Source organism: Hibiscus syriacus, unplaced genomic scaffold (genome assembly GCF_006381635.1).
Source record: "Hibiscus syriacus cultivar Baekdansim isolate YM2019G1 unplaced genomic scaffold, ASM638163v2 tig00109919_pilon, whole genome shotgun sequence".
Classification (NCBI taxonomy): Eukaryota; Viridiplantae; Streptophyta; class Magnoliopsida; order Malvales; family Malvaceae; genus Hibiscus; species Hibiscus syriacus.
This window is the reverse complement of record NW_024062527.1, coordinates 4,549-76,637: the sequence shown is the minus strand read 5'-3', so window position 1 is coordinate 76,637 and position 72,089 is coordinate 4,549. Positions and strand designations below refer to the sequence as shown.

At 36.0% G+C, this 72,089-nt stretch overlaps 3 protein-coding genes, 1 long non-coding RNA gene and 3 pseudogenes across 5 annotated transcripts; 4 read left to right on the top strand and 3 right to left on the bottom strand.

The window, feature by feature from the left end:
- Window positions 1–24,412: 24,412 nt before the first annotated feature.
- LOC120210209 lies at window positions 24,413–27,994 on the top strand (annotated as a pseudogene).
- Window positions 27,995–31,683: 3,689 nt separating this feature from the next.
- Window positions 31,684–32,417, top strand: LOC120210207 (protein PXR1-like). Its single transcript, XM_039208983.1, has one exon. It carries the CDS (start codon window positions 31,715–31,717, stop codon window positions 32,303–32,305), a length of 591 nt encoding a protein of 196 aa, XP_039064914.1. The 5' UTR covers window positions 31,684–31,714; the 3' UTR covers window positions 32,306–32,417.
- Window positions 32,418–33,427: 1,010 nt separating this feature from the next.
- Window positions 33,428–35,869, bottom strand: LOC120210205 (annotated as a pseudogene).
- Window positions 35,870–36,438: 569 nt separating this feature from the next.
- On the top strand, window positions 36,439–37,193 carry LOC120210194 (mediator of RNA polymerase II transcription subunit 28-like; the record flags this gene model as incomplete). The annotated part of the gene is made up of 3 exons (XM_039208978.1): window positions 36,439–36,538; window positions 36,824–36,936; window positions 37,028–37,193. Coding segments are annotated over 3 exons (348 nt in total), but the record flags the coding sequence as incomplete, so codon positions are not given.
- Window positions 37,194–37,400: 207 nt separating this feature from the next.
- On the bottom strand, window positions 37,401–41,633 carry LOC120210210. 2 transcript variants are annotated; one of them, XR_005524482.1, is made up of 6 exons: window positions 41,252–41,633; window positions 40,306–40,379; window positions 39,957–40,002; window positions 39,295–39,434; window positions 38,499–38,731; window positions 37,401–37,996 (listed from the first exon to the last, which is right to left on the bottom strand). It is a non-coding gene; the product is annotated as an uncharacterized LOC120210210 (long non-coding RNA). The 2 variants fall into 2 exon arrangements; XR_005524481.1 differs by lacking the exon at window positions 41,252–41,633 and having other exon boundaries at window positions 40,306–40,670.
- A 507-nt stretch (window positions 41,634–42,140) lies between these two features.
- LOC120210208 lies at window positions 42,141–44,068 on the top strand. Its single transcript, XM_039208984.1, has 2 exons — window positions 42,141–42,583; window positions 43,077–44,068. The coding sequence occupies exon 2, from the start codon at window positions 43,526–43,528 to the stop codon at window positions 43,991–43,993; it is 468 nt and encodes a 155-aa protein (XP_039064915.1). The 5' UTR covers window positions 42,141–42,583; window positions 43,077–43,525; the 3' UTR covers window positions 43,994–44,068.
- A 545-nt stretch (window positions 44,069–44,613) lies between these two features.
- Window positions 44,614–54,165, bottom strand: LOC120210206 (annotated as a pseudogene).
- Between the last annotated feature and the right edge of the window lie 17,924 nt (window positions 54,166–72,089).

Genomic DNA, 72,089 nt, shown 5'->3' with positions numbered 1-72,089 from the left:
GAATGCATCATCTTAAGTTTAACTTAGTCCACATAAGCTTGTAATGGGATTAGGACTAAGGGTCTGACAAGCCCAAGGGGGCACCAACAAGGAGAACTCAAGTATCTTCTTTAGAACCTAAACCAGGAGACTACAGAGAATTAGAGTCCACCCCAAAACCTCATTTCAAACCCTAGGATGCTTCGATATTATTCCTACTTTATTTTTTGTTCAAAGCAAAAGAGGTATTGATCCACCAAAAACATGATCCTTAAACGTAAATAATTTGCATTAATGGACAAAGGGGTTATAATACAAGAGATAAAAAACTCAGAAGTCCAACTATGGTCAGAGAATACTCAGAATAGATCGTGATTTACACTGTGCATACCAAAAGTTGACTTTTTGAACTGGTAAAATTCACAGGGGCAGATAAGAAAAGGTTACTGACTGAGAGTCCCTTCAAAGACAACAAGAACAAGATGTCAAAACAATAGCTGAAATTGGAGGTCGTTATTAACAAATTCAAGAAGTGAGCAGATAAATTCGGATGGTTCCTATCATGGAGGGATCTAATGGTTTTTTTTCATTAGGGAACAGACTCAACAGAGAGTAAAAAAGTGATGCAGCCATTCGAGACTTCTTGGGACAAGTACGAAAAGCAGCTCAGAGAGGCCGGAACGGTTCGACATGGTATTCAACAGGTGATAGATGAAGGCAGAAAATAAGTAAACCTGTCAGAAATTGTTCGGGGTTTTAGAAGAATATACTTCAAATGTTTTTTGTCTCTAAGAAATAACACTTTTGTCCCCAATAAGATTATTTATAATAACAAACTCATTTTTTGTTCAATGCCTTGAACATTTCATGCATAATGCATTCTTGCATATTTTGCATAATTTTTCTTTTTTCATTACATTCACATTAACTAACAAGAGATGTCTCATAAAAAAGGAAACAAACACCAGGTTTACCTCTACAAGCTTCGGACACGTGTCATCCTCAACACCCGCGCAAAGGAAAATGGAAGCCAAGATTGCTCAACTTGAAGAGAACATGCTAAGATTACAGAAGGAACTGGAAGAAAAAATAAGTCAAAGTCAACAAAATAATTGAATTGCTTCGCTAAGAACCAAGACTTGTTGGTTGACTAGATATTTCATGGTTGTCTGGATTGAATCAAAGGAATGCTCCTGGGGCAGGGGTATCTGAGGGGGTAGTTGTACCGCCTACTTCACATTTGGAAATTTCACTTGGAGTCTTACCAGGACTTTAAAATAATTCAGATGGTTATCGCATTCTGAAATTTGGTGAAAACGTCAAAACAACGATGGTAGAAACGACCATTAAACAGGAGGTAGGTCGAGTAGAAAACCTCCCCTGAAGAAGAAGAATGAGATCATCAACACTTTAATGTTAGCAAAGGTGTTACAATCTCCAATCAAAACCAATTGCAGCTATACCGTCAGGCGCTTCTAGAAAAGATCGAGAGAGCTAATGAGAGAAAATGAGAAGGGTATTTTGATCCAATTCCCATGACATATAAGGAGCTTTATCAATAGTTGTTCGACGCGCATGTGGTGTCATCATATCCGAAGAAACCTTTAAAGCCCCCATACCCCAAGTGGTATGATGAAAATGCGCACTGTGAATACGTGGCGGTGTTCCGGGGTATGCTATTGAAAACTACCTCGCCTTTAAGAGGATTATCCAAAGAATGTGCAACAGGAGATAGATTCATTTCAACAATTCAGAATCACCCCATATTGCACAGAACCCTCTACCTAATCATCAAAAGAATGAGGAAAGTGCAATCATCGAGGAGAATGGTAAAAAGGCCAAAACCAAAGTTTCCGAAGTGAAGTCGCCTCTTGCTTGGGTATGGAGGCAAATGATAAATGCGGGTTTCTTGTACCACATCCTAGCACATCAGACTCCGAAGGTGGCAATCATTGTTTATCACAATGACGATGGACATGATGTACAAGATTGCACTGAATTAGAGCCTTGATCCAGCTAATGATGGAGAAAAGAGTTGGAATTATACGATGAAAGCACGGACACTCCCGAGAAAAATTTATGCATCTGAGGGTACATCAAAAGAAGTCCCGGCAAGTGAAACGGTTGAGAAATGAGGAACAATGCAGATGAAGGCCCTAATCCAACTAGTGGGGCATCCTAATGAGGCCTTATTCCATTTTGCATCATGTTTGGTTTTGTTTTTGAACTTTCTCATATTTCTTTGTAACTTGTTTTTGAACTTGCTCATATTTCTTTTTATATTAAATGAATTTATGATGAGCACTGAATCAAATTTACAACTTGAAATTCTTTGAATATCAACTAAATTGAGAAACTTTATAAATGATCGGAGTTACAGATCTTTAACAAAATAACACGATTAAAAGTGGTAAAACAAGGACTTTGACCTTACCCTAGAAGACACTCAAACACCATACCCTTCTCTTGCAAACAACTAATATAGCCTTCTCTTCTCATAAGGGAATGAACAAGAGGCTTGGTATTTAGATATACATAGAGCGGACAACATGGGCCATCTTTTGCATATGACATTACTATATTTTTGTTTAAGACGTTCAATGATGATTATGATCTTCACAGATGGAATAGTCGAGTAAGTGAATCTAGTTTAAGTCAGTTGCCTGGAAATTGAACTCTAAGGATGAGATTTCTTTACTTTCAACAACACCTAGACTATAACATGTTCTTCTTGACAACTTAAGAAATTGGATCTGTATACCCATATTATAATATTATATATACAATAAAGCTTGAGCTGTCCCTCTAAAGAAATTGGTTAAACGCCCCAGCTTTATGGATAAGATTCAGCTAGCCTGATAAAGGTGATTATTATAATACAATAAAGCTTGAGTTGTCCCTCTAATGTAATTGGCTAAACACCCCGGCTTTATGGATAATAGTCAGCTAGCCTGATAAAGTGATTATAATATGATCTGTCCCTCTAGAGTAATGGTTAAATGCCCCAGCTTTATGGATCCAGCTAGCCAGACAATGGCAAATTAAAAAGGAGTTTCGGTAAATATGGACTAAGGGAGTTAAGGAACACCTATTATAGTCAATTTCACACGAGCACTCAGGAATTTCATTTTTAAATCGATATTTCTGCATTGTCTTTGTTAGAGAAGCCTACAAAGCTTGAACAAATGAAGATTTCATAGGACTGAAATAGGTCTAGTAATTAATTATGTTAGTTGCGTTATTTTGTCCGCATCCGATTAAAATGCCAAGCCGAGAAAGAAGGGCATGTTGCGATGTTCAAAAAATGATATTTTGGTGGCTGAAACCTTAGAAAATAGGAGGCCAACCTAAAGCCAACTCATCCATTTGAATATTTGTGAAAGAGCTATAACTCTGAAAGCATAAAAGAGTTATTGATTCTTTTGATTTTCTGTGAACTCATGTTTATGATTTGATTCGATTGTGATGATTTTCTGTGAACTCATGTTTATGATTGATTCGATTGTGAGCCTGAATTAAAAAGAAATGTTTTACAAAATTCTTGTTTTCTTTTTTCGTAAAATAAGATAAATGAGAAAAATATTTTCAAACAAGACAGTCTCAAATATGAAATGTCCTTGAAGCTGAAACCCGAGAAGAAAATGAGGCACTACCGATTCCAAGGACCAGATTGACAGACAAAGAACGGGACTCCATCTAGGAGATAAGACAGAACTAATTCATATTGTATACATCTTAGACATACTTAAGAGCATCACATTCATTATTTTTCACATACATAATGTTTTGCAGCTTTCAGAGTCAAGTTTCGACTCCAGAATGAAAGATACTCGATTCAAAAGCATATTCAACAAAAGACCTTCGAGTTCAATTACCCTCAGCTCAAAGGCACATCAAATTTGTAGCATGGCTCAAGGCGAGAAGGGTTATCTGCCAACCAAAGACCTTCGAGTTTGATTACACTCAACTCAAATGCACATCCAATTTACAGCATAACTCAAGGCGAGAATGGTTATCTGTCAACCAAGACCTTTGATAACTCCGTAAAAGGTCACATTTTGATACCTTTTCACTTAGGTTATTGAGTGTCTAATATCTCATTTAGGACCATGTATATGCATTTAGAAGCATGTGGTGGAATTCAGTTTATCGCGACATTTTATTTTTAAAGCGATGCTGCCTTATAGGAAAGGTGCTTGTTCGATGATGTGCAGGAATTGAAAGCAATGAGAAGAGGAAAGAAAATGCCATGACATTAGGAGATTGCTGAGCAAAATGAAATTGCCAAGTTAAACTGGCATTTCGAAAGCGCTTAAAGTGCGATAAGATATTTTTGAAGCCATCTGTCTCCACCTTTCTGAGAGCTTTGCCCGAGGAATCCACCTCGAACATCCGTCTGGAGGGATCGGCACTGCAACCTCCAGTCCTGCTGATGACGCCGCCTTACCCTGCAGATCCTGTCCGTCTTTGGGTGCCTGCAACGGGATTATGTCGATCACTCAACCAGCTACCCAGGCTGTATCATAGCCTATTCTGCCTGACTTCCAAGTAACTTAACCATGGTTTTAGGGTTTTCTAGGAAAGTCAACACCAAGTCCTAGGATTATATTTCCCCTATAAATAGAGGATGAAGCCACATTGTTGAAGACTTTAGTTCCACCGAGATTTGAGCTTAAAAAGTTAGAGAGAGAATGTCTCATCTTTCTCCGTCAATCCTACTTGTCATGGCATTTCTCATTTACAAGCCTGAGGGAGTGGCGTCCTGAGCATCCGAGAGGATCCAGTTCGCTGGGAGCAGTTCTTGGTGGCCGAGAAGCATTGGGCAGTGCACGTCGAAGGCTTTCTCTCCTCCCCTTAGTTCTTTGCTTTTATATTTGTTGTTGGGTGTAAGGAACGAATGAAACTTGCTTTGTGCTTGTTTATTTCGAACCCCACCATGAACTAATCCTATTTGATGGGAGTTTGCTTGGATGTTTAAGTTTTTATTTCAATGAATGGTTTTTTTTTCTATGCTTCAATCTATTTTGTTTATGAAACTTAATGCCTTAAGGTTGTAGGAGCTACGAGAATAGACTTTCCTTAGGAGGTCTTGAGGGTTCGAGAGAATGCCTTGGCAAAATATCCTTAGTATTCGAGATAAACTAGGGAGGAACTATATAAACAAGGGGTTCTAGGTAGTAACTAGGCCTAATCCACCGTAGAGATAAGGTTAGGATTTCATTCGACTAAAAGGAGCTGTGCAAGAACGATAGGTTAGATGTTAATGCTGCCGCAAAAAAGTATTAACGAGACATATCCTGCTATCTGAACCAATAGGATCACTGCAGGGGTTTACTCCAATCGGTTTTGCGAGGGTATATTTAATCTGTCGAGTCCCTTACTAGAGATAGCATAGGGCACCTTAGTAGACTCTATCGGGCAGGAAAGGCATAGAAGAAATACCATTCAGAGAAATAGACTTAGATTTTCCCAGTGACTCCTATCACTCATTCCCATAGCAGCTTGTCGTGTGAGAAAGCTAAAGTCCTACATTTTAAATCTAATCTTGACATTTTATTTTGCCTTGACATTTCCATTTGTTTGCACTTATCACAATTGAATTTGCCACGACATTTCACCCAACTTGCTACGACATATTCAATTGCGACCACACTACCACCATTTCATTTTCACACCAGCCATTCCATTTTTCCACAACATTCTCATTTGTACATACCATCACTAACTTTACTTAGGTGACAAAGTAAAGTGCCTTGACAAACTTATTTGATTTCCCCAATTCCCTGTGGAGACGATACTCAACTTATCACTGTATTACTTGTTCGATTGTGTATACTATTTTCGCACCCATTTATAGTACTCATATCGAGCGGACAACCTTCGAGTTCGAATACACTCAGCTCAAAGGCATATCATTTGTAGTGTAGCTAAAGGTGAGAAGGGTTATCGTTCAACAAAAGACTTGTTTGATTACACTCAGCTCAAAAGCATATCTAATTTACAACATAACTCAAGGCGAGAATGATTATCTATCAACCAAGACCTTCGAGTTCAATTACACTCAGCTCAAAGGCATATCATTTGCAGTATAGCTCAAGGCGAGAAGGGCTATATGCCAACAAAAGACCTTCAAGTTCGATTACACTCAGCTCAAAGGCACATCATTTGCAACATAGCTCAAGGCGAGAAGGGTTATCTGCCAACAAAAGACCTTCGAGTTCGATTACACTCAGCTCAAAGGCACATCTAATTTATAGCATAACTCAAGGCGATAAGGGTTATCTATTAACCAAGACCTTCGAGTTCGATTACACTCAGCTCAAAGGCACATCATTTACAGCATAGCTCAAGGCGAGAACAGTTATCTACCAACAAAAGACCTTCGAGTTCGATTACACTCAGCTCAAAGGCACATCCAATTTACAGCATAACTCAAGGCGAGAAGGGTTATCTGTCAACCAAAGACCTTCGAGTTTGATTACCCTCAGTAAAAATGCACATCATTTGCAACATAGCTCAAGGCGAGAAGGGCTATCTACAACAAAAGACCTTCGAGTTCGATTACATTTAGCTCAAAGGCATATCAATTTTACAGCATAACTCAAGGCGAGAAGGGTTATCTGTCAACCAAGACCTTTAAGTTCGATTATATTCAGCTCAGAGGCAAATCAAATTTATAGTATAACTCAAGGTAAAAAGGGTTATCTGTCAACAAATACCTTCGAGTTCGATTCCATTCAGCTCAAGGGCATGTCAAATTCGCAGTATAGCTTATGTCGAGAAAAGCTACTTGTCAACAAGAAACTATCGAGTTTGACTCATTAAGCTCGATGGCACATCAACCACATGGTAGCTTCGAGAAACAACTTTTTGGTTGAAGTCGAGGACATCAAGTCAAGAAGAAGATCTGGGGCATTCTCTCAGCTTATTAGAATATAACCTAAGGCAATAAGGTTTATCGATCAATGAAAACTTTTCGAGTTCGGTTCTATTAAGCTCGATGACGTATCGACTACTTTCAAGCTAAAGTTGAAACCAAGATCTTTAAGTCGAGAAGAAAACCTGGGTTAGTTGTGTCTTAATGACAAGAAACCATTTTCTGGCAGCATAGCTTAAATCGAGAAAAGTTATATGTCAACGAAGATTTTCGAGTTTGATTCCATTCAGCTCGATGAATTACTTTTCAGTTGAATTTTCAAACTTAGGGTCTTTAAACCGAGAAGAAGATCAATGTTGACTACGATTTGGTAACAAAAAGCTGCATGCTGACTCAAATTCCAAACTGCGATTTCAACTTCAAAACGAAGAATATCCTGTTCAAAGAAAACTCCGAAGTCGCCCACAACATGACTCAACAACAAGGAGTCATTCTCTTCTATTTTTCGGATCTCAACTCTACAGTGGAAGGTAGTTGACAAGAATTTAACGACAACCTTAAGTTCGATTCTAAGCTCAGAAGTCAACAACTCTCACATTAGCAGGCTTGTTTCCAAGCCCATGGGCACCAAATAAAAATTTGTGTCCTTTTATCTTTGTCATATTTTTTGTTACACAAAAAAGGACAAAGAGGGGCAGTTGTAAACACGAATTTTTACCCAAAGCCCAGATATAAGGGAAGTTCTGATCCTCACACAACCACCATTTTCTCGGTGCAACCACGCACCACTTGGTTAGCCCTGAGTTTTCCAACATTTTCCTCAACACTAACTTTACCAATAAGCAAGCAAGTAGTTTAGTGTCATTAGAAGTCTAAAAATAAATGGAATTAGGCTTTGAAACACTATAAATATGCACGTAAAACAACAAGGAAGAGGAGGCAAACATACGAGGAGCAACGATTTGAAAAATAATTGGAAGGAGAAAAAAGAAAACAGAGAGAACAAGGGAGATCCAAATAATCAAATGAAAGAAAAGACAGGGAATAACAACATATCTTGAAACAATTATGATCCAACGGTGGAATAATCAGATCGGATTAGTGAAAAGTCTAAAGGTTTTTGGCTTTTTTGTGGAGTTAAAGGCCACTTCTCATAAAATCGGGGACGTATTAGAATTGTTGGCGTTGAGACGAACCTTCCTTTGAAGTTTGAAATCAAACGGCAGAGAGTGACTGCGAACGACGGTTCACCTGTTCTCGATGAAAGCATTATAATATTCTCTCTCCCTCTCTCTTTGTGTTTTATGTGAAGCAGTGATAAAGATGAGTAATTCTTTGTGTTTTGTTTATGAACATGTGTTTAATGCATTGGTTAAATTAAGCCATTAACCATTTTAGTTTTAAATGAAGTTTGATGTAGCTTCATTCTCTTGAATTGTAACACTTTGGTCCCTGTGTTAATTTCACTTTAACTCTCACGTTTGTTTGCACCTTAATTCGAGTTCAGTGTGTTATGAATCTTAGCCATCATTGAGTACATTCTAATTCTGGCTTAAAAAACCTTTTTTAATCCATTTTTTATTTGATATTTCTTTATTATTTTTATTTTTCAATTTGACATTCTTTTTTCCTTTTTCAGTAATAATCTCAATCGATCGAAGGTAAGTAATTTGAATCGGGTTTTTAAATTTCAATTTAAATTTTAATTTTCGCAAGTAAAGACAACCGACAAATTAATTGGTACCCAAAGGGCGGTTCAAGGGTCTAATACTTCCTTGACCGTAACTGACTCCCGAACCCGACACATTTCTGGTAAAACGTAGATCAGGTAAGATGGTGTTCGATCTAACTAATTGTTTTTAAAATGATCTGTTGCAATTCTAACCCAATTATTCAAGTTGAAGCCTGATTCTGAGCCCAACTGAAAGATGACTACGACAACAGTTATTCAAACTCATGTATTACCCTAAACCCGATTGGGACTAAAGTGTCACATTGGTCTACCAAGGTAACCCCTGATTTTCAAAACTTGTTCATTTTCTTTTCAAAAAATCTAAATTATATCATAATAAACATAAATAGCACTTACAAAAACACTTAATAAAAATCGAATCTCCGTGACACATAATTTAAAACCAAAATAATACAAACTATGAGTTATAAATATGAATACATGAGTAAGGTTTTATGAATACATATATCCACTAAAGGTACAATACAATACTCTGAATGAGATGTTAGAAGTCATGCTGCCACGGTACTCTTCGAACAACTCTAGATACTGACCTACGAACAAAAAAATCTGAACGCTGAGCTTACAAAGCACAATAGTATAATCACTAATCTATAGTTTCATTATGAGTCTCATAAACATAAGCATGCTAAATATATGATACTAAGTAGTAGGTACATGTATGATACTTAGTGCTTGATTGTTCTATCACTAATGTAGGAGTCTTACACTTCCCTTAGTCCTCTGCTAAGGGCCTCGCCATGAGTACACAACTAAAAGGTCTCTAACCCTAATGATTATAACTAATACGCATTACCTAAATGTGTCACTGACACTCATGTGCATTTTCTGAATGCAACACTGACTCTGTTGTGCATTATCTGTGTAATGCCCCAAAAACTGGGTTAGTAGTTCAGGCTAACCCGAGTTGGACCTTGAGTAAATATCTTATCCTAGGAGAGACCTTGACCCAAACTTAATTGGAGTTGGGTTTTGGTTTGAGCCCAATAGTTGGTACAAAGGGTGTTTATAAAAATGAACCAATTGTGGAGTGACCAAAAGTGTAATTTCACCAATTTTCAAAGAGAAAGAGTATTTCCTAATCAAGAAAGGTGATATCACGTATGTCATCTCTTTTTCTCCACCAAAAAGTTTTGTCTTCTTATTCCTTTATCAAGCACTCTCATTCTTCCTCTTATTTGAAAAAATGTCACAACTTGTAAGTCTTACAGCTTTGGTTTGTTATTTTGAATGTAAGAATCCTAGTCCTCACATCTCAAGCTTCCACTCTAGCCCTCAATCTCTTATTTTCCCCATAGTTTCCCAAAGTGTGGGTTTATTGGGTTTTTTTTAGAAAACCATAGCAAACCAGTCTATTTTTTAGGGATTTCAATCTCTAAAGACATTTTAGATTCCCCTTTAAGTTTCTCAACGAGTCTAGTAACCTATATGTTTGATTTTTGTTTAGAGATAGAAGTTGCAGAGCTCAAAGAACAAGGGAAATGAGACGATTCCACCAGTTAGTAAGCAAAGGTAACTCACTCTAAACTCATCTATACCAAATGTAACTCACTCTAAACTCATCTATATCATAAATTGGTGTTTTCAGCTTGTTTAAAGCCTCTTTATGCCTCATTTGATCATACATAACACTTTAAAGACTGTTGGAACCCTTCATAGAACCTTTAGAGCAGAAATGTTGCATTTTTTGTGCTCAAACAAGGTATTTTCAAGCGAGGCTATTGGTACTGGAAGAACGGTACCGATAATGTTCTTAAAATAAATAGTAAACTTAGCAGGGAGTATCGATACCTATTCATAGAGTATTGACACTGTAGGGTCGGTCTTGATACCCATGGGGTGGTATTGATAACGAGATCATTTAGCAATTACAGTAGGAATTTTTGGTACCGATACCTATGGTTATATCGATACTGATACTCCTAATATAGATATCGATACTCAGTGAATTATCAAAATATCGAAGCTAAAAATGGTATGGATACCCAGGGTTGATATCGATACTCAGGGGCTAGTAACAATACTAAAGGGTTGGTATTAGAACCCACAGATAATTTTGGGCAGAGAACTCAATGATTTCAAAAATGGATTTAAGGGTCCCATCTATACCAGAATACTATGAAATAAAGCTACAAGTGAGAATGTTAAATTAACTTAGAACAGTTAGAAACAACAATAGCTATGATGAAATATAATTAGCATTATTTGAAGCTCGAGACACGACCATAACACCCGAGCTACTCTATCGGATATAGTCGTACAGTCAGATATCCCAGTTAGTGCCAAGGCACTTAAATTGCAAGCTGGGAGTAAATGCCCCAAAAGTCGATGGAGTGAGTTGGTCAGGTGATGTAGAATTTCGGATCTCACCCTGAGTACCTTCGGGTATTCCAGTAGACTAGAGGGGTGCGTGACCTCCGAGATACAAAACCTTCATCTGTACCATGATGCCAGCCAGAGTAGGATAAAGCAATATCTTATATCCCTGTATACATGTGCCACTAGCCAATACATTTAGTGAATACATGTAGTTTAGTAAAGTTTTTAGTGAGGCACTGAGCTCATAAGCTCAGCGTTTAGAATGTGTTTCTGTACGTAGGTTAGGAGATCATTTGTGGGGAGTTGTCGTCATCAGATATTCCAATACAACAGATTAGATCCAACTGAATATCTTAGAGTATGTCTTGAGTCACTTGTAGAGGGCATGTACTATTAGACCCTTATATTACTCAGTCATAACCTTTGATTTTGAACTCGGTGATGTATTGTTATTTTGATGATTTTAGGTACTCCCCCGTATTTGTAAAACTTAATTACCATGTTATTATTTATTCAGTATGTATTGATTTTTATCCGGTACTTTATAATCAGTCGGCTTTAAAAGAAATTTTTTTGGGTTTGCCACTTAGGTAGTCCCGTGTGATATCGTGATTCAGTGATCTTTAGGTCGGACTGGATTAGGGAGATAATGGAGGGGGAACCCGGTGTCACATAGCATCAATACAATTCCCACTCAACTAAAGCATTGAATCTGTTTCACATAGCCTTTAAGCCAAGCTTTAAGGATATCAACTGTAATGGACTAATGCAACTATACATGCATATTTAATGGCCCAAAGACCACACAACACTGATATCGCTAACCCACTCCTCGTGAGTGTTCAAGCCTCGCGCCCTAGTTAGCCACTGATATTCCTCGCGCACTAACAATACCCCTCTAGGGTAACTAAGGTAGCCTGGCTACACTCTAACATAGTTCGACGCACAAAAGTGAGGTTATCCTCTCACTAGTTACTATCTCGCTCGTTCTCTCATCTAGAATGTTATGCAAGGGTTTATTGGTCTGTTACTTCTATTAGTTTACTAAGCGACTCTACAATAGTCATTTATTACTTAAATACATTTTAGTCGTTCTTTGTCTCTAGAGGAGTCTCTACACATTACGTGATTTTACGATGATTACTGTGTTTGTTATTTGTTGTCTATAACACTAGCTCGCCCGATATTTAACTCGGGTTCATTATTGAATAGCGACACTCTATCCATTCTTACTATGCTATCCCTCAATTCACCCTCAAATTAGAGGGATAACTATACATTCACCCTCCACTGGCATTCTTGCAGTACACAACTCCACTACTTAGTTATTTGATTATTACATCATATTGTTTTCTAGTGCATCCTCTACAACGATCCTTCATTCTTGGACGTATTACGCTTATTATGGTACTCTAGTAGTAACCCACTCATATGAATGTCTTTGGGCCTCTTTAGCCAATTACATCCCCTGCAGGCTAAGTTATACCATTACAAACCATCCTTATCTCTTACAGGCCTTAAATAGGTCAATATAAACATCCAAAGTGAGTATTATTGATACTCTACGTTCAGTATTGATACCCTTATGAGTATCGATACCAAAAATGACTTATACTGCTAAAGATAGGGCTTAGTATCGATACTGTACAACATGAGTATCAATACTTTAGGGGTAGTATCGATACTCTCCCAACAATATTGGTACTCTCTGCCTGAAATCCCTATATTTTACCCCAATTCATCCAATATCAATATTGTTCATCAAATATTAATAATCGAGAACTTTCTAATTTAGGCTCAGGAAACACCAAAAAATCATCCCAAATGTCTTAGTTTGGTTTATAATCATGTGCTAAAGCTTTAAGAAGTTATTAGGGGTCTTAAAGCGTCATAGAAACACATACTTAACATAAAATTCATCATCTATGGCATGAATCAATTATAAAACCCTAAAATACTCAAGTACACAAATCTTAGCATTTCTTCACATTTATGAAAGCTTTAACACTCCAAAGGAATATAAATACACTACCTTGATGTTTGAATCTCGGAATGAAGCTCCTTTAGCTAGCAAACACCTTCCACCAAGACTTGGATGATAAAACCTCCACTTTTCTTGCAAACAAAGAAACCAAAGTTTTGAATCATAAAAATGATGTTTCTAGAGGGATTTATGAAGAAAATGAAACTTAAAAGAAGTAGGAAATGACTCGAATGACTTACCTTTGATTTATGGAGCTTGGAGAAAAAAGAGAGGAAAAAAATAAGAAAAAAAGAATGAATGAATAGAATAACAAAATCAAGAGATATCTTTTTCAAATCGGATAATCATATTATAGGTCATTCCTCATCTTTTTGTAATTCAAAAATCTCATTTTGATCGTTAATTAGGCCCAATTCCAACCTAATTAAGACCAACAACTTTAATTAAGAATTCTACGTGGTCTACTTGCCTTTTGGGTAAACCCGAAACTATTAGCCCAAAATTTAGGATGTTACACAAATTCTTTAGAAAAAACAATAATTTTATTATCAACAAGACTATTCATGAATTCATACTTTTTATTTTTCTTTCAAAGAAAATTTTGTTTATATACTCTAATATTTATATACTTTATTTTGAAATTTAATTAAATTACTGATAAATGTTTAATTTTTAATTTATCGTAAATTATTTTTTAAACCAATTCAAAATTTATTCACAAAATAAATTCGAGAATTGAATTTTGTTAAATACACCGGTAGGGGATGAAAAATATTTTCAAATAATATGTTGGAATTTTTTATTGATTTGAATAATAGTCAGTTAAAATTATTTTCTGAAATATGGCGTTTGCAACAATATAAGTTTAAGACTCATGGCTTACAATGCTACTCCATATATAGTTTAGGGTTTAGATTTAATTTTCACCATTATTATAAAAAATAATGGAGCACAATGTGTCTCCCAAATTGAAATCACACTACGTTCCTTGCGATTTAGTAGTTACTGTAGAATTTACAATACTTGAGCAAATAATTTTGATTCACTATTATTCAAGATTTTTTTTTCATGAACGTTATATCAAAAAATTAGTCGTGGGCATCACATTTTTAAAACGAGAATTAATACTCAAATCTTGAAAGAAAAATACTAGAGGAAAAAACTACATATCACAGTGTTTTCTTGGGCAATTTTATATTAAAACCCTAAATAAATAATTATTTAAAGAAATAGGCCCCTTCAGAAATTATTTGAAAGAATAACCCTCGAATCGTCTACATCGAACGATATCGCGACCTGCAAATCGCGTGTTAAATCCTCGCACCCTCCAACTCGCGAGATACATCCTACGTGGGCCCACTTTCAGGTAAGCCAATAAAACAATTGGATAAAATGACCTCGCGTATTGCGAAGCGCGAGGTAGCCTTTATGATCCAAAATATCGCGAGATTTATGGGGGACCTCACGACCTGCAAAGATCGAGGTTCTTTCGAATTCTGTATAGCAGCCTAATTTGAAACGTATAAATTAAATGAATATAATAATATATATAAATATAGTAATTAAAATAGATATTTTATAAAAAAATTATAATATATTTTGAAATAATGAAAATTATATGTGTAAAATATTAAATATAATAAATAATTAATAATATTATAATTATAATATATTTTGAAATTTAAAAGATAAAATCTTGTAGCAATCTCGCGTCTTGTAAACCGCGAGATACTAGGAATATAATAAATTTCACGTGTTTTCAACGTAACTCGCATGTTGCAGGACGCGAGTTTCATTTAAAACCACGTTTCCCCAGGTACGAGAAGAGTTATAAATAGGGTCCTCCACTCCTATTCATCACCACACCCATCCCTTTCATATATTCAAATATTCAAAGATTTCATATTATGGCGGTGAGTCTATTAAGACATGATCGAAGTCACGTATTCGATTATTGGAGGCGAAATGATGAGATAAATTAATTAATATTATTTTGTGATTTTACTATTTATTTAGTTAGTTTATTTGTTTTGGTATTTAAATAAATTTTTAATATTTATATTTCGCAAGGATATGAACATATATTAGAGTGTCATATGAATCGTGTGATACTGTTCGATGCAAATATTATTAACTATTTACATTTAGCGAGTTTCAGATATATCAGTAGTATAACTGGTGATGGTGTGAAGTTGCATCCTCTACTTATAAATGCATTGGTGGAAAGATGGAAACCAGAGACGCACATATTTCATTTACCGTGTGAGGAGGCAACCAATACCCTGCAAGATGTTGCATTTAATTTGGGACTGCCTATTGATGGAGTAGCTATTACTGGTGTTTCCGGTGCTCCTAGAAACATATGTGAGGTATTGCTCGGAATAAATCCATCTGATGATGCATGCGATGGTGGAAAAACAAAAATTAAATTTTTTGATGAAAATTTTACAAACCTACACCAGAATGCGGAGCATGAAGTGAATGAGGTAAATATAAATGTCTTTATCTATGAATATTTATTAATATTTCAATTTATTTATTTAATTTTTTGTAAATTAAGTAGTTATATTATTTTATTAATTTTTTAAAGTGATTTGCTCGTGCGCATATACTACGAGTTATTGGGGGGTTTAATGCCAGAAAAATCCCGAAATAGGGTGCATCTGATGTGGTTGAATCATTTGCAAAATTTGAGTGATTCAAGAAATATATAAGTTGAGGGTTGATAGTTTTGGAATTTTTGTTCCGGCAGCTTTGTAGATTCGTAGATACAACAAAAAATGTCATTGGAGGGTATTTATTGTTGTTTCAGTCGTGGGCCTAGATCCGAATGCCATTTTTATGCATAATCCTTAAAACACGTCCCATATGATTTTTTGTTACTTAAGAGGTAAAAAATAATTTTATTTATTTTTTATAATATTACTAACAAATAATATAATTCTATTGTATTAATAATAGGTAAACTAATGAAACCTCTCATGCTCACTTACCAACACATCAACGAGACTTCATACTCTTGATCGATAAGTTTGAACATCATGTAATAAAATATTTTCCTTCGAATTTTATCTTATAATTTTAGAATAATTTAATTTATTTGAGGTTTTTAACTAACAAAGTTATGTAATTTTAATTTTATAGTTCATGTGTACGCCTTACTACGATGATGCTATTGTCGACTGTATATCGCATGAGATTCGGGTGACTAATGCGCTCGTGTACATCGTGTCACTCACTGATCTTGTATGAGATAGTCGAGTGTCATTCTACCAAGCACATCCTTCGATAATTTAACTATGTCCAATAGATTCTGCCACATCCACCTTGCTTGGATGAGTTGCATCGATTGATGCAACAAGGGAAAACAGAAATTAATTGGGTGTACCATAATGCAGTATATTTGAATGAGTGGGTCCGAAGATTCAAGAGGACACCCATGACTCAACCCATCTTCTACCAGAGTGTAACATACGATTATATGTGGTGGTACCAAGAATATGGGATGCCACATATATTGACCAATAAGGAGTGAGAGCGAGAATTATATGTTCCTCCACAGAGTCGCCCACGGACGAGGATGCAACTTGGGGAGAGTTAATGTAGAGAAAAAGAAGATAATAAGGTGCATCTTCTTTATCGGCAACAACACAGGGACCTCCTCAGACACCGCTGACACACCCTGACCCTTTCTTCACCCACTCGACTCAATCAATATTTCAGTAAAAGGGGCAGTTCTCGGAAGGTTTGCTTCACCGATGTCTTTAACCAGTTGAATTCACCACCGACACAATTGACAGTAAATTTTGATCATATATTGTTGAGCAGACGCCGCCACATAGCATATTCTATACCGATCTTGGTTTTAGTGCCAATTGTGGATCGATTCCATATACAGTTGTCGGCCTTGATGATGATGATATTGCTGAAGAGGAAGAGGAACCGCAATTACATCCACGTCGGACTTGTCTTCCACCACGATGCGGAACTGGTGGACATAAGCATTATTAGTTGTTATTTATTTCAATCTTCAAAATTGAAATATTTGTACTAAACTAAAAACTAAAATATTTGTACTAAACTATTTTATTTTGAGTTAATCAAAATATTTTCAGTGAAAATCACACATTGCATCCTACGATATCTATAGTACGTTAGAAGAACCACGCATCTTGCAAAATGCAAGGTATCAGGATCTCGCACCCTACAACCCGCGTTATTTGGAAATCGAGTCTTCCAACTCGTGAGGTTCTTGAAATAAAACAACCGCAATTCAATATTATTGGGCAACAACTCAACTAAAATGTCGAGGATGGAGAGCCTTACTGCTTTGGTATTTTACGATGGAGAAATGAATGGTGATGTTTCTTTCGGTGTCATGTTTTAGTCCGCAAACACTGTGACAATAATGCTACCAACTAAGTTAACATATAACAAGTTGATGAAGAAAGTGAAGAAAAATGGCTCACATGCTCACGGTACAAAATTGTACCCTTGAAGTATCGACTACCGACGTCGTTAGAACCATTAACGTATACAATATACACCATTGAGGACAATGGTGATGTGAATATGATATTCAACGCTCACTTTCAATATTCATTTGGAGGGCCGACGGAGTTGTATGCATTGTTTTCTGATACTGATGATGGTATCAATGTGCTAAGTTGTAGACGAGCAGAGTTCGAATTTGATCTAATTGTTGACAGTCCGACAGTAACTTTGAGAAACAACTTCAATTTGTTAAGCACACGTGGTACACATAACGATTTGGGTGCATCATCGTATTTGATTTCAAGCATTCTTGCGTTGCTAGATCAGAGTTTAACTTGAACATTCCACCAACGCAACAATCCACATTTAACTCGTTCGATGATTTATCATCTAGAAGATATTTAACGTATATCTCTTATGTAGATAATATCTCAACACATATGGGGAGACATTCTTTTATTGGTGTGGGTGATTTAGATCTTGGGGAACCGGTTCGTGAGCAGTCTCATGATCAATGAACACCAGTAATAGCAACTAACTTTGATTTAAACGAGGCTAAACTATTCTACTTTGAGGGGGATCATTCTAATGAAGAACAAAAAAGGGAACCCATCCAATGGTGATGAGTTAGGCCCCTTCTATGAAGAACCAAAAAACCTTGACATGCCACAATAAGAAGAAGACAACGAAGAATGCAGCGTGGCTATAATGATTCTACATGCTACAACACCTATTTCTTATTACTAGCCATCATCATACTTTACAACAATTGATATGGAAGTATTTAACGATCCGTGGATTTGATTTGAGCAGTGGAATGAAGGCTTCAAAAAGCACGGGCACATCCAAGTTACGATGATCTTGATTCAGGATGTTGGCAGTGCATGTATGTGGTTTGACATAATTTGTGAGTTTTCAAAGGTTGTTCATCGTCTTTAATCGTGATACACGAACCATCCAATTACATCTCTGCTTCTTGTGGAGACATTCAGTGATATACTTATCCGTGTCAATATTTTTCACAACTCACGTGACAGAGTGATGTATGTTGCAGTTCTTGATTGAAACCACAACTTGTTCTTTTGTCCTAAAATTTATTCGTAAAAAGAGTAAATAAAATTGCCAACTTACCAATAAACAATTAAAATTGCTAACGTATGGGCTCGTCTTGCCAACCCCCTAATAATTATCACTAGTATGGTTTATTACATATTGCCATAAACTATTTACAGAATTTCAAGAGTCAAGATGAGCTCTAATGGTGTTTCGAATGGGTATGCATTTCACCCTTTTTGGTTTACCGTATCTTTACAAAACTTATTTCAAATTAATTGTTCCACTTTTTATTGATAGGTTACACACAGTCTGTACGTGAGTTTGAGGACTTGATGCAGGAACTGAGACATGAGAATTCTGAGGGCTTTAACTACCATGATAGAATCCCAAAGGAGAAATGACTTTGATCGTTTGATGGGGGCAAATGGCATGGTCACATGTCAATGAACTTGGTTGAGGCAATAAATTCATCACTAAAAGGAGTGAGCCATTTGTCTATCACGTCCATTGTCAAAGCAACATATTATCGACTGACAATCCTTTTCGCAACCTTGTGAAGGCAAGCTACTGACTGGATGACAGGTGGCCACCAAATCCACCCAGAGTTCTCAAAAAATTGCAAACATTACAGCACCATTCCAACGCGATGAGTGGCATATGCTTTTCTTACGAAATGTCATTATTCCGTATATCAGAATTTGTGAGGCCATTGGAAGGCATATAACACAACGCATACCATTGCTACTGCTTATTCTTTTCGGATACCATACATGATATTCGTTGATCGGGTTTACTAACTAGAAACTATATTCAAGGTTTACGAATACAATTTTCCTCCCATTGGAAATGAATGAGATCCGGATGAAACTGATGATGAACCTATAATAAGGCCAAATTATGCACTACGACGAAAAAAATCGGTCGTCCACGGTCAACCCGAATTTTTGGTGACGAGAATTTGGTCGAACATCAAGAAAGAACCAGACAACTGAAATTATGTTCTATATGTAGGAATCCCGGACACATGAAGAACAAATGTTCCAATCGATCAGGTCCACGTATCTATTAAATGGGCTTTTTGCATTATTTCTTTTTTAATTAACAACATGTATTACTCATATTTACAAGCTAGAAATAACACTTTAATATGTCTATCAAACAATTTTTTTTCTTCTTCCTTCACAAACCATGATTTCTAACCATTTTCAACATCATTTTTACCTCGCTTAAAATGTTTTATATATGTTGATATTATATTCATTTTAAAGATGAATTGCAACACTAAGCGTTTATAATTAAAAATTAAAAAAAATTCAGTGTCCCACCCGAAAATTGTATCCGAACAAGGCTATGGACACTAAAGGGAGAGTAGGAAATTTATTGCCCTCGTGCTTTACAGGTTGTGAGGTCCCTTATAAATCCCGCGATATTTTGAATCATAAAGGTTACATCGCGCTTCGCAATGCGCGAAGTTATTTTATCTAATTGTTTTATTGGCTTACCTGAAAAATGTGCAAAGGTCGAATGTATCTCGTGTGTTGGAGGGTGCGAGGATTTAACACGCGTTTTGCAACCCGAGATGTCGTCCGATGTGGATGATTTGGGGGTTATTCTTTCAAATAATTTTTTAGAGGATCTTATTTCTTTAAATAATTATTTATTTAAAGTTTTTAATATAAAATTACCTTTTTGTTGGACCCCAAACAACAACAATAACAACAGTAGCATCAAATCTTGTCTTCATGTGATTTCCTTTCCATTCAGAAATCAATTTGATTTGCACCTCATATATTCTTCGCGTATGATTTCAACTAACATCTCTATGGAGATTTCGATAAATGTGATTCCTTTCAAAGTCTATCCAACTCCAGGCCAAAATACAAGGCCCTATAAAAAGTTGCTTCTTCTGTTCAACACTTAAAACTACAAATGAATTTTTTCTTTTACCCAAGAAGAAATTAACCTTTATTTTTATGCATCATTGCTAGGTGGGACTGTATTTGAAAAAAACCAGTTCAAATAATAGTATACACTATGGGTCAAAAACTCCTGAAATTTATTTGTTCTAATTTTCTATATATATTTATCACAATAGAAGGAGATTATGCTTATAATAGTGTAGCTTAAGATAAATAATTAAAAGACGTAGTCTTCTACGATTCTTATCTAAGGTTGCTAAATTAATGGATTTTTAATTATTAATTAAGAATAAATAAATTTTGTGTGGATACGTAAGCAAAATCTGGAATAGCTCAGTTGATTTGAGTGTGTGGCTGTTAATCATATGGTCGGAGGTTCAAGCCTTCTTTCTAGCGTTAATTATTTTCGGACATTTTTAGGGAGTAAATATAACAATTTGAAGTGATGTGATGGGAACAAATGGTCTACTCAACTACTGGGTCAAGTTCAATCATCTTCTTCTTGTGGACAAGGGAGCGGTGGTAGCAAGGGTCAAAACTGATGCATGGATCAGAAGCTCTGGTAAGAGTAAATCCGTATGGCCTAGTGTTGTCCGGTCATTTTCAGTGTTCATTTCCCACATGGGAGAGTATCTCATAAACATCCACGGCAAATTTATTTTAAAAACCCTAAATAAATAATTATTTAAAGAAATATGATCCTCCATAGATTATTTTGAAGAATAATCCTCACATCGTCTACATAGGACGACTTAGCGACCTGCAAATCACGTGTGAAGTCTTCGTACACTCCAACACACAAGATACCTCCTATGTGGACGTATTTTCCAAGTAACTCAATAAAACAATTGGATAAAATGACTTCACATATTGCAAAGCGCGAGATAACCTTTATGATCTCAAATATCGAGAGATTTATAGGGATCTCACAGCCTGTAAAGAGTGAGGATATTTTGTGTAATGTATAACAACCTAATTTGAAATGTAGAAATAAAATTATATTATAATAAATATAATAATAATAATAATAATTAATAATATGAATTATTAAATATAATAAATAATTAAAATATAATAATATATAAATATAGTAATTAAAATAGAAATTTTATAAAAGATAATTATAATATATTTTGTAAATTTTGAAATAATGAAAAATTATATTATAATAAATAAATATTATAATATTAATTATAAAATATAATAAATAATTAAAATATAATAATATATAAATATAGTAATTAAAATATATATTTTATAAAAATAATTATAATATATTTTATAAATTTTGAAATAATGAAAAATTATATTATATTATAATAAATAAATATATTATTATTATTATTAATTATATATAATAAATAATTAAAATATAATAATATATAAGTATAGAAATTAAAATAGATATTTTATAAAAAATAATTATAATATATTTTGAAAATTTTAAAATTTGAATTAAAAAACCGGTCAGATTATGCGCCAGATTATGCACTACGAAGAAAAAAATCAGTCGTCCACGGTCAACCCAAACTTTTTGTGACGAGGATTTGGTCGAACATCAAGAAAGAACCAGACAACCAAAATTATGTTCTATATGTAGGAATCCCGAACACGCGATGAAAAAAATATCCCAATCGCTTAGGCCCATGTATCAATTAAATGAGCTTTTTGCATTATTTCTTTTTTAATTAACAACACATATTTCTTAGTTTTCAATTTCTTTTGATTTCTTCATGCACCAAATCATGCATTCCAACCTTTTTCCAACACAATTTTTACCCCATTAAAATATCTCTTTTGTGACCAAATTAGTCTTAACATAAATATAAGTTGCAATACTATACCTCTAAGCATATAAATTCTGAAATCACTCATATTTACAAGCCATAAATAACACTCCAATATGTCTATTAAACCATTTTTTTCTTCCTTCACAAAATCATGATTTCTAACAATTTTCAACGTCATTTTTGTCCCACTTAAAATGTCTTATATATGATATATTATAGTCTCCTTAAAGATAAATTGCAAGACAAAACGTTTATAATTAAAAATAAAAAAAAATCAGTTTCCCAACTGAAAATAGTTTCCGAACAAGGTTATGGACACTAAAGGGGTTAAGGTAATCTGAAAGAACCTCGTAAGGTCCCCTATAAATCTCACAATATTTTGGATCATAAAAGCTGCCTAGCGCTTCGCAATGTGCGAGGTCATTTTAACCAATTGTTTTATTGGCTTATCTGGAAAGTGCGCCCACGTCGAACGTATCTCGCATGTTGGAAGGAGCGAGAACTTAACACACAATTTGTATGCCGCGAGGTCGTCCTATGTAGACTATAGAGGAGAGACATAGGCAGAGGCAGAACCTGCCATTGCCCCTTGTTCTTAACAAATTTGGCCTTCTCGGCATTTCTCCTGTTTACAAGCTCCATTAACTTCACAATCGCCTAAATCATGGGTCAAAACCCCCCCCCCCCAATAAATTGAGGATTTGAAAAAACATTAACTTCACAATCGCCTAAATCATGGGTCAAAACCCCCCCCCCAATAAATTGAGGATTTGAAAAAAAGAATTAATGGAAACAGAGTAAATTAGATTTAGAGATTAAGTTTTCTTTTTTGGAGAAGAGGTGACCGTTGAACACAAGTGGTCTTTTAGTGTGACGGTCAACGGACCAACTAAGTTTTTCCTCACCCACATTAACAATGATAACATCGAAGGATTGATTTGTTATAAATCGATAATATTAGTGATTAATTTGTTACTTTTAAAAGTTTAGTGGAAAAATAAAATGTTTCCTCAAATACTAGTAACCATTTATAGAATTTACCCTTAAATTATTCCTTTGTCTCAATTAAAGTTATTTTATTAAATTTTAAAAAATTTATATAACTAAATTTTATAAAATATATTTTTGAAAACTAATTGATTTAAATATATTTTATATTATTAACAAAAAAATTATATAATAAAAAGTTAAAATTAAATAAATTTGATAAAAAAAAGTCAATAAAAAAAATTTTAATAGAATGAAGGGAGTATAAATTTTGTCAAACAAGTTAATTATTTAAATGATATCAATCAAATTACTAATTGTCAATAGGAATGAATTGATTGTTAAATAAATTTGTATAATATATTTTGTATAAATATGTTTTTATCCTCATTACTTACAAATTTTATCATTTTAATTTAATTGAATAAATTTTATCTTACAATTTAATTAGAAAAAATAAATCTTAATTTTTAATTCAATAAATTATCTCTCGAATCAAATGGTAATACGAAAATTAAAGAATCGAAATAAGAACAGAGAAAAACAAACTTGGAAAAAGTGGGGTTTAAAAGCATTGTTCGTTGAGTGAAGACAATCACTTGGTTTAAGAGGAATTTTTTTAATTAAATAAATTAAAATTAAGATTAAATTGGAATGAGAGAAATAAATTTGTTGAATTGAATTGATAAATTATATAAGTAATGAAGATTAAATATATAATTATATAAATTAACTATCAAATCAATATTTTCATAAACGGCTATTGATTAAGAGTTTAATCATTTAAACAATGAAATGATTTGATTAGTAAAAGTTATAATTTGATAATCAAAATAAATCCACCCTTTTAATTTAGTGACTATACACGTAATTTACCCTTGAAATTAACATACGAGAGATGACTAAAAATAAGTAAATGGAGCAAAAGAGGACCCTCGAAATCGAATAGATTGCGCCATTACCGTCAGATCAAATTACAAATATAATGGTAATAATAAGGGAGGGAGGCGGCGGTCTGGTCTTTGCTCTTACCAACCATTTGTTTTTTTTCCCACACTGTTTGGCTGCTAGTATTCCTTCAACTCTACCAAAGGTTTCATTTCGATAAACCGATACAAGTAAAAAACACATCGTCTGCATTATCGGTATTATCATTCTTTCCGGTTCTTCAAAGGTCTGCACTTTTTTCTCATCTTTGTTTAACTATTTCTTCTTCTTCTTCTGATATTGCATATGCTTTCCAATCAGGTTCTTTGGAGGATCTATACTGTTTATTTATCGGTTATAATTCGTCGAAGCAACTAATTTACGAGTTCCGTTGACCGCAAGATGTCGGCTTCGTTTCGATATCCTGCTCCGTCTCATTCAATCCCAAAGCAGACTTCTTTAAAACGCCAATGGGTGTCGCCAACTCTGCTTAGTTTTGTTGCGTTTAACCCTTCGAATTCTTTATGTATCAGCGCAAGACGTTGTTGTGAAAGTATAGTAGTTAGAGTTAGTTGCCAAGGGGGAAATGTGGATGTTATTCAAAGGAATGAGTTTGAGGCTGTAAGTTTCGATGAAGCGGAGAATCAATTGACGTGCGTGATGAAGTTCGGTGGTTCCTCAGTGGCTTCGGCCGAGAGAATGAGAGAGGTTGCTGACCTTATACTCAGTTTCCCCAATGAAAGACCAGTCATTGTCCTTTCTGCAATGGGAAAGACTACCAATAAGCTTTTGCTGGTAATCCTCACTTAATTTACTGTTTTATCTTTTGTTTTTTAACCATTAATTTCTTAGACTGTAGAAGTAAAGGGTTTGCTAAGAAGTTGGTTTTTGCTTGATGATTAGGCTGGAGAAAAGGCTGTTAGCTGTGGTGTCACTAATGTAGATGGTTTAGAAGAGTTGAGCTTTATACAGGAGCTTCATCATAGGTCAAAGCAATTGAAAGGATTTTTATTTCCTTTTTTTTCACTCTTTTGGGTGTTGGTTTTAAAGATAAAGGGTTATTATTTAAATTTGGTATCTCTTCTTGTCAACTTTAAAATCCAGGACGGCTGATGAGCTTGGAGTGGCAAGGTCAATTGTTGATGGTGAGTTTATAATCTACTATTGAGTTGACATCAAATGTTATTTCTTGTCTAACCTCAAGAAACTTATCTCTTCGTTTAGTTTCCTGTTGATGTCTCTTCTTCTGTTCTTTAGCTCAGGGTTACTTATGCTGGTTTCTGTCATGCTTTTTTGCATGAACAACCCTTTTGTAGGTCACCTGGAAGTGCTGGAGCAGCTCTTAAAGGGAATTGCTATGATGAAAGAGTTAACATTACGAACAAAAGACTATTTAGTTTCATTTGGGGAGTGCATGTCTACGAGGATTTTTGCAGCATATTTGAATAAAATCGGTGTTAAGGCCCGTCAAGTATGTTGTTCATCTTCGTTTTCCTATATGTAGAATCTGTATGTGTTGGTCTAATCATCAAATAATTTAACCAGTTTTTTAACCTTCATCATGGAAATCCTCTTAGTAAAACATCCCTTGATGTCTGTTTCCCAATCCTAAAGTTAAATGTCTGTTTCCTGTATGCAGTATGATGCCTTTGAAATTGGTTTCATTACCACTGATGACTTCACAAATGCGGATATTTTGGAAGCAACATACCTAGCTGTTGCAAAAAGATTAAATTAAGATTGGACCAGTGATCCTGCAATCCCAATTGTCACTGGTTTCCTCGGGAAGGTAGAAATGCTGTATGTCTTTCTGAAGTGGTTACATTCTTAAATAGGCGATTCTTGGAAGGATCTTTTGGTAATTGCTTCTTATCTGGGTAACTTCTGATTGTAGGGATGGAGATCTGGTGCAATTACTACTTTAGGTAGGGGTGGTAGTGATTTGACAGCCACAACTATCGGAAAAGCATTGGGGTTGCAAGAAATTCAGGTCAGTGCATGTCCAGGTTCTGAATATGTATGCCATAAACATGCCGATGTGTGATGATAGGCAGTGCCATATTCTTTTTCATATCATTTTCTGGATGGATGCCACCATGTTCATACAACATGCATCTATAAGTGCAATATGTACTGGGGACCCAAAGTTGTAGCAAAAACAAGTGCTTTCAAGTTTATACCTTGGTTATAGTATGGTGTTCCTTTCTTTAGAAAAAGTTATAACAGTATTCTTTTGTTCATTACAGGTATGCAAAGATGTTGATGGTGTTTTAACCTGTGACCCGAACATATATCCACATGCAGAACCTGTCCCATATCTGACATTTGACGAGGCAGCTTTGTTTCCCTCTTTTGTTTCTTAATAATGATCTAACTTTGATGAAAACACATTCATAGATGTGTGTATGACTTCTCTTTTCTCCTCTATCCTTGGAAGTAGTTATCATTTACATGATTGAGGCATGGGAAACTGAGTGAATTTGGATGGCTATCATGCCCTTCTTCAGGTTCTGCATCCACAATCCATGAGGCCAGCTAGAGAGGGTGATATTCCTGTTAGGGTTAAAAATTCTTACAATCCAAATTCTCCTGGAACTCTCATTACTAGGAATAGAGATATGAGTAAGGTATGGAGTGGCTGGTTGCTTGTGTAATGTTTTTTTAAAAGAAGTTTGAACTGCTTTAACAATTTCCACCATATTGCAGGTAGTACTCACCAGCATAGTGTTGAAAAGGAATGTCACCATGCTGGATATTGTCAGCACACGCATGCTTGGTCAATTTGGTTTTCTTGCAAAGGTTTGAGGACATTCCTAATTTTAGTGGTAATTGTCCATCGTTTTTTCTCTTGTGGAGTTGATTCGTATCATTTTGTCTGTGCAGGTATTTTTGATCTTTGAAGATTTAGGTATCTCAGTGGATGTTGTTGCTACTAGTGAAGTCAGTATTTCTTTGACTTTGGATCCATCAAAACTTTGGAGCAGAGAGTTAATTCAGCAGGCAAGCGTATGGTTCAATTCTTCATGCTTTAATTGATACTACCTCGTACAGATCTTATGCCTGTCTGCGGAGAGATTCTGAACCATTTTCACTGTCTTTAACATCTCTGTTTGTATCACTTGACAGGAACTTGACCATGTTGTAGAAGAACTTGAAAGAATTGCTGTTGTCAATCTTCTTCAGCACAGATCTATCATTTCTCTCATTGGCAATGTCCAGAGATCCTCACTTATACTTGAGAAGGTTCTCCTATATATCACATTGCATGCAAAGGAGCTTAAAACTTGTAAATAATCTTCCAGTTTTAATTGAAGATATTCAGAATAAGCAAACATGGAGCTCTTCTTTGCTGCAATTTCCAAGGGGCCCTTGCGGATTACTTGTGTTTGTAGAAATCTGTTTGTTTCAATCTGTCTGCTCTCTCTTGCTGCATATGCTATAGTCTGTCAATACTGCCAATGGATGAAAATTGTGTTTGCAAAAATAAACATCGGTAACATGGATAATTGAATGTCATGACAGGCATTCCACGTTTTAAGGGCCAATGGAGTGAATGTTCAAATGATCTCTCAGGGTGCATCTAAGGTCAGTTGATCATGTTAGCAATGGCATGATATTTACTAACTTTATTTATCGTGATGTACGTGTAACTCAGAGTTGTGTTGACACTTGTTAGGTTAACATATCATTGATAGTACACGACAATGAAGCGGAGCAGTGTGTGAGGGCTCTTCATTCAACATTCTTTGAAAGTGATCTCCCTGAATTAGATCAATGTGATTCTGCATATTGATGATGAGAAATGTTAATTCTTTATGAATGATTTTGATGAGTAGCTATTTAGATAGCCAATTATTGGTGACATTGCTAGATGTTGCCTTTTTGAAACTCTAATTCCATCTCAATTCTATAAGACTTGTAGCAGATTCATAAACTCTTTACAATGAGCGCCGGTACTGATAAATGATAATATGTGATGGTTGGTTCTGCTGCTGTTCTCGTTGAATACAATAAATCGTCTAAGGGCTTGGATTTAAGGTTTAGGGTTTAACAATCAATATGGAACAGGGTCCATCCCATGAATATGCTACATGTGCTGTATTGCTTTGGTAGATGAAATCCTAATATTTCTTAAGGGAAAAAATCCAAAAAGGAGAGCAGACAAAACTGCTATGGTATAGATTAGAAAGCTAATTAAGCATACACGTAACGGGGAGATTTTACCAAAATATCACCCTGACAGGTAATAATTACCTGTTAGGCCCCTTTCTCTTAATTTTACCGATCTAGTACCTTTTTTGACAAGGCGCGGATCCTAATTTTACCTATCTAGCACCCTTTCTGACAAGGTGTGGATCACCATTCGCACTTTTTGGGGAGTTTTATCCGAACTGACGCCACATAAGGGGAGGCGCAGATGATGCATTTTAAAAAAATATGCTTTAAAAAAAATGAAACTTAGGGACTAACGTTGTAATTTAATACATATTAGTTTCATGAGTTGAAGAGCTTAATGGGGTTAGTTTATATAGGCATATTGGAGTGTTTGAGATAAAAGTTAAAAGGTATATTTCTTGACAATGTATTTAGGTTATGTTTCCATGAGTTGCCTTCTATCGTTTTCATTACATTTTTATTTCAATTATATGCATATAAATATAATAAGAAGTTGATAAATTATTATTTATTCAATTTTTAAGTTACTTTAAATCAAACCAAAAAATAAAAGTGAAAAAATAATATGAAAATAATATCAAATCTTTATAGCTAATACATAGATGGTAATAGGGAGAGCATGCGTAGATCTTTGTTCATGTTAGCATGAAAACATCTTGATGATAATTTGTTCATGTTTTGCATTTGAAAGAAGACATCATACCCTAATTATTTTTTCACTTTTATTTTTTTGGATTGATGTAAAGTAACTTAAAAATTAAACAAATAATAATTTATCAATTTCTTATTACATTTATATATATATATATAATTAAAATAAAAATGTAATGAAAATGATCGAAAGCAACTCATGGAAACATAACCTAAACACATCGTCAAGAAATATACCTTTTAGCTTTTATCCCACATTATCAAGAAACATAACCTAAACACTCCAATATGTCTATATAAGCTAACTCCATTAAGTTCTTCAACTCATGAAACTAATATGTATTAAATTATGATATTAGTCTCTATGGTTTTATTTTTTAAGTTTTTAAAATACATATTTTTTAAAATGTTAAGGCGCGAATGACGATCTATGTCTTGTCAGAATATGTCAGATGTTCAACTAAGGTGTGGATGACGATTCGTGCCTTCCTTTACGTGGTGTCAACTCGGACAAAATCTCGCAAAGGCATGGATGATGTAATTAGAGTGTTTGGGCCTGCTACGGTGTACTTTTTTTCCAAGGGATATGCTTTTACCCAAAACGTCTCTGCTTATAATTAAGTCCCTTTACATCCAACGGGACAAATCAAATTACATTAACATCTCAGGTTAAAATTTATCTACAAGATTAAATTTTAAAGAATTCAAACTCTGCATCATCTCCTATTTTTAAAATCTAAACTACTATACTAATTATAAAGATTTACTAAATCATTCAGACATTCTAGAGATTTTTTTAAGAATTGAGTTAATATTAGTAGATCTGATAGGCACAAACGGCTCCCGAAAACCTCCTCAATTATTATGTTTCAAGAGTCAAGAATCGTTATGTTTAATCGTTATGGATGTTAATCATGTTAGTGGGATAGGATTCGTGAGGACTCATTTTACTTCACACCCAGTTGATAGAGATGAGTTTCACATGTGATGAAACAGGGATGATGCTAAAAATTAGACTTATTATAGATGGTGAGACAGACGTGAGTATAACCTTGTACTCATCCCCACCTGCCCCCCATCATCTTCTTCTGCCCAATATACGCAATAAACATAAATAAAAAATGGCTTAATACCAAAATAAGTGCCTAAATTATACCGTTTTTTCCCAAATAGGTGTCTAAACTATTTTTTGATTCATCCAGGTGCCTAACGTTATAAACGTTACTCATTTAGGTGTCCGGGTCTTCAACAGCATTAATTTCTGCCGTTAAGTGACACATGTCACAGTATGATGTTTTTTAAATTTATTTTTAAAAAATATTAAATATATTATTATATTTATTTTAAAAACCCTAATTTCTCTTAAATTATAAAATAACCCCAAATTCGAAGTTATATTTTAATTTACCAATTAAATGATTATAATGTCTTGTTATTTTTTTTAAAAGTGATGACAATTAAAATAATATCACATATATGACGAGAATCCAAATGATATATATTTTATACTTTTTTATTAAAAAAATAATTTATATTTATTTAATCGATACTTATGAAAATATTATATGAGGCAAGTTGTGGGACGAGTATAGAAGTGAATTTCATGATCTATATAGATAATGACACGACAATAATTTTAATCCTATTGATTACGAGATAAAATAGTTTGAAATTTTATATCCATGAGGGGTAAGCATTCGATCCAATCGAGTCGAGTTGAGTTAAAAAAATTGAGTTATTCGAATTGACTAATCGTATTAAATAATTCGAACTTAACTTGAATTTTTTTAGTCGAGTTTAAGAAATTTGAGTCGAGTTATTCAAGTTTCTAAGCTAATTTTATTGTAATTATTTATAATATTATGGTAAGGATTAATTCCAATTTTTTGACTTTCTCTAACTATATAAGATATATATATATTTCATGTTCTTTTCATATTATAATGTTATTTAATATATCAAATACAATCTAAAATTATAAAATATATTTACAATATTATATTTTCTTTATTTTGAGGGTAAAATATTGATGAGAGTATAAAAGAGTCAATGAATTGATGGGAAGAACGAATTTGCAAATAATTACATTCAAATACCAAATTAAGTAAAATATAATGTTAAGGGTCTAAATAAAAAAGGAGAGTACATTTCTAGTAAAAAAAATTGAATAGTTATATATAATGGTATATGAGTAAGTGGCTGAAACTTGGTAAAAAATACTTAAAATAAAGGATAAATCGAAGAAGAAAAAAAATAAGGAAACTATAAAAAATTGAGGGATTAAATTGAAAAATAGAAAACTTGTTATCGAAAAGAGAAATTGAAAGTACACATATTTTCTACAATGATTTAGGAGCACGCAGTTTAAATTTGGTTAAAATAAACTTACAATGAAGGAGGAAATTTAGGAATAATGAAATAAGGGATTAAATCTTATAACTGTCAGAATACATAGTTAAATTTTTTATTTTTCGAGTAACTCTAAAATTTCAAATTTTAACTCGATTCAAACTTAAAAATCAAATTAATAATTTGATTTGAATCGAATAACTCAACTTGAAAAACTCAAAATTAAAATATAATTTTTTTAGTCGAGTTTTATTCACCCCTATCCATAACCGCGGGATCGACATCTTACCGAGACTCACTCCATCCAGCCCAATAACCGTTTAATGGGCGGAGTTATTGTGATGGCAACAAAATAGCCCAAGTCAAATCCACCCTTATATAACTCTCTCAATCTCATCGGTAAGGCCAATCCAATTCTTTCTAGGGTTTTTCACACAGAACCAAACCCACATCATGGCTTGCACTATTGATTTTCGCCGCCTTGATGAAGGCTTCGGCGGCAAAACTTACAAGCGAAAACGCCAAGAATCTCAGATCTCTGCCGATACTGCCAATGTCAACGAATCTGCCGTAGTCGCTGCCTCCATGGATGTCGATGATTCTTGTCCCCCACCCGCAAAGCGTTCAGCCGTGTCTTCCTCTGAAGACCCCAACAAACCTACCTTCGGTCAACCCACCTACGATGGCGTGATCGCCGGAAGGGTGTCGGGTCGGAACTGGAAGCAACCTAGAAAGCAGCGTGCGTCAGCGAAGCACGTGAGTATAAAGAGGCCGAATCTGGAGGAGAGGGAGAGGCAAAAGGAGATAAAGAGAGCTTATAGAGAGAGGGTTAATGAATTGAAGGAAGAGATAAGGCAAAACAAGGTGGAGAAGAGGAAGAAGAGAGAGGAGAGGGAGAAGAAGAAGAAAGAGAACATATTGAGGTCCGGAACTAAGTTTCAGAAGATTACAAATCCTAAGACTCTGAAGAAGATTGCCAAATCCAAGCAAAAGAAGTTGCTTCAAGTTGTCCCTGATGATTTCCTTAACAAGAGATCCAAGTAATGATAATCACTATAAAAACACCTTTATTAGTTTCAATTTTGTTTTCCTTTTATTATTGTTATGTGTGCCTTGTTGTTTCCTTCTCTTGGAAAGAAGTAATGCTTTTATGTGGGATTTGGTTTCTTTTGAAGAGTAGTTCAATGGAAATGGATAGAGGAGAAGGTCAATGGAATCATATTATGTGAATGAGCTATCTGCAAGTTTCACTTATAAAATGGAAACGATTAGTCAATTAGAGATTTAGAATTTTAGACCAGTCCACGTCGAGTATTGTTAAGCTTAATTTGAAGTACAAAATTGAATTTCACTCTCCGAAAATTTCGTAACTTCAAATTTTTTAAACTGAGATTAAAAATTAAAGTTCCATTCGGTTTGAAAAAACTTCGAAACATTGTTAGAGTTCAAATGATTGAAGTTTAAATTCGAATTCGAACTTATAAAACCTTATTTTACATTTAAAAAATAGCATATAAAACATTTTTAAAAAACATGTTTATATTTTTAATAATTTAAGGTTGAAAGGTTGTTTTTACTTTTGTATAGGTTCAATTTATCATTTTTATTCTTATAGTATTTTTACATTAATTTAGTTATTGAAGTTGTTTAATTGTCTCATCTTAAATCTTAACAAACTTTAAATCTTAAACTTAAAAGTCTAAATCATAAATCCTAATTAAAACCCTAAACAAATATTTTAAATATTAATGCAAGTAAATAATTTTGAGGCATAAAGTGATGTGAAAATATAATAAGACACAGATGATAAGTTATATCTACTACTATAGGGACAAAAGTAACTCTTAACTCTTAATTTAAAAAAAATAAAAATTTAATATATTATTATTTTCAAGCTTTTGAATCAAATATTAAGTATGGTTCGTTTTGACTTGTTAAACACTTCAGTTGAGTTTGAGGTTAATTCATTCGATTCAAAAACTGACTGAATTTTGATCAAATCGAACTCGAATAACTTATAATATACATTATCTCACTTACAGCCCTAAAAACAATGGGTCACTATTACCATCGGCCACTAGAGAGATCTTACACAGTGGTGAAATCAATAATTCAATGGAATATCAGGCCAATCAACAAGGCAGTATCTCTTGTATGAAGTTTAAACTACCAATAATCCCCACAAGAGCAGATTCCATCCTTAAAATGATGGAACCTGCTTGAATCCCACACTGTGATTTCCCTTCTAACAATCTTTGACATTACCTTGATTGCAGCATGGCAGTCTGTGCATGCCCGTAAGTTCTTCATCACGAGTACTGGTGATTCTTCGGGTGTTCGTATCAGCGCAAATGCAATTGCTAACCGCTCACTATGGTACTTAAGAGGCTCAATTTTCATTTTCTCGTCTACATCATGAAGGGCACAACTTGTATCAGGCCTGTAGCCTTCCTTCTCCGTCTGTTCCGACAATATATCGATCTTTTTCCGGATTTCTTCCATCTGAGGATGTACATGTCATTTTCTGAGAACACATAACGCTGGTGTCTTACTTCAACCCAGCTATAAGCCGGAACCTTTCTAATTCCGCGCTCTCTCATTGCCTTTTTTACCTTCCCAACATTGTCCCACTGACCGGCTGCTGCATAGATATTAGACATACTGACATAAGGAGCAGCATCTCTAAGCACCTCCATTTGGAATAGCTCATCTGCTGCTTTCATAGCTAATTCTTGGTTCTTATGTATCCTACAAGAATTTAGAACCGATGACCGTATAATCTCATCAGGTTCAAATGGCATTTCAGCCATCATCTTCTGTGCCTCATGAAAACGTCCACTCCGGCATAACATATCAACCATCGACGCACAGTGTTCTTTCTTTGGAACAAGATCATGCATTTCAGTCATGGTTCTGAAATATCTCAACCCTTCTTGAACAAGTCCACAGTGACTGCAAGCAGATAAAACACTGAGGAAACTGACGGAATCCGGCTGGAAACCTGATTGAACCATCTTTTCGAATGTGTCAAGGGTGGCTTTAGGATCCCCATTTTGAGCATGGGCTGAGATCAAGGCATTCCAAGAGACTATATTCCTTTCAGGCTTGTCCTGAAAAAGTTGAATAGCATCTTTTATGGAGCCACATTTTGCGTACATATCCAGAAGTGCACTTCCTGAAAAAACATTTGACATGAAGCCTGATCTGACTATAAATGAGTGAATCTGTTTCCCCAGTGATAGTGAAGTCAAATTAGCAGATGCTTTTAAGATGCTAGCAAATGTGGCTTGATCTACTCTTACACCAGATTTATGCATCTCATTGAACAGATTCAGGCCTTCCTCATTGAATCCTCTCTGAACGTAGCCTGAGATAATGGCAGTCCATGGAACTGTGCTTCTTTTGGCCAGAGTCCTAGATATCTTTTCAGCTTCTTCAAATCTGCCACATTTCGCATACATGTCAACTAAAGAATTCCCAACCACAAGTTCTGAAGCAACTGTAGTCGCGATAGCCAGGGAATGGATTTGCTGCCCCATTTTCAGGTCTGGTGCATTAGCTGCTATACTCAACATGATTACAAATGGGAATTGCCGCCGGTTAAAGCATGTAAACTGTAATTCACGGAAGAGTCTAATAGCTTCATCATGCTGTGCAAACCAAGCATAGCATGTGATGATTACGTCGTAAGAAATGCCATCCAAGTCTGGCATCTCGCCGAAAAACTTCCTGACTCCAACTAAACAATCATGCTTCGAGTAGAAATCAAGCAATGCATTTCCCACAAAGACATTGCAAACAAACCCGGTCTTCACCAAAAATCAATGAATTTGTTGCCCCAAGTCCAAGTCATTTAATCTAACAGCAGCAGTTAAAACCCCAGCAAAAGTAAAATCAGAAGGCTTTATACCACAATTTTGCATCTCCAGAAAGAGGGTTATTGCGTCTTCAGTTAGACCATCTTTTGCAAACCCATTGATCAATGCATTAAAAGAAACACAATCTCTTTCAGGCATGTCAATAAAAACCCGAGAAGCCAAATCAAGGTGATTAGTTTTGCAATAAGAATTAACCAGTGAATTGTGTATATTACGAGACTGGAATGGTAACCCAACTTAATCACGCAAGCATGAACTTGAATCAATTTCTTGTCCGCCTCGGCGTCATTGCAACCTGATAAAAGAGTTGCAAAAGTCACAGGATCGGGCTGTGTATCATGTCTTCGCATCTCAGCGAAAAGCCTAAAGGCTTCATGGAATTGACTCTTCTACTAGTACCCACCTATCATGATGGTCCAAGTAACCGCAGTTCGATAAGGCATGGCATCAAACATGTCCCTAGCACTCAAAAGATCTCCTGATTCGACATAACCCGAAATCATCATGTTCGTAGATACAGTGTTCCTGCCGTTTTGTCGAACAACTGACGAGCTTCCGAGAGATTGCCCTTTCTGAGGAGCTATCCAACCATAAAGTTGGAACGGCATGTGGTTCGATCGAAACCCGTTTTGATGCTTCGGGCGTCGATGAAAGTTTCGACATTTTGGAGGGAGATGGGTGCAAGCGAAGCGATGTGTTTAAGTGCAGTGGTTGGTCTGTGTGGTTTCATTAGGAGTCGATAATCAGAGCCTAAATAGTACTTTTTTTAGGATCAGTCTGGCATGTTTAAGCCACTTGTTTTGCTGAGTTGTGCTGCCCTTTGGATCGCATGGTTCGGTGCGGTGAGAGTCCTATAAAATCAACTGTTTTATGCTCTATAAATTATTGGGCATGCCCTACCCACGCTTATTTATCCATTTTTATACCTTTGTAATGGGTAAAGTAAATTTATCATTAAGGGTGCGTTTGGTTCACGGAATGTAAGATTACCAGTGGGAATAAAAGATTACCAGGGAATAGGATTACTGAGAATATTATATTACTGTGTTTGGTTGGTTTGGCAGGAATGTAAGATTACCGTGTTTGGTTGAAGGAATAAAAGATTAATGGAATGTATATTTTACCAAATTGTCCTTGTTCTATATTTTTAATAAGTAAAATTCTAAATATTTAAATAAAAATTATTTATATAAAAATTTTATCTGTTGATAATATATTATTTGAGTATTTAAATATATCATGTATTATTTTAATTTTAATTAATATTAAATTTTACATAATTTATGGTAAAAATATATTAATGTTTACATTGTGGTTGCGTTGGAGACGACTTTGTTGTCATGCTTGCCCTCCAAGGAGCTTCAAGCTATTGACCGTTCTCCCCACCCTTCTCATCAGAGTCAGTAGCTCTCACCCTCTCCTTAATTCCCAAAGCATTTCCATTTATATATATATATAGATGATCTGTCATGTTCCTTCTGTGATAGTCTTTTGATACTTGTTCTTATTCTGATGTTTGGTTCCATATTTTATCATTGTTCAGAATCAGATAGATGTACTTGAATGAATGCATTAACTTACTAACGTAGTACCCAGAAAAGTTCAGATAAATTTAGTTAATATAAGCTTTTTGGATCAAATCCTTGTGTTCTAAAATGGTGTTTTTTATTTGCAATTGCCATAGTTGATGTGGAGAGGCATGCTAGAGATTTCATGGAGGCTGCCAAGAAGTTTCAGTTATACTTCCTTGGCTTGCAACGTGAGGATCAACCAACCAAAGCTGAAATGCTCAGAAAAGTAAACCCAACAACTTTTATTGTAGATGATTGCGGTGTATGATTAAGCCACTCCAAAGAAGCTCAATTTAACTTGTTTCTTGTTCTAACAGGAGATTGCAACTGTGGAAGAAGAATTGAAAATGAAGTCTGAGATCATCAAGAATCAGGAGAGACTGATCCAAGGATGGAGAAAGGATTTGAGTGACCAACTGGTTAAACATAATACTGAATTGGAGAGAGTATAGCCGAGTAGAATTAAGCATTAATGATATGCTAATCTCTTGGATTATAGTTCGTTTGAGATTGATCCAACCTAGGGTCTAGCTTCACAACCAGTTGTGTTATTGTTTGATAGTGACAATTGCATTATATTTGCTGCTTGTGTAACTGAAAAAAAGTACAATTAATACAATCTCTTTATATACTAAATTTAGTCATTTGATTCATACTTACTTAACCTGATTAGTATCGCAACAAATGTTAAAACATAGAGAATTTAATAATAATTCATAGACAGAAACAAGGAAAAACAATTTTGACATATTAAAAGCGGAGCTTGGAAACTTGTTGCAGTCTCCATCAATGACAGAAACAAGAAACCAATTGCAAAAATACATATACCATCTCCTTGTCATAAAAGGGAAAGCCCTGCATTCGCCTAAGAGCATTGGTAGCGGAGCTAACATCCTCGAAAATAACCCAATCTTGACCTTTGTGTTTCAGCGTCTTCAATGCTAACACATCCAGTATCTTTCCGAATTGTGAGAACACAACGTGCAACGACTTCTTCAACTCTGCAATCATCACTCGAGAAAAAAAATGAAATCAAGGAAAAGAAAAGGATGTAAGCGTTTTTTAAGTTTGTCGTCGAGACCAGTTTGCACTTGATTTCCTGTCTGGGATGAACCATTTACCTTTGCCAAATCTTGGACCGTCTCAAGGACGGTGGGGCCGGCAGCCATCCCAAGACTAGCAGGAGCAGCAGCTTCTCCAGGGTTAATAAGCCCAGTAACCTTGGCAACTTTTTTGGCGAGACTGGAAGGATCTGCACCCTCCAATTTATCAAAAATCATACCATCCTGACAGAAACAATCAAATGGCCAACCTTATTTATCTTTCAAGAGTGTTTAAATAGAAAAATCGAATATTAACCAAACCTAGACTTCAAGCAAATTATCAAAGGGCGATATTAAAGGAAGAACATCCACACAATTGGATAGTCCAGCCTTATCAATATGAATATTTATTGCCTTTATTTAAGTTGGAAAAATGTGTTCCTGGGCAAGTTTAGTTAAATTCACTTCTCTACATTTTGAGGGAAATGATTGAATGAATCTAAAAAGAGAAAATCTTCATGTGTGTGTTCAGTGAAATACTCTTAGCCTAGGATTGTCAAATGCAATAACAAGCAGCTAATGATTATATTCTGCAAGAAAACAAGTAATCAAGTAATTGGATTGACTTAGCAACTAGCATTCGAACATATACATTCATGGATTAAATCAACTTCAGTGTGAATATATATATTCAATGGTCACTAGCTCTAAATATATGGAAAAACATAGTAAATACTGAACGTACCTGTGTCGACACATATACATAACCAACACCCACAACATGATCAATGAATAACCGTTAATTGACTTAATCAATGATCAAACAACAAGCTTATCAACAGATGAAGGTTAAAATGCTCGCTCGACCTCAAATCTTTAAGCTGTTCCCGCTGGTATATTTAGCCGCATGCCTAATGCTTTACTTCGATCGAAATTCAAGTCAGGGTTTACCTCGATAAAGTGATAATGGTTTCCTACCTGAAAAAAATGTTAAAGGGTTAGCACAGAGATCTTTCAATTCTTCCTTGGAAAAAATTAACCGAAGTTTTTTGGTTAGTTATATTGTAGGTCAATTCTCTGTACCTATGTTACTAAGACCGTGTCCAACACATGTCAGACACATTTTCGGATATGGATATGAAGACAAAATAAACGAAAAACTCTTGGAAAAAATATGAACATGCACATACTCGTATCCAACACTCACACACGTGTCCAAGTTACATAGCTACGTACACATAGATATAGTGGTACCGAAAGCTATGCTGTTGGCACCCAACATTCGTCTTGAAATGCTCATTTTCAACATATGGATACGGAGATATGACCTCCAGGGATTCTCTAGAAAAACTTAGAAAAATCTAATCATATCAAGACCTACCACACGCTTACATCCTATTAATATATAAAAACCTAACCATTATCCCTATCTAACACTTGCACTCAAATCCTAATAATATAGACTGAACTGAAACTGGTGTGGAATTGATCAAACTCTAAACAAGAAAAAAATATGAATAAAAGAAGAGAGTTTGCAACACCTGAACCGGCCTATCTCCACTGTTAGTGACTCTGAGGCTTACTGCTCTCCTCCCGGAATTAAGTGTAATCGTCCCACCTTTTGGGATCACTTCATCGGGAACAGTTTTATCATCCATTTCGGGTTCCTCATTAGAAGGCACTGCATTATCAATATTTTTTTAGTTCCCACTGGGATACTTCATATTCACAAGCTGGACCAGTTCCAAGTTCTAACTAATCTGCATAATATACTAAATCTGCATTGTTGATTTTGACAGAAAAAAAGAGTTCACAATATGAGCCAAGAAAAATCTGGAACAATGGCTCTTCAGGCATGTATTGCTCCAATTCTTTATGTTTCTTAATGTGTCCATAACAACACTCATGTCCAACACATGAATGAGGATATGACCTCCAAATATATGAAAATTTTCAGGAAAAGTCTAACCATATCCGTGTCGAATATATACCCTTATCCTGCACTGACATGACATGATTAGTTTTTTTAAAGTCTTTACAAGTATTTGAATGATCCTTAGAGGTCAGATCTCCACAACAATGTTTGGGACCTGATTACTTCCACAAAAATGAAGATTAAAAAAACATAACACTTAGGATATAAAACATGAGAATTGCAAAAGGAAAAATCAATTCCATTTATGATTATTTAAAGCATAGTTACCTGAACAGAATCCAATAAATATGGCACCGATGAAAAAACCTGCCTCCTGTTTATACATCAATTGAAATTACTATTCGTTTCTACAAAATAATATATATATATATATATATATCATGTGTTCAAAGCAAAACATTGTCGATGCTTATGTTACTCAGATATCGAAGCGAGTGTTGGATTCGGGTATGTGTCCCACACATGTATATTTAAGTCTTTCTAGTTTTTTCCATGTATTTGAAATGTCATTTTTAGGATTGCATCTCCATATCCATGTCTCAGAATGTATCAGATAGTAGTATTGGACACCAATAGTTCAAGAGAAATGAAGAATCCAAGCAAACTGGTTGCATACCTTCCCAAAAGTTGTTTGCCAACGTCCATCAATTCAGCCACACTCTTGTCACCATCACGAACAAACTCGAGAATCTATGGTGGAAAAAACATATCAAAAGGGATGTGAACTTCGGATTTTCCTTAAACTTCTTTAAGAAAAAATCAAAAAGGGAAAACTGGTACACAGCAAATTACAGGCATGTGATTGACTTAGCTCTGAAAACCAATAACTCTATTTATGAACAATTTCGAACAAAATCCTAAATTATCTACTCCGCTTTACGAAGATGTATGGCTTTGGCTCTTCATTTTTTCTTGAAGTATATGTATTTGGGAAATATATCAGACACTTATCTGGATGTGTATAGAATATGATCCTCCAAAGATCCTAAAATACAAGAAAATATTAGAACAAATTGAACGTACACATGTTGCAAAAAAATCATAACTTGACACTCACATCTGTGTTTAAATAACATAGCTACTAAGAAACAATGAAATTGGATATCCTGAAGCATGAGAATACCAATTGCATAAAAACACACATAATTAAAAAAAAATACACAAATAGACCCGTTCATGGAAAAAACTCAACAGAATCGGGCAATAAATCATCAGGTTGGAAAAACTCGCATAATCAGCATACAATATCCACAAATTTCAATCATTCCTAGTATATCTAGACTCTTCAGTTTTCCTGAAGAACTTGTGTCCGACATCTATGTCAAACACATACCCGAACATGAGTATGAGGGCATGATATTTCATATATAAGAAAACACTTGGTTTGAACATACCCTTATCAAACATATACTAATACCTGTATCCAACACCCATCCCAAGTTCGGATAACAAATTAGGAATCAAATATATACCAGTACCCAACACTTATCCCAAGTCTGGATAACAAATTGACATTGCCATATATATACATTATACACAAAATCGCAGAGTGTAGGAATCACCTGAGTGGCAATGAGAGCAACGGCTTCAGTATAACTTGTGCCTAAGCCCATTAGTCAGGCGCTTTTGGGCAAGGAACCCTGCATTATGAAGCTTAAAAAGGGAATAGAAGAGGAACCCTATGGTAGTGAGCGTTGGGAAAATCAATGGAGAGATGGGAAAAGACTTTGTCCATTTGCTTTGAAGCCTCACACCAAGAAGCCCAGAAGTGAAGGATAAGCGGTGCACCACTCTGGGTTCTTTCATAACCAAGAAATATGTCGAAAATAAAAACTGAAATATGAACGCCAGAAGCAAATATCTAAACTAAATCGAAGAAGAAGAAAATTTCAGCAGAACGAAGGGGAGGGGAGAAGGCTATTTTAGACAACGGGGACGGGAATGAGTAAATACCTAAGGGAGAGGAGGGATAAACATTCCCGGGAATGAAGTAAAAAAAATTCCTGTTGGTATTAATTTTTTCCTGGCACTTGGTAATATGGTCTATCCAAACATGGTATATTCATCCGGAAAAACAACATTCCTCCCAGGAAATAAATATACCGTGAACCAAACGGGACCTAAATATGTTCGAATAATTTTTTATTTAAGCTTCTATCATAAGTAAATGTTTAAAATATATCATCTTTTCTAATCTAAGTGTAAAATATTTTTAATCAAAATAAATACATAAAATTATCATTTTGTCAAAATAAGTATCAAAATATTTTTTTAAAAAAAATAAATATTTAGATATATTATTTTTATTTAAAGTGTTTTTTAATTAACAGTACATGTCATTTTTATTAACCTCATAATCATCAGTTTTAATCTCAGCTAGAATCATGAACATGGACCTCAGTTAGGCCGATACTTATAGCGTGCACTCCGTATTTTTATATGGTTATCAATTATCATTCATTCTTCCCATCCCCAATTTTCCATACACAAAACCCTATTTACTTGAATTTTCATTCTAATTATCCAACATGGAAGACAGCTTCAATGCCCGAGTCGGCAAAGTTTTCGGCTCCCTCGATGCTTCTTTTAATTCCAGATCGCTGCCTTTGAGCTCTCTTTGGACCCTCGCCGACGACGAAATCGAGAAACGAGAGTGGAACCGAGACAAAAAGACTCTCCAGCAGGACGAGGACTTCTTCCACAACTTTCCACCGAAGGACAAGAACAATGCCATTAATTTTGGTGCGGAGCTGGAGAAGGATCTCGATGACCTAGACGACGAGGAAGAAGAAGCTCGTGCCTCCTCTAGTAAATAGGCTAAGCCAGAGGATTACAATGATGAAGAGTGGGAGATTAAGTCTTCCATTGGAAGGGACTGTACACTTGATTATGAGGTTACTTTTCCTTTTCACTCTTTTCCCCCTCAATTTATTCGGATGGAATGTTTAAGCTAGTTGGATGTCAGCATTGGAATATATTTTTGCCCCTAAAAATGTTATCTTTCACGATTTCAAATTTCAACCTTTGTATGAATTTTCCACGAGTAGCACGTAGAAGAATTGAATTGGAGTTATTTCAATCATCTCCATAGAAAAAATGTTAATAGAGAATTGGTTTAATTTTTCATATCCAAGTTTGCTTTTGTTTGCCTTCATATCAAAATTTAATTGCAAGTAGGGAATATAAAAGATATAAAAGTTGCAGAACTCACAAGCCAATAACCAGAAAACACATTTGAGTGTACTGTGGATGACAGATGCATCAGTTTCACTTGTTAAGAGTTGTATTGTCATATGATATGTCAGAGTTGCTAGAATTTCGCAGACTTAGGGTCTGACTCTTATCTGACATTCTGTTATTGATTATCTTTTTGGGTTTCTTGTGCAGGAAGAGGAAGATGCGTATGATAAAGTTTCTGTTGGCAGGGTTAAGAACGGAGAACGTCTTTACATGAAGGATGTAAATGATTATGACATAGATGTGGATTCTGGCAATGTACTTCCAACTGTGTTCAAGGATTTCAGTAGAGATCCACGTACCAATCCCATCGCTGCAAAACTTAGGCTTAAGGAAGATGAAGAAGATGCTGAAACCGCTAAAAAAAATTGATTCATTGCATGTGTCTGACTGTGTAGCAACTGTCGGCGTGCAGGCTGACATTAGCGGATTTGAGGATGGTAACCTGAAACCAATTCTGAAGAGAAAGGGTGCCAAGTCAAATTCAAAATAAAAAATGTGTCCGTTTTGATTCTGAATGTTGTAAAAGTGATTGCAGTGAAGGCCCTGAAAGAACCAACTATGTTCTGGGGGAAGCTTTCTTGACAGAGGAAGATGATATGGTCTCCAATGAGGTATCTACTTTATCTCAGGATTACCCGTCTGGAATTCCAGCTTATATGCAGAACCCTTCGAAGTATACTCGATATACTTTATATACTGGTGATGTTGATGATGAATCAAATCGGCCAGCCTATATGGATTTCCTTAAACTGGTCAGGAGGTCAGATAGTACAGAACCACATGCCGATGATGCTCTAGGTGATCTCACAAAACCAGTAACCTTTATACCAGGGAGGAAAATCGGCGATGTAGTCATGGGAGAAAATTGCGGTAAGCCAAAACAAACCCAGGAAGGTACTGACAAGGAGCCCATGCATAAGGGAGGCTTGCCAATTGGAATTGCAGCTGGGGATACTGATGGAGTTTGCGCAATGGATGAAGATGAACCCCAAACAATCATTGAGAACAGAAACAGCTCCCAGCGAGAAGGTCGTCAATATCGAATGAAATCTTGCTCGGAGTAGCATGATTAGCTTTTGATCATCTAATGCTATTCTGACGTGTAATTGTTTTAGTATGTCGTCAGGGCAAGCATGTTTATGTATCCAACGTTTATTTAGAGAGTTTCATTCTTTTTCTTTGATTTTCCTTGTTATTTTTTGGGTAAGATGACTGAAAAAATTTAGGGGTTAAAATATTAAAATTGAAAGTTGATGAAGGAAATTAAAAGTTTAAGGGTTAAATAACAACAGAAATAACAGTGAATTTTGCATGATAAATATTTCAAAGACCTTCAACAGTGAAAAAGGTTATTCTCACTTGATTGATATAGAAATCTGTAATTTGATGAGTATTTTATATTTTGTAATTATGAAATACATGTTATGGTATTAGTGAAAAATGTTATTCTCAAGACTTTTAACCTCTCAAACAAGTTGGAAGAAGAGAAGGAATTTTGTTCATCATCTTAACCATCAAATAATCATATCATTGGAGTGAGAGAAAGCTTTGAATTTTCAGAGGAAGAGAAAGAAACCAAGGATACGGTGAAAGATGACCAATATATATAGATATCGCAAAAGAACTATTACCGTGCATAAGAATAAGCCACAACCAAAACCATGAATCCATCACAACTCTGCACAAATTACAGTGGTTTCGACCAAAAAAATTACTGCTCTTCTTTTCCATCAATTCCCTTGAGCTATGAACTGATATATATTATCTTGTGTATTTGTTGTACAGGCGAGGCGAGGGGACTGAGGAGATGAGATTTCTAACACTTGCAACAAAAAATTGTCGCCAAAAAAGATCCATAACATCTGGCAGCACCTAGAATCAATGCAGAAGATACATACATGCATACATTCATACAAAACATCAATTTCAGCACTTAGAAGTTAGATTAGCCGCTTCCTGCAACCTTCTGCTCCACATTAGCATGCCATCCTTTTTACCTTCCCATCAGGACCATATACGCTATCAAGGGCATACCCATAGTCATAAGTAAGCTCCTGCAATCAGATTATAGAAAATAGTATCCAATCATTCCAAACTCCCGCTAATTCAAGAAAATATAATGAAATCTTAGTAAACCTATTGATATATCAATGACGCATGGGACCTAAAAGTAGGCTAGTGCTCCAAATATTATCATAATTTTTGAAGCAACATACAAGAAACTATGCTAAAATAGATAAATTGCTGCTGAACATGTTCCCAAGAAATTTAAAAGGCAATTCACTCTCCACACATCAGAATTGGAGGAAAATTACCTGTAAAGGAGGGATGTTGTCTGCTGCCAAGAGCATCACTCGAGCTAGTTTAAGATTGTGATGTGAACTCAAAGACACACTGGATAAAAAGGTTAGGCTCACAGCTATGATTGATAAATCTTGCCATATTTCCAATAGAACCAGCATCAATGCAGAAATCTGGTACATTCTCTGACCTCTGTCATCAATTTTGTCCACATTTTGGATCACCGGCAAAGATCCATCTTGTTGTTGCCTCTGCCAAGGAAAAGAAAAACATTAATTACATTCTACAAGCAGGCAAAAACAACTAATTTATCACTTCACAGCAGTAAAACCAAGCATATCACCGATCAGAAAGATGATGTTTCATTAAAAGAAACGATTCCCTATGAACTTCAATTTATTGTTGGATTGGACCCTTTGGATGTCACTATCAGACCGAACAAAATACTCAACCTCAAACATAAAGCTAGATAATCACAATGCTCTAAAGAGGTCAGTTATACCTCTCTGCCATCGAGCCCTCTCATAGTTTGCATGCAATCAATTTCAAAAACATAATTATTCTCAGAGACGCTATCAAGCTCTTCTGTCCTCTTGAGTTCTCCAATATATTCACAAACTGGGGCACCAGCAGGAATAAAAATCCCAAGACCTAACAGCCCATTCTTTCTTCGGAGTACGGAATACCTGCCAATTCAGGTCAGTCGGATTTTATTCAAGAGATGTTTCAATCAGAATTCATCACAAGATTAAATAAAGAAATGAACAAAGAAATTATTCTTAATGTAATAAGAAACCTCAAGTCGATATCTCAATCCTCTCTGAGATGTACGCTTTACGCAACTTGGACCACAGCCACAATTCGGACCACATTCAAAAACAACATGCTTGGCTTCAATCAATCTAGAATTGAAGTGGCAGTGTGTTAATAAGCAAGAAACTTAAACAACAAGATTAAAGAGGATGGCATTAGCTATTATGACTTCTTATTCCAAAAGTTTTACCTGCCACCGTCACGGTGCACATAAGGAAAATCAAAACCATTAAGCCTGGCACATTCACAAGTCTTGGGATCCATGCAAGCTCCCTCGCAATTGCATCCAGTTGCATAGCAGGTAGCTTTATATTCCATGCAACTTTCATAGACTTGGAAAAAATGTAACCTGAAAAACAAAGAAAAAAATGAATTATACCAATAGCATCAAATGGAAGCTATCTTTTATTTGAACAAACAAAGTAAGAGAGGGGGCAGAAAATGATAGGTAAAATTGAAGAAGAAAGTACCAATAGCATAAGAAAGGTACAAAACAATTGTGCATGCAGAAAATAGTTAGTGTTAACTGATGATAGAAGGGAAAAGCACTTAGAAACGAGGATTGTTGGACCTTCACAAAGGACCTCTTTCAACAGATCACACTGCAAAGCCAACTAGGAGAACAACCAGCAAGGGGAATCAATCGACTATTTATTCACATGTAATGTGGTTTACAAGAACTCATGCTGAAATTGCAGAAGAGAAAAAGTGCAAGATATAGAAAACAATGGAGGATGATGTGGTCGGCCAGAAGTCAACGAACCCCCATGTCATGAGAAGAGCAAATTTCTTGCCATGAAACTAGTATTCATTCATACAGCCAAATTAGATTTGTAATATAGTATTGATTAGATTGTCCATGAAAATCAAATAACACGCTAGAAAGTAGAGCTTGCCTGTCGGTGCAACAGGTGGATCATCAACCAAATTAGTAGCAGGAATAGGAACATCCTCTTGACCACCACTTATGTCCTCACACACCAACCTTAACCAATAAAACAATAGAATTGAGACTGAAAATTGTGACATACAGCAAGAAGTTATTTTCTATAATAGCTTCAATACCCGCGAATTTCAGAAGAAGACTTGGGAACACGCCCAAAGATAAATTGAACCTGTCATAAGAATGAACAAAAAATTTACAATAATCAACAGAAAATTCCTAAATCCTATATGATCATTCAATTGTGAGCAAAGTATTTCAACAATTTTCTCAAATTTTCTAAAATATCAGAAGACTTATGTCCAGCATCTCATTCCACCAATTACCCTGTCATGAAAACCTCTTCAATCTGCATAATAAATAGATATTTTCCTGATCTTAGAAGTCAGTCACTGCCAAGATTAGATAGTCCGCTCCATTTCTCATTCTTTTTATTTATTCAAAACATACACTACAATTCCTCAGAATTTGGTTACAGCTCACGTGCAGAAGTTCAGTTACAGGGAAAGTACACTAGAAATAACATTGTGTCCGAAAATAAACACCCTATAGAATTAGAGCAATTAGCCACAAGAAATCATAGACAAGATAGTAAACCTGGTTAGTTGTTAATATTGACTGTCCTTCAAGACGCCTCAATTGATATTTAAAAACAGTGAACCCAGAAATACCCTTCTCTGCCCAGTACTGAACAACCTGCAATAGTGAGCAGGAAATTAACTGCATTACATCAAATTGGTATAAAGCAACTTAAATTTCTCAAATCAAAAAAAAGACTGATTTATTATCATCAAAACAAATCTAAAACGAACACTCCATATAAAAGAAAACTAATTTTCAGAAGACTATAGCTAAAAGAATACCATCTAGTATTTAAACAAATTTTCAAATATTACAAAAAAATGATATGTCGTGTCCTTCATGAGCAAAGAAAACAAGGCTACAACACCAAGCAGATAAAAGACAAACCAACCAGAAAACTGAAGTTTTTTTCAAGGCAAAAGACACTCAAAAAGCATCATTCAACCAATGGCACATGAGACATACAAAGCTTGAGGTGTAACTTATCGAGAAGACAAGCAAGAAATTGCTACTTAAAATTATCTTTTCAGCAATATGTAGTCATCTGATCACTTCAAATTTTTGTCTTCGAACAATAGGAAAGATTTTGCCTCACAGCTCGTTTTCTCAAAAACAGTGACAGAGGCACCAAGGCAAGTTAATCATATAAAAAACATGAAACGATCCTCAAACATTTTCAAATTCCATCCAATTTATCACAGAAGGAACTGTAAATATCATTTTATGCATTCAAACAGTTCATAATTAATTAGGATTAGGAGCAAGCTTATAGTTCTAATCATGATAGTTCATACAGCAAAGGGGAAAAGTGAATTTCCAATTAATTAATTTTCACAAGATATAACACGATACTGATGAAGACATATCATGCAGATTTATAAACCCAAGCTTATAAATGTTTCATAAAGTTACCTTGTACAAGCCATCGTATGTATACACTTTTCCAGAGTAACTGCTAGCAGATTCATGACCACGGATTACTCGAACAGGCACCCCAAGGTCCACAGAGTTCTATAATTAAAATAAGGCAGAAAGTAAGCTACAAGTTCCAATGAAACGCCATCCAAGCGTCTCTTTAACCCAAGACAATCAGAGTCATTCAACATACTTAAGAGATTACGATGCCATAGTGTTAAGTTAATGAGTTATGGATTGAATCACCAGGAGATTCACGTGAAAATCTACTTCAATTGGTAAAGCCTTACCTTTGTTGCAATTCCTATCTCGTGAATAACCTATGATTAATAATACATATGAAGCTCGCCAAAGGGAGCTCCTTAGCCCCAAACTCGCCAAAGTGAGCTCCTAACCTGGGAACTCATCCTACGGAGCTCTTAAACATTCCATTTTCGGTGCCTTTAACTTCTTCTCTTGCTCACAAAGACAACCATAACATATAGAATCTATAACCTACAATCAGATGCCAGGCAAAACATTCCTATATTTAAGGGTGAGCAAAACTCATTCAACCGGAAAGAAGCATACTTTTTTTCAAAGTTCAAGTTTGAATTATGTTAGTCAACTTGAATTTTGGTTTGAATTTCAAGTTCAAGTCAAATTCGAATATTTAAATTTCGAATAACCGAAAAACCAAGAATCAGAACATTATTTTGGTCTTAACTAGGTTTTTTTTTGTTGATAAAAGTAGGAGGCCTTATTAAAAACCTCCCTCATAGTAGACCCTTTCCCGAAAGAAAGAATCAACCAGCGAAAGGAGGAAAACAGTACCTCAATTTATTAATAGAACAGAAATACATAAGTCTTAGCAAGTACACCGAAAACAGTAGCTTCAAATACAAAGAAAACGACCTAAAGCAAAACCCTTACAATCACCCAATCCCCTCCTTCACTAAACTATCAGCCTCGCAGTTACAAGCCCTTGGAATCAACCTAACTAAAGACACCTTATCTAAGACAAGTGACACAATCTCCTTTACTAGAGAAATAAAGAAAGCAAGAGCAGAAAAAGGAGCTTGAATCCACTCGACTACAGACTTACAATCACTTTCTACAATCAATCTACCAACATGAGCCCAAACTAAAGAGAGAAATATCTCGATGCCTTTTTTAATGGCTTTTAATTCAGCTACTGGAGAAGGGCCTTGACCAACGCTTAAGAAAAAGTCAGTAGAGTGCAACAATTCCAGTCTCTTAAAATACCACCAATACCTCCTGCCAACCCGTCGAACCTTACTGCCCATCAACATTCATCTTAAAAAAAATCAACTGGAGGGGATAGCCAGCAAAGCACAGGACAACCCTGTGACTTTAGAACAGAGCTGCTATTTGCAAGGGACGGATCTCCAAACAACGTATCCTCCTGGATAAGGACCTGAGGGAACTTGGCTAGAAACCATTTTGCTAACCTAAATCTAACAATGAAGAAGAGTGAGGGTCTGTCAAGTATCGAGCTATCAAAAACAATTAAGTTCCTAACTTTCCAAATTGACCAAAAAACAACACCCAAAATAAATTTCCAAATCGTCGAATTCACCTTCAATTCAGACCAAGAGCTAAGAAGAGTAAGAGGATCCCAGGGCAAAGCTAAAGAAAGATCCCAAAAGTTGATTATTTTATTCCAGAGTTCACATGCAACAGAACATGAGATGAAAAGATGCTGAACAGATTCTTCGTGCTGCCGGCAAAGCAAGCAGAGAATGTCTACACCTAGGGGCATACCCTTTTCATCAACTCTACTCTGACTGCCAATTTCTGATGAGTCAATTGCCAAAGAAAAATTTCAAACCATGGAGGAGCTAGACCCAACCAAACCCACTTCTTCCACAAATAATTATCCCCGGAGACCTTAGAAAGGGCCCTTCTACAAGATTTTACAGAGAATAGTTCCTCACCATTCCCAGACCAAGACTCAGCCATTCGACTCATAACAACCAAACTCAGCCACCTTACCCCATTTATTAGGAGAGAACAAAAATCCTAGGAAAAAGACTTTTCAGTGGTGTATCATGTAGACTTACCATTTCTCACTTGTAACTTCGAATTCGATCTTAGGCACACTCCATCCGAGTCATTCTTCAAGAAGTTTTTAGCAATACCTCTCCAAATCCAAGAGGCCTGAGAGAAAACCTTGCTAATTGACATGGAGTTGCAACAAACCTTGTGTTTACAGCACAACATTCTTTTCCATAACGAATCTTTTTCATTGGCAAACTTCCAAACCTATTTACCCAGTAGAGCCCGATTGGTAAGATTCAAGTCTTTACCTAGGTAATTTGACAATTTGATCCCTTATTTCCTTGTTTCTTCATTTAATCCTTTGTTTTAAGCCTATTTTTGACCAAAACTGATGCTCCTCCACCACTTTAGAGTACCTATATAAGCTTCTATTCCTCTTTTGTAATTTAATCCCTCCACTTTACATTTATTCAATTTGATCCTTCAATTACAATTCTTTGCAAATTCTTTCTTCACATCAATTCCTTGACTCTTTACACACAAGTACTTTGTCCTCAAAATCCTTTCTTTAAAAAAATAGCATTATAAATATATTAGATAATTTTAGATGATATCTGATTTATTCAATAACATTACAAATATTACTTACACGTACCAAAATGAACATGAAGAAATATATATGAATATCATATATAATTAGAGAGTTGTTTAAATTAGAACCAATTAGTACCAATCAGTTCTTTGATTGGGGAAATTGGGAATGTAATTTTTGCTAGGGATATTATGGTTAGACTAGTCCCCATGGCTTGTAATTGGGAGGCAGACAAGTTAGCTAAGGAGGGGATAGGTTGATTGTCTTTAGTGTTATAGTGGTTATGTTTGGTATTTTATTTCGGGTGTTTATTTGTAATTTTTAAGTCTTATGTAATCTTGGTTAATTAATCTATTGAGGTACTCTTTTCCTCCTTTCGCTAGTTGCCTCTTCTCAAAGGCAACTATGAGGGAGGTTTTTAATGAGACCTCCTATTCCTATCAAATATATATATATATATATATATATATTTGATTCAACTTAACTAAAAAAATTCAAATAAATTTGAATGATAAAATGGTACTCATAAACTCAAATCTTTTCCACTCAACTCAACTTAATTGAATACTCACCCATACCAATATAAAACACTAACATAATATGCGTATCCACACACATATATAATAGAACTTTTATCACTCTTGAACTCAACATATGAGAGTTGTGATGTTAGAAAGCATATATGAACATAGTGATTCAGCCAAATCATGCAGAGACGCAACAAATGAAGCGTGATCATAATCATATCCATACTATACTTAGTAAGATAAGAAAATTTTGAATAAATTTAGTTTCCAAAGAGTAACAAGTTTAATTAACCATCCAAGAATGTAGAATAAGAGTTTAAAGTTCACACCTTAAGTGCCAGATTACCACGTTCTAAAACTTTTTTTTTTTGATAGGAACCACGTTCTAAAACTTGATCTCGTATTTGACGCTTATTACCAGTAAGGTCACGTCCACCCTGTCCAGTATATATTACATCTTCAGCATTATCTAAGCCATCCTCATACATGCCTGACAAAACTATAGCCACTGCAAGTGGGAATGTATAGTGTTCATACTCCTGCAATTTTCAACCGCAAAATATGTAGAAGTTAAATGAGATGGTGGTATCAAGAACTTTGTGGGAACTCTGGTTTCTTAGATTAACAAAAATAGCAGTAACCATTCAATCAGAAAACAACAACCCAATTAAGAACTCCCAAGGAGCATACATCAAACAAATTTATGTGAGGAGAAAAACAATATATGTCCAAATGGTCTACAAGGGCGGGAAATAGGACAAGGTTTTTCCTAGTAATTGAAGCTTTAATAAAAGAGATTTTAGCTCAGATTAAAAATAGAAATACTTGAACTGACAAAAAAAGAGGAGCAAGAAGCACCCAGCTCATTAGGTGTCGATTCATATTCAAGCATGTTTCCTTCAAGGGGATATTTTATGCAATAACATCTTGTAATGGTTGCCATAAGCACTTTGGGACAACATAAAACAAACTAGCAGCAGCAGACCCTGCACAACTGGATTCTTCTCCATTTTTGGGATGTTGGCAGGCTTGACAGTGTACTTACAACGTACAAGGTAGAAAAAATTGGAAAATATGAATGTGTTACCCCTTTTCTGTAGGACTGTCCCATATAATCAATACCGTTCAACCAGTGGCTATGAAAACCAACAGAAACCATTTGAGCACAAGAATAAAACCGATGACCAACATCAATGCCTGCCCTTACAGTAAAGACACCTTAAGAGAATAGTTTCTTAAACTCCAAAAACGAGGTTTTTGAAATGACCATAAGAGTATGTATTAACCAACTAACACCAGCATCAAAATATAAGCTTCTCCAACCAACCTGGAAGGCAGCCTATCCTTTTCTCGGGATAAAGCACCTCATTGTTCCCTATCATCTGCAATGTTTATTTTTAAATATTGAAAGAATATTAGGCTACATAACATCAAAATAGGTAGTAACACCACGATCACATACTTTTAGCAAAACAAAAATAAATAAAAGAAGAAACATAACCAATAAAATTTTATAGCATTATTATAAACTCATAATCATTACAATTAACTCAACAAAGTTCCAATGTACAGACCATAAATAGCCACCAATATATTGAGGGTAAAATATAAATAAGACTAGCATGTTATTCTTGCAAGGAGCTGTGAGAAAACCCTTTGTTAGATTAAATATTGCATATGAATCCATCTACCAATATGATTTAAATCAATGTAAGAAAGGAGAAAATATGCAAGCCAAATCTCTACAAGTTTACCCTTGGTTAGGTCAAAATAAAAGATATGATGGATACTTAAATTTTATAATCAGAATAAAAAAGAACAGAAAGCTGAGATGCTGTAAACAGACAGGGCATCTACACTGACTTGCCTTTGATATTGCTTTCAGGTCAGGTCACTTGGTCTTTCCCTTGACATCAACCTCAGGTACATCTCCTTTCTGCAGATATTTGAGCATTAACAATGAAACTCAAAAACAACATGTGCGTGTGTGGGGATGCAAACGTGGAAGAACTAATCCACATTTCCATATCAGTTGCAGACAGGTTGAAGGAGCAACGCATAAAAATTATGTACCTTCTCATTTTTGCCCTTCTGGGGTTTCTTGTTAACTTTGACTGCAGCACACCTCATTTCCTCTTCCTAAGGGACCAGTCATAAAAGAATTGTATAAGCAAAAACTATGCTAAACTTATATGAAATTATGAACAACAAGAAAACAAAGCATATTGTATAATCAAACCAGGATAGTGGATTTCCAACCCAAATTGAAAGCAACAACATGATGCCCGGAATAAAAACAGACCTGAACAAAGTGAAGGTAATGCTTGTTGAACAACCTCAAAGTTTCCTTCAACTTAATATGTACACTCTTCTCAACAACATTTGGAGTTTTGATAGCGCTAGTAGGTTCTAGTCCCTCTGCAATTTTGGCAGCTAGTTGCACCATTTTGGCTACTTTATTAGTCATGTTGGGTTCACTCCCAGGAAGCTGTTGGGTACCATTTTGATTTAGGTTTAGGCTTTCTGTGTTCAGTTTGGGTTCAGTCTGATATGATGAAATCTCAGGAATACCATTTAGATTTATGTTTGGATTTTCCATAATCTTAATGACCTTTTTTCTGCAACTTGATCCGTTTTCAGCCAGGAGGTCCACTTCCCGCTTTACCAGAAGCTCCATGTCAGCTTTTGTTTGGCAGCTTGAAGTCTGGCACTAGCTCTCCTTTGTCCAGAGACGTTGTCCTTGGGCGAGGAACCTTTCTCGAACTGGATCTTGAGTCTTTTGCTAGGGTTATCGGGTGATAGGACGGAAGTGTCAACGGAGGGCAAGGACTGAACTACCATCTCGTAAATGGAAGGGAGGAAAGTTGGGTGTAGGATACGAAACGACTCGAGAGAAGGGAATGGTAGTGACTCAGTGAGTTAGAAGATATAGCTAACTCAGAGTACGGAAGGACGTGCAATGATGGGGAGCAAGGAATCTTCTAGTAAAAATATAAAAGGGAGGGAACATTTCGTGTTTCGTTTTTGGAGGGAATGCAAGGGGGGGATGTTTTCCAATTTTTAGAATCTAACCAAATCTTGGTCAAATGGACCCGCCCAACTTAATTATTTCATCTGCATAAACCAACATGTAGGTGAAAACTCCTAATTATTTAGGTAACCATTTAACCTAATTTTTAGTTTATAATATAAATATTAATACTTAATTTATTAATAGATTAATCTAAATTAAATAATATAAAAATAACTTTCCATTCTTAAATATTACAATTCAAACATCCCAGCGTAGACCATCATTTGTCTAAAGTGTACACTTGTATGTCTTGAAATTTGAATTTTTTTACTAGTTACTTATTGTATTGATTTGGTCCACTCTGGAGTTTTATTTGTTCTCTCTCCATAAATAAATTTTGTGCTATTAATGCAGTATGTTCACCTTAAAAGATATTTCTAAATCTGTCAATGTAAACATATGACGTTATTTAAAGAATTTAATATTTCATCCCTTTAAACTAAATTATTCTTAATCATTGAACCTAATTTTAATCAAATAGTTGAGAAGTTTTGAGTATTAACTTTCAGGTGTTTTGAGTATCAATCCTAGCTCAACGGATTTTAATCTAATCTAATCAAATTATTTTTTTTATAATTTATATTTAGGTCGGCTTAATTTTTTCTGAAAGATTTGCTCAGATCGAGTTTGGCTTTAGAGTGAAAAAATTGACTCGATATGAGATAATATTATATTTTTTATATATATTTAAGGATAATTATAATAATATTTCTCTATTATTTCAATTAAATTATTAGTTTATCAAATAAAAATAAATTATGTATATTGGAATTGGATCAAATCGTCAAATGTGAATTTTGATCTTAAAAATTAAGATTGATTCCTCCTAAACATGATCAAATTAAATATATATATATTAAGGGTGAACTATGCCAATTACCCCTTTATTTTTGGTCTGACCGACTTTAGTCACCGGTTTTTTTAATTAAGTATGTTTGGTCTCTTATGTTATCGGTTCGTTCGGTTTAAGTCTCTTAACCGTTAACTTCAGTTAACCCATTAACGAATGTCTAAGTTGGCAATTAAAAAAAAAACTTATGTTTCTTCCTTTCTTTTTGGCCTATTGTTGGTAATGATGTCTCTCTTTATCTTAATCTCGTTAATGACCCATGTGATTTTGAGCATGTTAATCAAACTATCATAGTACTCATCCCAAAATTTGAAAATTCTCGGTTAATGAAAAACTTTCAACCGATTAGTTTAAGCTTGATCATATACGAGGTGATGTCTAAAGCTTTAGTTAATCGTCTTAAACGCCTATGCCTTGTTGTATTTCGAAAAACCAATGTGCATTTGTTCCGGGTCAACTAATCTCTAATAACTTCCTTGTGGCACATGAGTTTCTATACTATCTAAAAGATTTGAAAAACGACTCAAATAAAGGGTTGCTCTAAACTTGACATGGAAAAGTCTATGATAAAGTGGAATAAAATTTTATATCGAGTGTCATGGAAAAATAGGAGTTTGACAAAGATTTATTCACCTCATTATGAAATGTATCACATCTGTTTTTTATTTCATTTGTATCAATTGATAGCTTTCGAGTACCTTCAAACCGGGAATGGGACTTAGACAAGGTGACCCCCCTCTCCTCATATCTTTTTTTTTTTTTGCTCATAGGGCCTATCAATGGCGCTTCTAGGAGAACAACGTAGTGGAAATATCAAAGGTGTCCGTGCTAGTAGGAGAGGTCCAAGAGTTACCCATTTGTTTATATGAATCTTCTTCAGGACAGAAAATCAATTACGACAAATCTCTTATCTACTTTAGCCCTAACACAAAGCAGGAAGATCGTAGGCTTATTCGTGAAGTCTTTAATGTATATGAGAAAGATAACCCGAGTGTCTATCTTGGACTCCCTCTCTTGGTGAGGAGAAGTAAAATAGGAGCGTTCAGGTTTATTAGAGACAAGGTTGACAAACGAATCAATGGACTGACGAAGAATATTCTCTCATTTGCAGGACGCGAGGTTTTCTCAAGTTGGTTACCCAAGCACTTCCTACTTATGTCATGTCATGTTGTCTTCTTCCGGATGGGGTGATTGAAGGGATCATGACATGTATAAGAGCTTATTGGTGGTCGGGGAAACGTGCTTCTAGAGGATAGGCTCACATTGCTTAGGACAAAGTGTGTCGAGCTAAGATAGATGGAGGTACGGGGTTTAGAGATCTTAAATTATTCAACATTACCCTTCTCAATAATCAAGTCTGGCTGTTTGTTCACAACATTGGGTTGCTCCTCTTCTAAGTCTTCAAGGCGAAGTATTTTTCTCACTCGTACTTCTTTGACGCCAAAGCTGGGGAGAAGACCTCATACGCTTGGACAAGCATCTTTAAACCAAAGAATCACTCAAAGATAGTTTCTTTTGGAGAATCGAAAAACAATGGGGAGACTCGAATGCATGTCGACCGTTGGGGTGCTAAACCGGTTAGTTTCTCATCAACTTATCTGGACGGTCCATCATCCCCCTCATTTGCAGAGATTTCATGTTAGAAGGGCAAGCTAAATGGGATGCAACCGAGGTCAAATCATTTTTCATAAATGATAAGGATACGGGGGCGATACTTCGCCAATATGGATAACCTTATCTTCACTTCCAACACTACCCAAAATCTGATAAGGATATTCTTATTTGGAAGCACCACAACATATGTTGTTTTCAGTGAAGTTGGGTTATAATTGACTTTTAATTAAGACGGGTACGGATCGCCGTATTTCATCGATATGGAGAACCGTATCTTCACTTCCAACACTACCCAAAATCTGCATTTTTGGATGTAGAATATGTCACAACGCCCTACCAACTGGTGAAAAGGTTGCTGCTGCGAATTTAGAAGACGATTTATGCCCTATTTGTATGATAGAAAAGGAAACAGTGTTGCATGCTCTTAAAGATTGCACAAAGACACGAACTATCATTTCCCTTTCAGGTCTACAAAATGCCATCGTTCTTGATGTTACTTTGAAATATTTGGAATCTGTGGCGGATACATAAATTAAAAAATATGGTCTAATTTTTTTTTAAAAAATAATGAGTATACAAAAATTGTAATATTTTTTTCTTTAACACATTAAATTAAATTTAACCATATTTCTAAAATAATGGGATACACTTAACCCCTACTGTTTGAAATTGGAGGAATAAATGGGTGCATGATTGATGCAGGGGGATCCGAGACAGATGATGCTGAGCTGTCAGATTGCACGTTGATGGCGCTGAGATACCATGAGTTGGCAGATCAGCGCAAAGGCGGGAATTAATTGTGACATGTTCCTCATTGGGGTCGTTTTGAGTATGTTTCAGTCTTTTGGCCATAACTTTGGCTACAGGTGTCAGAATCGCGCATAAGACCCCAATCCGGAAAGCTCTTTTCGACGCGCACGCTCTCCACACCATGTGGCCTTTTTTTCAACCTCAAATTCTGTCATTTTCCCCTCCGAATCACTAGATTTAGTTATTTTTTACTATTTATGGTAATATTTCGATTGTTAATTAGGAAGTCAATTTAAATCCGATTTAGGCCGGATTTTTGGGAGATTGCTTATTTTATTTCGAATTTCAATTTAGAGTGATTTTTGGATTTTGCTATTTTTGGCAAAATTCGAATAAAGACGATTTTTTTGCTATAACAGTCCGGCTTGTGGACTGCTTTTTGCATTGTTTGATTTTATAATATTTTATTAAACCCTAGAGACTTTTTTTCTCTGGTTTTTGGGCGAATTTTCTCTTGTGAATCGTCTGTCGGAACTAGCCTACAGGATAATCACTATTCTGTCTGGCGTCAGTTGGTATCAGAGCTTCAACATCTTCTTGGGAAATTTCACCAGTTTCAATGGCTGGAGGTCGTGGTCGTGGTCGTCGTGAGCAGGTTCCGAATGAGGAAGCCCAACGCCGTGATCGCAGCGTTCAGGATGTGATGATTGTGGATTTGCAGAGGCAAGTCGCAGAATTAACCCAGCGCCTGGCGGCGCAGGATTTCGAGGATCGTGAGGCCTCTGATCACGATACCAATTCCACTTTCGAAAACCCAAATCACAATCGCGCAGGATTCCGGGGCGCAAGATTCCGGGAGCACCGTGGTCGGGAGGAGCGTCATGGAGACCTCGGTTTTCGGGTCGATCTCCCTGAGTTTTCTGGTACATTACAGGCCGAGAGATTCGTGGATTGGATTAATGAAGTGGAGCGTATTTTTGAATATAAGGAAGTCCCCGATCGTGTGAAAGTGAAACTGATCGCCATCAAACTCAAGGGCAGAGCATCTGCGTGGTGGGAACAGTTACGACGTTCACGAGAAAGACAGGGCAAAGCCAAGATCACTGATTGGGAGAAGATGAAAAAGAAGATGAAGGGCCACTTCCTTCCCTTCGGCTACACGCAAACCTTATTTCAGCGACTTCATGCGTTGAGGCAGGGCGCGCGATCAGTCGATGATTACACGGAGGAGTTTTACCAATTGGTCGCCCGGAACGATTTATCTGAGACGGAGGAGCAGATGGTGGCGCGATGTCCTTGCAAGATGTTTACCAATTTGGGGGGTTTACGCCAGCCCTTGCAAGATGTCCTCAGCCTTCATTCATTGTGGAGTGTTTCGGAAGCATACCAGCGTGCACTTGCTGTTGAAAAACAGCAAAACAGGAGACCAGTGATCAGGAGCGATCACAACAGTCGACCAGTTCGCCCTCAAGAGTCCCGTCCTGCTCAGCAACCACCGCAGGGTAATTCTAACCCTACTATTGGATGTTTTCGTTGTGGTGAACAAGGGCATATGGCGACTGATTACAGGAAGCCTGCTAGTCAAAAGGGCAAAAATTTGTTGATTGAGGAAAACGTGGAAGACGAGACTGAGGAGATTGGCGAACCCGTGTATGACGATGATGAGACTGATGATGTGCTGTATGGAGATGGTCATGAGACTCTGGTCGTTCGCAATAGTCTACTTACCCCCAAGGGCGATTCAGGGGACGATTGGTTGAGAACCAATATTTTCCACACGACTTGCACAGTTGCAGATAAAGTCTGCAAAATGATCATTGACAGCGGCAGTTGTGAGAATGTAGTGTCCGAGGAGGTTGTCCAGAAATTGCAATTGAAGACGGACCGTCATCCTAAGCCATACAAGTTGTCATGGCTAAATAAAGACAGTGAGGTAACAGTTGATAGGCGATGCCTCGTGTCTTTTTCAATTGGTAGAAAATATTTTGATAATGCCTGGTGTGATGTTGTGTCTATGGATGCGTGTCATATATTGTTGGGTCGACCTTGGCAGTATGATCGCAGTGTCATTCATGATGGACGGAAGAATACATATTCCCTTAGCATCAAGGGAAAAAAGATTGTGTTGGCACCCCGGCGGGAAGGACTTACTCCTACCCCAGTAACCCATAATACTAATCTGCTTTCTATGTCCAAGTTTTTAGATGAGATTGAGCATGGCGGCGTGGTCTATGCCTTGCTACCTTGCGAGAACAATGCAGTAGACGTGGATACAGATTTACCAGTAGAGGTACAGCGGCTGCTAGCAGAATTCTCTAACTTGATGCCAGAGGATCTTCCTCCTGGACTACCACCTATGAGGGATATTCAGCATCAAATTGACCTTGTTCCTGGGTCAAGTTTGCCAAATCGACCAGCATATCGCCTCAGTCCCAAGGAGGCCGAAGAGTTGCAGCGACAGGTGGAAGAGTTGTTGGAGAGGGGCTATATCCGAGAGAGTATGAGCCCATGTGCAGTCCCTGCTCTGTTAGTGCCAAAGAAAGATGGTTCTTGGCGTATGTGTGTTGACAGCCGAGCGATCAACAGAATTACAGTGAAGTACCGGTTTCCAATTCCCCATCTAGATGATATGTTGGATCAGCTATCTGGTTCTAAGATCTTCTCAAAAATTGACCTTAAGAGCGGTTACCACCAAATCAGAATAAGGCCTGGAGATGAGTGGAAGACGGCGTTTAAAACGCCACAAGGGTTGTATGAGTGGATGGTCATGCCTTTTGGGTTATCCAATGCGCCCAGTACATTCATGAGATTTATGCATCAGGTCTTACGGCCTTTTATGGGGAAATTTGTTGTAGTTTACTTCGATGATATCCTCGTTTATAGTCCGACATGGACTTCACACTTCGATCACATCCGTGCTGTTTTTGAGATGCTGAAAACGGAGTGCTTGTTTGTCAATCAAAAGAAGTGTTCTTTCTTCACTATTTCTGTGACTTTTCTTGGTTTTGTTGTGTCTACTGATGGTGTTCATGCAGATCAGTCAAAGATAGATGCAGTCTTGGAGTGGCCCAGACCAAGAACCTTACATGACATCCGAAGTTTCCATGGCTTGGCGTCTTTTTACCGTCGATTCATTAGAAATTTCAGTACTCTGATCGCCCCTATCACAGAGTGCCTCAAGGGGCGTGATTTCCAGTGGTCTGAGGAGGCAGAGGCCAGTTTTCAACTGGTCAAGCAGAAGATGACCGAGGCTCCAGTTTTGGCACTTCCAGATTTTGACAAAGTGTTCGAGGTAAATTGTGATGCATCTGGCGTTGGCATTGGTGGTGTTCTGAGTCAGGCAGGTCGTCAGGTTGCTTTTTTCAGTGAAAAGCTATCGGGATCAAAGAAAAATTATTCCACTTATGATCTGGAGTTCTATGCCATAGTTCAGTCCCTGAAGCATTGGCGTCACTACCTAGTACAGAAGGAGTTTATTCTGTTTACCGATCATGAGGCCTTGAAGTACATCAATGGCCAACACAAGCTGAGTAGACGTCATGCCAAGTGGGTAGCATACTTGCAAGAATTCACTTTTACGCTGAGGCACCAAGCAGAGAGTTTGAACCGCGTCGCAGATGCCCTGAGCCGTCGTACCTTACTTCTCACCACCATGAGTACTAAAGTTGTAGGATTTGAGACGTTCACAGATATGTATGCAGCTGATCCTTCCTTTGGAAGGATATTTCAGGAGGTAACTGAGGGTCACCGTCATGATTTTGTTTTGCATAATGGGTATCTGTTTCGTGGATTACAATTGTGCATTCCAGATTGTTCATTGAGGCAGCAAATTATAAGTGAAATCCATAATGAGGGACACTTTGGCCGAGATAAGACATTGGCCCTTATCTCTTCTGAATTTTATTGGCCCAAGTTGACTAGTGATGTGGCCCATTATGTGGACCGTTGTTATGTGTGCCAGCGGTCTAAGGGAGTTCTCACCAATGCGGGATTGTACACTCCCTTACCTGTTCCTGAAGCTCCTTGGTTCGATGTCAGCATGGATTTTGTACTAGGCTTACCCCGCACCCAAAGGGCCTCTGATTCTATCTTTGTTGTGGTTGACAGGTTTTCCAAGATGGCTCATTTTGTAGCTTGCAGAAAGACTATGGATGTTGACCGGATTGCCCATCTCTATTTCAAGGAGATTGTGCGTTTACATGGTGTTCCTCGATCCATCACTTCAGATCGTGATACTAAGTTCATCAGTCATTTCTGGAAGAGCCTGTGGGGGAAACTGGGAACGCAGTTGAATTTCAGTAGCGCCTACCACCCCCAGACGGATGGCCAGACTGAGGTGGTGAACCGAAGTTTGGGAAACCTTTTAAGGTGTTTGGCAGGAACGAAGCCGAAGCAGTGGGATTTGGCATTGCCTCAGGCAGAATTTGCATACAACAGATCAAAAAACAGAACCACAAGTTTAAGCCCATTTGAGATTGTCTATGGTCAGAACCCATCCGGGGTGTTGGACTTAGCCCCTATTCCACATATAGGACGTTTCAGTCCTAAAGTAGATGAGATGGCAAAGTATCTTCGGGGTATCCATGAGCAGGTGAAACATACCATTCATGAGAGCAATACCAAGTACAAGACTCGGGTCGACAATCATCGTCGTCAGGTACTTTTTGATGTTGGTGATTTTGTTTGGGCTGTATTAACTCGTGATCGTTTTCCTGTTGGTGAGTATAATAAGCTTAAGGATCAGAAGATTGGACCTTGTGAGGTCGTGCAGAAGATCAATGATAATGCTTACAGGTTGCGACTTCCCAGTCACTTGAAGACTTCTGATGTCTTTAATGTGAAGCACCTGAGTCATTGTTTTGTGGATCCTGATGACACTACTCTGAACTCGAGGACGAGTTCTTTCCAACCCGGGGTGACTGATGCAGGGGGATCCGAGACAGATGATGCTGAGCTGTCAGATTGCACGTTGATGGCGCTGAGATACCATGAGTTGGCAGATCAGCGCAAAGGCGGGAATTGATTATGACATGTTCCTCATTGGGGTCGTTTTGAGTATGTTTCAGTCTTTTGGTCATAACTTTGGCTACAGGTGTCAGAATCGCGCATAAGACCCCGATCCGAAAAGCTCTTTTCGACGCGCACGCTCTCCACACCATGTGACCTTTTTTTCAACCTCAAATTCTGCCATTTTCCCCTCCGAATCACTAGATTTAGTTATTTTTTACTATTTATGGTAATATTTCGATTGTTAATTAGGAAGTCAATTTAAATTCGATTTAGGCCGGATTTTTTGGGAGATTGCTTATTTTATTTCGAATTTCAATTTAGAGTGATTTTCGGGATTTTGCTATTTTTGGCAAAATTCGAATAAAGACGATTTTTTTGCTATAACAGTCCGGCTTGTGGACTGCTTTTTGCATTGTTTGATTTTATAATATTTTATTAAACCCTAGAGACTTTTTTTCTCTGGTTTTTGGGTGAATTTTCTCTTGTGAATCGTCTGTCGGAACTAGCCTACAGGATAATCACTATTCTGTCTGGCGTCAATGACAAAGTGTTGCAAGCTGATCAGGAGATGATAAATGCGATTTGGGTTCTTGCGTCGAACTTTAAGGAAGCATCTGTCAGTCATGATAAGTTTTGGATCTTCGACTGTTGCTCCAAGATCCTCGTGACAACGACCTCAACCAGGTAGATTTAAAATTAACGTCGCTGGCGCATGGCTATTGGTGTTGTCGCTCATGATCACCATGGAACGGTAGTAGGGGGAACCGGGGGAATGACACGAAAGCTTGAGTCCCTTCACACTCCGTAATAAACAGAAGCAATGACTTTTATTCATGGCCTCCGACTGGGTATTAAAAATGGCTGGGAGCATGCCATTCTCGAAGGAGACACAATTTCTATTGTCAACCGCCTCACTAACCGACAAGAAGACATCTATGTTTTCGAATTATTACTCAAAGAAGCGCACAATATCCTAGCACATTGAAGATACTCATTTTTTTCATTTAAATATTATTTATATTATTATTATTATTATTATAATAATTATTATTATTTTATTATTAAAAAATATTATTACAGGCCCAAATTACAAACCAGATCGGAGGCCCAATTACAACCCATACTGTCCCAGACCCAACTTGGTCCAGGCCCAGTTATAAACAGAAACCCTAAATTGATTAGGGTTTTATCTTTTTCAGGCGCCAGCATCAATTTCAGCCGTTGGATCTGGTTTGATCCAACGGTCCACAGCTTGCCAGAGGAAACCCTAGGGTATCATCACCCTAGGGCCACGTCGTTGCTTCCCTTACTGTTGCCACCCCGCCGCCTCAGGAAGCTGCTGCCACCGCTTCAACAGAACGCTCCAGAAGATCCAGCTGCCCCCCACACGTCGCGGCTATGGGGTGAGTCACCACATAGCTCGGTGACTCACCGAACTCCACCCTTAGGACCGGTCCGAGACAAGCGCCAGTGATGGCTATAAAGCTATCACCCAACCTGCAAAGAAAGACGGACAACCAGCAAAAATAGAGAACAAAAAAAAGGGACAGAAAGCAAATCACTAAAACAGCAAGGAAAGGAACGAGAGAAACTTACCGTGGAAGACAACGCCTTGATGGGAGTCACCATCGGCCTCCAAACGTCACCAAAAACCTTCAAAAACCGAATGTATTTTCTTAGATTTGCTCCGATCGGGAGCTATTTAAAAGAAAGGAACACAGGAACCGTCATTAGGACGGTCCGATCTACATTTTGGTGTAAAAATAAATTTTTCCGCGGTGGCCGGTGGTGGGAATTACGGCGGCAGACGACTGCCGTCCGGTAGCCGGCTCCCCTCCGATGAGGGAAGCTAGAGAGAGGGGAGAGCATTTCATTCTCTCTCAGTTAGAGAGAGAATGATAAATTGAGAAATGAGAGAGCTGGCCCCGAAGGGCCAGCCGTTTCGGGCTTTAAATAGCCCTTCCCGAACGACGTGGTTTTGGGGAGGGCTATTTGTGTAATTAACTAAAGGTTAAACCCTTTCCGCAGCCATCCTAACTTATAATTCTTACATTTTAGTCACTGAATCAAATTTATAATCCTTTTAATTTGGTCTCTTAATTTTATTTATTTATATTTTAGCCCTTAACCGTATTTATAAATATTTTAGACAAAATACGTATTTAGTCCTTTAGTTTTAATAATTAATATTTTAATCCTGAAGTATATATTTTTAATTTATTTTAATTTGATATTCGAATTTTATATAATTTTATTTTAGTCACCAAATTAATAAATAAGGAAAATAGCATGTTTAATCCCTATAATTTTAAATAATGAATTAGGTATTTAATTTTATTAGATTATAATTTAGTCACTATTTTTAAATATTTTCATTTATTATAATGTTTTATTGCTTTTAAATATATAGTTCTAATTGTATTTTTATTATTGTTTATTTATGTTTTAATTTTACTTGTTTATATATTTAAATATTATTTTTATTATTATTATATAGTCATATATATATATATAATAAATAATAATTTATATTTCTTTAAATATTATTTTTATCATATTTTAATATTTATTTATTTTTCAATATCGAAGAAAAGGGCAGTCTTAATACAAATGGATGTCCTATTCTGGTATTTTAAAATTAAATATTATAAAAAAATTATAATTTAATTTTATTTAAATTATTATATTGTTAATATTTATTAATATCGAAGAAAAGAGCTGTCTTAAGGCACCTAGAAGTCTTTTTCTGATATTTCTAAATAAATAAATATTTTCTTTATAAATATATATAAATTAATATTTTTTTCTCATAATTATAATTTTGAAATAATAGGATTATAAATTAAATATATTTTGAATTTTTAAATTTCTAATAATAAAGACAATTTATAATTAAAAAATATCAATTTTGGGCGTTGTAGGGGTGCTAATCCTTCCCTAAACATAACCGACCATGAATCCCTTTTTATCATTAAAAAGAATGAATTTTTGTTTAAAACGCAGATCAGTTTATCTTTTAATCGATGTTTTCTTAAAAACTCTTTTAAAGGATAATTTTTAGGTATTCGACCTACCTGACCCAAAAGGTCGATGGCGACTCCCAAATTATTTAAAAAAACCATTTATTCCCATCACTTTTCCCGCCAAGTAAAAAATTCGTGCCCGGACGAAAACCGGTTACGACAGCTTGGCGACTCCGCTGGGGACCCTGGTCAAACTTTTAAAATCAATTATAAATTGTCTCTATTAATTATAAATTAAAATTCTTATATTTAATTTATAATTCTTTCTTTTCAAATTTTTTACTTATTATTATAGTATTTATATTTCATTTTATTTACAAGTATTTTATTTCATTATTTATTTTTTCTGTCAGAGGTTTAAACATTTCTCCTCACACACAACACTTGCATTGCATAACATAAAGCTCTATAATTGAGTTTGTCCCTTTTAAGTGGGAGTGAAAGCGACGTCTTTGTGAGAATTTATTCTCCGTGTCAGACATAGAGAAGTGTATCCCCTCGAATTGAACTCGATCCACTTTAGTCTGTAATGGACTAGGATTGAGGGTTAACAGCCCAAGGGGGCACTAACAAGGACAATTCGGGTACCTTTATTCTTAGATTTGAAACCCTGCATATAATAAACCCTAGAAACTCTTCCGATCTAAAGCCATGCTGAAATTTTGTCCAAAAAAGGTGTACACATAGGAGAAATGAATTCTAATTTTCCTTTTAATTTATTTATTTATTTTCTTACTGATTAAATTGCATGTGAGTTTAAATTATTTAAATTATGAAGAAAGCATGTTTAAATAAGTATATTTAAGTAGACATTATTATTAATTTTTTTCTTTATTATGTAAACTAATTCATTTCTTTTTATGTTTTCTTTATTTCTTCTGTTTGCATAGCATCATACAGGATAAAAGGCATTGATCTTCGTGTTAATTGTCTCATTGGAAAGCCTTCATCCATGGATAAAAAGTGTTCAAATCAAATAGTTCTAAACTCAGAAGTAAGACAGTGGGCTGAGTACTTACAAAGACAAAGAGGAGACAGTCTGCAAGATGACTATGTATCTGATTTGGCAAGTTATGCTCCAGTTTCACTAAAAAGAAATGATATGCAAGATTTGCGAAGCATTTGGGAAAGTTGGGACTCAAACAAAAAGTTGCAGTTTTAACAGACTTACGGAGACATCCCATATTTGCTCTATGTTGAAGTTGATGATGACTTACTTCGAGCCCTAATTCAATTCTGGAATCCCGGGTACAATTGCTTCACTCTCAATAAAGAGGACTTGGTCCCTACTATTGAAGAGTACACAACTTTGTTACATATAGAAGGGGCTTTGGAGAATCGAATTTATTCAAAGTCAATTAAAACTCAACCCTTTCGAGTTAAATTAGCAAAGATTGTCGGGGTACGAGAAGAATGGGTGGCATCCCGTACAAAACAAAAGGGCGAAAGCGAAGGCATTGCTTGGACTAACATTAAAGAACTTATTCAGAGTCATCCAGACACTAAAGTACGATTCGATCTATTTGCTCTGGGTATGTATGGTATGGTCATCTTCCCAAAAGTATTGGGATATATTGAAGCTGCAGTAGTAGATTTATTTGAGCAGGTACCAAAAAAGATTAATCATGCTTCTGCAATTCTAGCAGAGACTTTCAGATCGTTAAATGCTTGTAGAAAGCTAGGAGGTGGACGATTCTCAGGGTGTACCCAATTGTTATATGTTTGGATCCGTAGCCATTTCTGGAGGAAAGAAAAGGTTTCATACCGGCGCTTTAATACGGATTACTCACCATTAAAAGAATTTATGGAGCAAGAATGGCCGAAAGAAATTAAGAAAGATATGTTGATTAATGCCTTTCGAAATCTGCAAAGCAATGACATTGTTTGGCGAGCCTCGTGGCAAATCCAAAGGGAATTCTTTTATAAATGTGGTGATTACAACTGGATAATGCTGCTCGGATTGTGGGGAGGAATTGGATATGCACCACTTCTGGTCATAAGATAGTATGAAGGTCGTCAATTTGTATCTGTCACTGCTGGATTACATTCATCTGAGTTCGCATTCCACAACAAAAATTATAAAAGAAATATCATGGAAGCCTTTACAGCTTGGAAAACAACTTTTTGTATCCAAGCTAAAGTAGCAAAATAAATGCTAACTCCTGATTATGAGGAATGGAGACCTGTCAAGAAAAATGAAAATATTCCTCTACCAGATCAAAATGAGGATATCTCTATGGAAGATCGCATTAAGGTGGTTCCATCAGAAATTGAAATCCTGAGAGCTGAGTTTGAAGCAGAAAGAGAAGATTGGTCAAGAGAATTAGAGCAAATGAAACGAGACAAAGCTATGTTGGGTGTTGACATTGACTTTCATTCATCACAATGTGCAATGTTGAGAGAAAACAAAGAAAAAGTTGATGGTGAATTCAGAGCATTAAAGAAAAATTACCAGAAGTTATATAAATCCCGGAAAGCATCAGGACCAAGCCGATCAACATCACAGATGACCAGAGAATTGAACATCGAGAAAAGTCGAGTTGAAGATCTGAAAGGAAAGAATAGCCGTCTACTCAAAAGCCTTGAGAAAGAAAAGTAAAAAATGGAAGATTTTGAGGTTAACAGAAGAGAGCGAATTATAAAAAACAAAGCTGAACACCGCGAGATCATGCAAAGAGAAAGGGATCGAGCCAAAGATTAGAAGAGATGAAGAGTGATATTCTTGATAAATTTGAGGGTGAGAAAAATATCATGTTCAAGGGATTTGAATCTAAAATGAACCAACTGATTGCCGAACTTGAAGTCAGAGGCCAAAAGATTGAAGAGTTCAATATTGAAAAAGAAAAATGGGAGCTGGAAAGAAAGAATTTCAACACCAGACTTGAGGTAGAGCAAGAAGTGGCTAGCAATTGGATGCAAAGATGCAGAAACAAGAATGTCCAAATCCAGAAGCTTAATCAAAGAATGCAAGAAGCACGAACAAAACTTGAAGAAGATCTGGATCAGTCTAGAAACAAAAACTCAGAGTTTAACGCTTACATTTTGCAACTTGAAGAGTCATTATTTCAAGAAAAGATTCATCTAGGACCTAGTAATCTCAAAGAAAGTAATGAGGAAAGTGCTTCACTGCGAAGACGCATTAGAGATCTTGAAAAAACTCTGCACAATTGTCAAGTCAGAATCACTGAGTTAGAGCAAACTCTTGAAGGAACTAATGAACAATGGCAAAAGTCAACTGATTTTTATGTAGAAAGAAGTGAAGAAAGAAGTAATATGGTATTCGAGGCCATGGTACAAATGAGCGAAGTTGCTAGATATGTTGGGGAACTATCTGTTGAAGCAAAAATAATTGAGCATCACGTTGATCCAGTTTCTAAATTCGGAAAGAAGGTGTCATGGCTAATGAAAGAAATTATAGAGCTTAATAAGAAAGCTACGCCTTATCTGTAGTTATGAACTATTATAAAGAAACTTTTGTATGCCGATGAAAGTTGTTCTATGACAATTAACTTTTTGGGATCAATACCTTTTACATACATGCATTCCGCATACATACATTCATTGCATTATTTTCATTATTTTTATAACATTCGTTAATTAAAATTTGAAAAAATAATATTAAAAGAATTTTTAATCGCAGTTATTCTGGCCAAAAGAGAAATACAACATCACTACGGTACTAGACAAGCTACTAAGAGAATTATGGAGGATAAAATACAACGTATTGAGGAACAGCATAATAAAGAACAAGCAGAAATGAGAATGAAGCTAGAGAAAATTGAAGCCAATATTGCAAACTCACAAGACAGCATGATGCAGAAAATAGAAGACATGTTTAAAAGACAGGCTATCATTGGAAAAATGCATGAAAATCCTGTATCTTTCGACCAAGAACCTATGTATCCTCTAGGTTTTCCACCAGAACCAATTTATCATTCTGGTACTACACCTATACAAATCAATGCCCACACATCAGCATTTCAAGAAGCCAAACCACATGAAAATCGACAAGTGGATCCTGCATCTTCAAGCAAAAATCCACTTATATCAGATGTGAAAATAGGGGATTTTAATGCTGAGCATCTAATCCCAGATTTGAATGAGCTGAATGAGAAAGAAAAAGTAAATGAAGAATTGACCAGACATATCAAGAGCTTAGAAGAACGAATGAAATCTGTGGAAATAACTGAATCATTCTATGGGTTTGACGCTAGTGAGTTGAGTTTGGTTCCAGACCTAATCCTCCCCATAAAGTTCAAAGTTCCCGAATTTGATAGATATGACGGTACCACATGCCCTTCATCCCACATTACTATGTTTTGTCGCAGAATGGCAGGATATGTGAAAGACGAGAAATTGTTAATTCACTGCTTTGAAGATAGTTTGACAGGACCAGCCTTAAAATGGTGTACTCAATTGACCAAAGCCAATATTAGATCCTGGAAAGATCTGGCTAAAGCATTCCTAGAGCAGTACCGCCACGTAACAGACATGGTCCCTGATAGATAGACTCTCTAAAATTTGGAGAAAAAGAATAACGAAACGTTCAGACAGTATGCTCAGAGATGGCGTGACACGGCAGCCCAGGTTCAACCACCTTTGTCAGAAAAAGAGGCCACAGTAATATTTGTCCATACTTTAAAAGCTCCCTATTTAAATCATCTAATGGGGAATACAACCAAAATTTTTGCAGATTTGGTCATTTCTGGAGAACTCATTGAAAATGTCTTGAAAAGTGGCAAAATTGAATCAAATGAGGGGTCTAGTTCCAAAAGACCTATGTATCGGAAAAAAGAGAATGAAGTCAACAATGCAAATTCTTACAACAAGGATTCATCGAAAAGTGTTACAATAACCCAGCCAAGGGTTAAAAAAGAAGAAACAAACACTAATCGAGCAGAGTCCAGAGGATCTCGAAAGGAAAATGAAAGGTTGTCTTTTACACCTTTACCAGTACCATATGCTGAAATCTATGATTCGCTGTTAAAAGCAGATGTCATACGGCCCTATCCTTTGGTTCCCATGCAACTACCATTCCCACCATGGTATGATGTAAAGGCACACTGTGTTTACCATGAAGGAATTACGGGTCATTCTATTGAAAACTGTTTGGCATTCAAAAGGGTGGTTCAAAATTTGATCAACACTGGAAAGTTGGAATTCAATTCACCATCTACATCAAATCATCCATTGCCAAATCATGGAGATAAAAATGTGAATGCAATTCAGGAAGGAACAGAAAGAAAGCAAAAACTGACATTTCTGAAATTAAATCTCCTTTTATTTGGATATTTCAACAACTCTCTTTAGCCGGTATAATTCCACAACAATTCAGGCCAAAGCATAATGAAGGCAAGAATTATTGTGAATATCATCAAGAGAAGGGGCATGAAATTCAATTATGTCCTGAGTTTAGGATTTGGTGCAAAATTGATGAATAACAGAGAGATAGAGTTCTTTGAAGAAGAACCAGGGAAAAGAGAAGATGACGTTTGCTCATCAGATGATTCTAAACCTAATCAAAGAACAAGTGATCCTGTGATCATTAATGTGAAATCATCTACGGTGATTCCTGCACCAACAAAGCCGAAAGTAGTTATCACCACTCCTCTACCATTTCCATACAAGGATACCCGCAGAGTACCTTGGAATTATACTACTAATGTTTCAATGGTAGGAGGATCTGTTTCTCTAGAAAAAATAGAAGAGAAAATACAGAGTCTGGGTTCGACATCTGAAGCAGTGAGTGAAGTCGGATTCTTTACAAGAAGTGGGAGATATTACTCTCCCGAAACATCCAATGCCTCGGAACAAGTGAAAGCAAAAGGAAAAACCATGGTAATACCCCAAAAGGTATTTGATGATGAATCCCCTCCAGCATTCAATGAGCCTGTAACAGAAAAACAAGCGCAAGAATTTTGAAATTCCTGAAACATAGTGAGTATAGTGTGGTTGAACAACTACACAAACAACAAGCGAGAATTTCTATTCTTGATCTATTGATGAATTCAGAAGCACATAGAAATGCTTTGATGAGAATGCTTAATCAAACCTTTATCCCTGAAGATATATCCCTCAATAACTTGACAGAATTGTGGGACTATAGCTGACAATACATAACGTTCACGGATGCTGAAATACCTGAAGGCGGAATGGGGTCAGTAAA

Bases quoted from the DNA above. Each gene is read 5' to 3' on its own strand.
- LOC120210207 (XM_039208983.1), top strand. From the start codon at position 31,715: ATGGCTTGCACTATTGATTTTCGCCGCCTTGATGAAGGCTTCGGCGGC.
- LOC120210208 (XM_039208984.1), top strand. From the start codon at position 43,526: ATGGTCTCCAATGAGGTATCTACTTTATCTCAGGATTACCCGTCTGGA.